This window comes from Perissodus microlepis, chromosome 8 (assembly GCF_051167445.1).
Source record: "Perissodus microlepis isolate ML-2025 ecotype Zambia chromosome 8, ASM5116744v1, whole genome shotgun sequence".
Lineage (NCBI taxonomy): Eukaryota > Metazoa > Chordata > Actinopteri > Cichliformes > Cichlidae > Perissodus > Perissodus microlepis.
Window position 1 is genome coordinate 20,753,780 of NC_140468.1, and position 71,432 is coordinate 20,825,211.

The following is a 71,432-nucleotide window of genomic DNA, read 5'->3' on the forward strand; positions in this document are numbered from 1 at the left end:
TTTGTGGCATCCACGGAACATTTGCCCAGAAGAACTGTGGTTTGTCTGAGTAATCGAAGATTGATTGTTCCTTATTTTGTGTCTTTTGTTTCTTATAAAACCCTTCTTGGTTCAGCATGCTTCATATTGTAAGTGTTGTAATCAGCACACCAGACTCTTCCAGGTCAGACCTCAGCTCCCTGGGTGTCTTAGGTAGTGGTTTTCCACCGTTCAAACCAACCTTTGAAGTATTCTCTATTCTATTTTCCTCTTCCTCCGTCTCTAGGGGGGGTTCTCGGCAGTTGCAAGTTAGTTACAAACTTCTTAATAATTCAAATACCGAGGTTTTTGAAGATGACCTTGTACCGTTTAGCGATCCGGCGTTCTCTGACAGCGCCCTTGTGTTTGCCATTGCGAAAAGGAACAGAGAAGCGGCTTTTGGAATTGTTTAAGTCTTCGCCGGCTAATTTGAGTCATGTGGACAAATACCATTTATCACTGCTGAGTCAGAAGTAGTTACATTGTAATTGATATGAAGGGTGCCAATGGCAGATTCAGCTAATTAGAATGTTATGTTAAAGGCTGCTTGATTAAGATAATCGATAATAAAGTAAAAGTTAAATAATGATTATTGTTGAACTCTGACTCCCTTTATTCTTCAGCACAGCCTGATCTCTCTTAGGCAGCTTTCTAACCATTTTTAAGTAGTCCTCAGAAATAGTTCTTCAGACTTCTTGAAGGACATTCAAAGCTCTTCTTGGATGACTTTTGGTTCTGATCCCACACTGCTTCTATGATGTTGAAATACTGGCTCTGGGGAGGCCAATCCATGACTGACCATGTTCCATTGTGTTTTTCTATCCACATATGCTTTTACTGTTTGGCAATGTGTGACCATTGTCATGCTGACAAAACAAAGTGGCTGCCAGTCAGATGTTTTCCAGATGGTATTGCGTGGTGGATCAAAGTCTAATGGTACTTTCCTCTATTTATTATTCCATCTGTTTTGATAAGATCCTGAACACAACTGGCTGAAATGCTGTCTACACCATGACAGAGCCTCCACCTTGTTTTAGAGATAGCTGGAGACACTCACTGTTGTACCTCCATCCTGACCTCTGCTGTACGCATTCATAATGGTCTGAATCAAAGTCACCTTGTTGGTGCAAAACTATTATTTTATGCCCGTCAAACTGTGTTATCTTTGGTGTTGTGTTTTAGTGACGTGTTGCAAGTAGGTGGCTTAAAAAGGTCATGTTCAAGGACTCACCTGAGAATGAGTGAAAAAGAAGCCACTCTGTAAAAAGCCTGGAGAGCTATTGCTTTAAGACCACTTTAAAAAATGATGAGAAAGTCTGGCTCCTTAGAAGCATAATGTGAGGGGTAAATCAGGACTTTTACAAAGTAATCATGTATTTTAAGCTCATATTGTGTCATATATCATGTATTAGGTATACTGTTAAAAGATTAGAGATATAGAAATGGGCAGGATGCCTGTGAGGTATGCAGACATGGGGAAGGCAGAGGACACTGTGCAGTCTGTGGAGGAGGGCAGGGGAGTAGAATGAACAGAGTGACATTGGGTGCGTTTGTAACCTGGCACCTCACCTTCCCCTGTTCTCCCTACAGGTGGAGGCTCCAGCTCAACACTGGACAAACTGCAGCTGGCAGCAGGAAGTGGGGGAAAGGTGACACACACACAGGATACATACAGACTAAATACACAGTGTCTAACAAAAACTGGGTGAAGAAAGTTCAGAATGAGAAAAATATGTCATACTTACTGGTGGTGTTCTCTCCAAAAAGGGAACTAAAAACAAAGGAATACTGAAAAAAGTCAATCGAAGGGGTATAGGGTGATAGCTTGAGAGATAAAAACAAACAAGAAGGCTCATAGATCCACTGCAGGAGCAATGCATCATGCTGTCTGGTTGGCAGCAGTCACAGTTCAGCACCGATAGAAATGACTTGGAAAAAATGAGCATCTGTGTCTTGATGTTGCCACAGCGATCACTCAGCCTGTCGTCTTTGTTCTCTAAGAAAAATAGCATTCGCTCCGGTATTACAGTATTTAGAAGTCACCTTGAAGCCTCCTACTAAAACTTACTAACACATTGAGATACTGCTACAAAGTTACACAGCAATAGCAAATATGGTAACTGTGGCTACCCTGCCCACACGGTGTCTGGCCCGCTTTCAGCAGTTATGGCTCTGGCCAGTGTTTTGTGAAGCTGCACATGTGGTCTACAAGTCACAGGCTGGGCTGGACATGAGTGACCCCTAGGACTGGGCTGCTGGCCAGAAATGGCACAAATGTCACAACGTGACATCTGGCAACATCTAGGTGGCTGTATGGTTGAGTTAAAGTAGCCAAAGTCAGTGGCTGGCTACTGGTATGGAGAAAACTGCAGATCTGGGCTGTCCTCGTGGCCTCAAAGCCTTCCTCCATGAAGAAATTTAGATATTTAAACTAGTTTGCTTATGCTCATAAAATCAATAGTGACAATCCATAAATATCAACTTGAATAAAAGCTTCTAAAACTGAATTTGAATTAGCGTAATTTGAAATCCAATGTATCCAGTCTTTAAGTCATGACGTGAAGAATCCAAATGACTCTGCGTTTAATAAGGCTGTTGTGTTTTTAACATGTTTTAATGCTTTGTATCTTGTTCTATTTAATCTCCACACGCCCCTAAAAACAGTCAGTGATCACTTGTCTCGGTTTCTATTACCGCTATTCATCTTAAAGCTCAGTTTTTAAAACCTTACGATGTAACTACAGCCCAGCCCGTGCATGACTAACCTTATTTTGCAGTTGTTCTCCTCACTGAAGTTTGGTCCGTTTAAAGAATCCTGCCATGCGATTGCATTTGTCCTTAACCATTGGGAACCCGTTAACGTTACGTCACGTTAACTTTTTAAAAAGTTATGATGGAAACTAGCGAGCTAGCTCCCTGCTAACTTCTAACCCCATAAATTCCATAAATTCTGTTTTCATGGATGCATGGATGTTTTACTTAATTGTTACACCTTGTAGAGCAGCCATACTGATCATTTTATTACAGATGAAAGAATTTTAGACAGTTTTTCAACTCTCAGTAATGCTGCAGTGATCGTTTGACTTTGGGATCTGCAGTGGAGTTTGGGCCCAGACATGGCTAATGACGTCAGACTTAAAGAACGGATTGGTTTGAAAATGATTGTTACTAAATTGAAATGTAATCTTATATTTTGAAAATGAATTAATTTAATTTGAAATTGTATTCCATACTTCTATAAATTTAGCTCTTGAATGCTTTATACCAGTGTTGGTATCGATACAGTTGATACTTGGATCTATCTACCCACCTCTACATTTAATTACCAGAGACATGCACAAAGACTTCTCAAAGGTCTCTTATGTGTTGTTGTTCTCACTGTCTCCTTTTCAAGTCTGCCTTGAGGACACGTTTGCATTTTAGTGCACACTTGCTTGCAATTGTTTGTAGAAATCTTTCTTTAAGATGGAAACTTATTGAAAGAGGGTTTTTTTTTTATACACTATCATGGGTCCTCCTACCAAAGTGCACTCGATACCAAAGTAAAAAGCTGCAATAAGCATTAACAGTGTTAGTAACTCTGTGTCAGCTCATAGTTCTGGTTATGTAGCCTGCAGTGTTACCGTTTTCCTGCTGCCAAAAATCTCTCATCAGCCCTGTTTCCAGATGCAGCACACAGCCGTTTTCTGCCAAAAAACCTCCAATAAACACACACCCCATCACCAAATGGCAAAGTTAGCAGCTAGCTGGAGAACACTGAGGAGCTACTTTAGCAACAATTAAATATCAACTCCATATTCCATATTTGGCGTACAGTATAAAATCTGATCTGTTTTGTGCTTGTGCGTCAGTAGGCAACAGTCTCACTTGAAGAACGGCACTCTTTGTGCTTTATCACACAATCTTTCATATTTCCTCTGCAAACAGTTGCAGTAACATGTTTTTTTAAAAAGCCATTAGGTCAAATGATGGCTGTATTTATTTATAGTAATTGTCTCAAACAGTGTTGCAATTGCACCTTTAATATCTATGGTTTCAACCAGCGCTGGTGTCGCCAGCTCTCTCTCTGTCTCTGTGTATATGACCGCAGTGAACCTGTAACAATGGCTCTGTGCCATTTCAGCCACTCTGTGCCCGAGATCCTGAGTTGGACACAAAGCCGGCTTTATCCCTGCTCTCAGTGTTGTGTCAGTGCTGCCTGGCTGGATGCATAAGCACCAGAATTAGCAGCCACACACACACACACACACACACACACACACACACACACGAGCACTAAAACAATACATTACACTTAGAATGGAAGCAGGGGAAGTTCTTTGTGCTCACACGTGAGCATGTGTGGGAATAACACCAGAGCCCTGACCGCCAGGGGAAGAGACAGACATGGACATGTGCTGTTTCAGTTCCGGTGTTGTGCGGTTGTAGTTGGAGAAAAAAACATGAAGTAACATGATGTACAATCTGTCCATGCAAGCGGACGCCACACCTCAACGTGCCAGCTTTACAACAGGGCTGTGTATTAAAGTGTTCCTTTCAGTTTCTTTCTTTCTTTTTCACCTCCCTAAAAATCACCTCCACTGTCATTCCTTGCATGTGGTGGACACTCATTCTTCTTTGACTCCTTCACAGACGGGCAGAGACCAATAAATGTGGAGGGAGACATTTTGAAGACACAAGAGGATGGAAACAAGTCATAAACTTCATTTAAAAGGTGAATTAGCCAGTTGTTACGCTGCAGGATATCGCAGCCAGAAGGTTTTCACACTTAAAAGAGTGAATGTCACTTGTAACCTGCAGTGCCACACATCTGTTTCGCGGTTGTGTGAAACATACAACTGAATTTGAGCTTTTCCAATACAATTTTCTGTTACAGTACTTGCTCAATGACTCTGCAGTGCTTTTATTTTATCTTGACTGTGAGGGAGCTCTGTGGTGACAGCAGGGGTTCGATTAGATCAGATGAAACTTTAATGATTTCTCTGGTGAATCAGGCCATTGCAACAAGCCAACACAGACAGCATACATCAAAGTTAAAGAGGGTGCAAACAGAGAGACAGCAAATCAGGTATATATACATACAGACTGGAGTAATATCACCAGCAATTACATGTTTATATATGTGTAGCAAGACTTGTCACATAACAGCAGTAAAATGAGAATAAATGCATTATTAAGAGTCCTTTTTTTTATTTCTACAAAATTAATTCCTAAAACATTTTTGAAAACTTGCCGTAAGACCAGACCCAAGCTGGTCTTACGGCAGTGCTCCTCTGCCTCATTTAAAGCTGTCAGAAGTTCAGAAATAATGAATGATAAAACATATTTACATCAGAGTTATTCACTCACGATGCATCATTATTATTTCCGCTAAAGAGCTGAGAAAACCTGAGCTGATTGGCTAGTTTATCTCAAAACCTTTGCTAATCAGCTAATAATAGCTGCGTGCGGCTTAAGGGCTGGCCACAATTAAAATGCGTTACCTGTGGCCCCGCCTCTTTTTCAGGTAGTTGCCTTAATTATTTGCTTCAAAGTTAATGCTAGCTTAATTTGGTTTAGCTTAACTGTTATTTTATTTGTCATTGTTGTGAGTTTCATTGACACTGCATATTTTGTAGCCACCATAACGATGCTAGCCTAGTCTAGATAAAAGCAGCATGTTTCAAAATGTGCAACTTTTACTTCACTTTAATTTTTAAGCAAATGCTTTCTGTTTCAAGTATGCATTGCAATTTCAATTACGAGTGGTAGCGAGAGGTTGCAGTCTTAGATTCCAGCTATGGGTGAACATGGCAACAAGCTAGCAACCAAAGTAGTCACAAGGAGGTTTTTGGTACAGCTTTGTGACCAATTTCACCAAGCTAGCAACTTCTTGTAACCACTTGCCAACCAGCTTTTCCCCTAACGACTGGTGGTTCCCAGCCTGTGTGACCAGGGCCTTGGCTAGCAAATAGTACCCTGAAAATTGCTAATATGCAATTTTTAAGAGAGGGTCCAGCTATTGTTTCCAGAATGTTTTTAAAGGGCCACAGCGGGCATAGGGGGTACAATGAAGTACAAGATGTGATGCCAAAGTCGTGGTAAATTATGGCCCATAATCAAATTTTAGAGTGGGCCAGTGCCTCCCTAGCTCCCCCCTTTAGCCCTGCCTCTGTTACCAAAACACTAGATCAATTAAACTGTTGATTTGGTGACTGTGCTAAATAGCAAGATCACCAAATTATTCAAGGTTTATCTTCAGGAGAACACATTAAATTTGAAGTTTAATTTCATGGTAAATGTGGAACTCATCATGGATCTAGAGAAAAGCTAAATGGCCTGTATGGCCTGTATTTGTATAGCGCTTTACTAGTCCCTAAGGACCCCAAAGCGCTTTACACAACCTGTCATCCACCCATTCACACACACATTCACACACTGGTGATGGCAAGCTACATTGTAGCCACAGCCACCCTGGGGCGCACTGACAGAGGCGAGGCTGCCGGACACTGGCGCCACCGGGCCCTCTGGCCCTAAGCGAATATATTCCACTAAGGCTAACCAAGCAATTGACCGACACTGTCACTCCTCATATCATATAATCCAGCCTTATCCTTTCAGATACACCAGATGAACAGATCCCACAAAATACTTCTTACTCTTTTTTTATCTTTCCTACTGCAACCAAGTGGAAGCATCTACTTAGAACTGTTGAATGTTCATGTTCATTGCACATCTCAAATCCAACATGTCAGCCATGCTTTCATGTTAAAATGAGATATTTGTCTTGTTTAACAGCGTCTTTTTGTTTTTGTTGGGTATTTGTTGCAGAGATTTATTGTCGCTGTTATATGTTCGAGCTATAACAATGAGGTGCTGCATGGTTTTAATCTCTGAACGTCACTGCTGAGGGATGCCGCACATAGATTTGGAGAGATGCCTTGTTACGCAACCCTCTCGTTCCACCAGACGATTTACAGCGGCGCTATGAGTGTGAGCATAAGTTGCGTGTCTGTGATATAGTGTCTTCGATGCAGAACAGGATCCATCCTCGCTCGCCTGTCGCTGCAGCTGCAGACATCGTTTTTCACATCAGACCTGCATGGCTGGCAGCGTGCCTGACACCCTCTCTCATGCCCTCCTTTCTCTCTGTCTCTCTCTCTCTGTCTTTCCTCCCTCATTTTCACCCTCCTCTCACATCCCTTTATATTTCTCTCCTCCCTCACTTACTTTACACAAACACACCGCACCTCCTTCATCTGAGTGTTGCAGAGATCTCGCCTGTCTGCCACCAACCTCCCTAAAAAAAAAGGTGGGGGCTGGTGGGTGACTGATGGCCCATTTTTGTGACATCATTGCTGCCACTCGCCTGCAGTCAGCATGCTCAAGACCGTGATGAGAACCAACTGCTGTGACCGTGAGAGCGTGTGTTTTCAAATTCTCTTCCCATTAGTCAGTGTGAGAGTCCAGCTGCGAGCTGCTGCACAGGAAACGGTTCTTAGCATGCTTTTTCATTCAGACAAAGAGAAGAGGAACATCCGCACACTGACTCACTCCTGCTATAATATGAAATGATGGCAAATAGTTTCTGGGTCATTTTTTTTTCTAGGAAGCTTTGTTTTGGTCTTCATAAGTACAGAAATACACACACACACACACACACACACACACACACACACACATAACACACACACACACACATAACACACACACACACACTAATCCAGGCATGATGCAACCCTCTAAGCAACTCTACGTCATCCTCAGTGACGTCCTCTGGGAGGGAGCAGGCCAGTCCATCACACTGAATACTAAAGGATAAAGTATTTGCTACAATAATTTCCATTACAATACAATGATGGCACAGCTGACATATATATACACTGTCCTGTTTAACTGCTTTGAACTACCACAGTGTTATTACAGTGATAGTTTAAGCTGATTTATGGGCCACCTCTGTCTGTCTGTTATGCAACAGTCCTCTGCCAGGGCCGGTAATTATAGAGGACTGTTCCAGCACTATGGAAAGTGTTACTCTGGTTTTTCTTGCTAATGTCTGTGTTGAGCCTTTTACTAATTATAGTGTTCTTTACTATACTCTTGCTGCTTTGAAACATTTAAGCCATGCTACTTTGGAAATAAATACCTGCCGCTTACTTCCTGTTGGAGCCAGCTTCCTGTGGGACCTTGAGGAACTGCAGTTCTTAGAGGAACTTGTGTTGGCTTCATTGTTAAGCTCCAAAGGTTGCCCCTGGGTTTCTACTGATTAGCTATTGACAAATCGTGACAAGCCTCTGCTCCATAGTAATGCATTAGAGCGGAGACAGTGTGAGAGTTAAAATGGAAAGAGAGTGCAAAGAGCAGGCCATTCTGACTGATACCAGGCAAGCCATGAACATTTGTTGAAACAGAAAGTTGGAGTAGCAAAGATGAGAATCTGGAAATTAGTTTGCCATGAAAGTCACTCATTTTTAGGTCTATTTTTGGTCTCCAGTTTTCAGAAAATTATTTTGCTTTTTAGCACCTAAATGGTCCGCTGTGACCAATAGCTAGCTGCTCATGTTTAAGACCTGGCAGGAGATGCTTTCATCTCCAGATAATACCTGAAAGACCTACTTTGAAGCATTTAGGGTCCAATTATTTAACATTTGCGCTTTGACTGCAACACGACTGTCAAGTGACACACGAGGAGTTTTGGTTGTTGTATAATGAAGCTCATTAACCATCAATGAGTCTGTGTATCCTTCTCTGGGTGACTAATACCCTGACAGGTGGTGCTCACACACGCTTTACTGTTACTTGATCTGTGTGTATCTCCCTTACACACACATGCACACAGAGCAAAAAGTCGATTGAGAAGGTAGGTAAGTGCGTGTGTGTAAAGTGGATAAAAGGTAAGTCTGACCAAATGAAAGAAGAAAAAGGAAACACTGTGCATAAAGGTCCTGTGAAATGAAAGAGGAGGTGGAGGGATGGATATATAGAGGCTTGCAAGTGCCGAACCAGTGACGTCAAGCTGTAAACTAAAGACTTAATCCTCTGTGAGCCTGACCAGCTCCTTGTTCTATCCTGACATCTAGTGGTCAAATCATAGAACAACACAGTCAGCCATTCAGAGGATGAGCTCCATCATTTGGTAAGTAATATAATGTATTGTTGTGTGTTGCTGTTTATTCAGGCAAAGCCTGGTGACCCAAATAACTTCCCGAGTGTCAACTAAGAAAAACAAATAAAATGATGACGCCTTATCCCACCGCAAAGTGGGAAGTAAAAACGAGATCATGGAGAAGGTCTATGAGAAAACCCTTTATGGCCATTACCTTACTAGAGTGTTTACATGGAGTGATTCGGTGGGTGGAGTATAGGTCAGCCATCATCCTCTCTGTTGTTGTTATAAACTAGCTCCAGGCTTTGCTCATGCTACAGTTGCTCTCTACTGTACCGTCATATGGAGCCAAGTACCACATTACACAGTTCAATGAGAGCTTATTTTTAGATCACTGTTTATGTAAAAATTGTGATCGTGACCTTTGAACTTTCATCACCTTGACACATAAGAATGGCAGCTGGAAAAAAAAATCTATGTGCGCTACTACAAACAACACCTGTAATCTTGATGTTTATGTCCACATTGAGACCTGAGCTTCTTAACAATATCTCCGTCCTCTCATCCGCAAACCAGTCATGACACATGGCTGCCACTCCCCGAGCCTGGTTCTGCTGGAGGATTCTTCCTGTTAAAAGGGAGTTTTTCGTTCCCACTGTCATTTGACTGCCGGAGATTTCTCTGTATTATTGTAGAGTCTTTACCTTACAATATAAACCATCTTGAGATGACTGCTGCTGTGATTGGTGCAATATAAATAATGTTGAATTGTACTGGAAATCAAATTTTCAGGTCATTTAATAAAATGACCTGTTGCCTTAAAGCTGCACTGATTGAACACTTTTATAATAAAAATGTGATTCATATGACATGAATGTTTCAAATTTCAAATTCAAATATTTCTTTCAGATTTTGATGATGACCAAATCTAAGCTAAACGGAGATTGAATAATGGACTTCCATGGTAGGGAATGGCAACTTCAAACGAATGCTTGTGTTTATCTGTCCTGCGTCAAAGTCAAACTCAGCTGGCGGATGCTGTACATGAGCTGATGGCTCAGCTGCCACCCTTCTATGCATCAACACAGCAAATCAAGCCTGCCAATGTTTGCTGTGCATCTGCAAGCTGCTTTGCAACCCACCTCCACCCCAGCTTCTCCTTTTTCATGCTTTTCATAAGACTTGTATTGCGGCAGTTGTGTAATTTCATGACACAGTTAAGTGGTGCAAATTCAAAACACACACAAAAGCATTTGCTTATGTATATTTGTTGCCTGAATAGCATCAAAAACGTTAGATAGCGTAGGTTAGATCACTAATAATAATAATAATAATAATAATAATACATTTTATATGAGGGCGCCTTTCAGAAACCCAAGGTCACCTTACAAAAAACACAATTAATAAAAGGAACAGTAGTCATAAAATAAGTTAAAATTACAAAACAGAGCGTGACAACAGATAAAATCAGCATTAAAGCGAATAAGCCAGTTTAAACAGATGTGTTTTGAGCTGTGTCTTAAATACGGAAAGGGAGTCAATATTTCTTAGTGCAGGAGGAAGAGAGTTCCAGAGCCGGGGAGTAGAGCGACTGAAAGCTCTGTTCCCCATAGTGATAAGGTGTGAGGATGGAACAGTAAGATGAATAGCAGATGATGATCTGAGAAGGCGGGAAACAGTGGTGATATGGAGCAGGTCACACAAATATGAAGGACCAGATTTATGGATACACTTGTATGTAAGAAGTAAGATTTTAAAATTTATCCTGGCTTCTACGGGCAACCAGTGAAGCTGCTGAAGAACTGGGGTAATATGAGCACTTAACGGAGTGCAAGTTATGACCTGAGCTGCAGAATTTTGAAGAAGTTGGAGTTTATGAAGGGACCTTTTAGGGAGACCAAATAGGAGGGAATTGCAGTAATCAATACGGGATGTAATAAGACTATGGACAAGGATGGCAGCAGCATGGGGGGTAAGGAAGGGATGGAGTCAGTTAATATTACGTAAATGGAAGTAAGCAGACCGGGTTATGTAATTAATGTGAGACTGGAATGAAAGAGTATTATCAAGTATGACACCCAAACTCTTAACCTGACGGGAGGGAAGGGTGGGAGAATTTTCAATGTTAATGGAAAAACTGTGGGATTTGGTTAAGATAGATGGTGTACCAACAAGTAAAACTTCAGTTTTATTACTGTTAAGTTTGAGGAAATTGGAGGAGAACCAGGATCTAATCTCAATAAGACAGTCTGAGAGGGAGGTAGGTGGGAGGGATGAATTGGGTTTAGAAGAAAGGTAGAGCTGGGTGTCATCGGCATAACAGTGAAAATTATAGTGATTATAGTGAACAGTGATAATTATATTTTCGGAATATATAACCAAGAGGAAGCATATAAATAATGAATAAAAGAGGCCCCAATACTGAACCCTGGGGCACACCAGCAGAAACAGGATAGAGAGTTGAAGAATGGGATTTAAGTTGGATAAACTGAGTGCGGTCTGAGAGATAGGAGGTAAACCAGGCAAGGGGGGTATGACTAGAAGGTGTTCTGCTGCCGTATTGCTAACTGCCAGTCAAGGAGCTGGTGTACTTTATTACATACCTAATGTAATAAAGTACACCTCATAATGAGTTCCTGCTTGAACTGGGCTTCATCATTTGTTTACAGCACAACAGGACTCCAGAGCTAGTCAGAAGGATGTTAACTATCAATGGCCAGTGGAAGCCTATATTCACTTACAATAGTATCATAAAGTGATGTAATTCAGCCCTTTTATTGGATTGTAAATTCTGTTTCACTGTTACATTTACATTTTGGTAACAGCATGAAGCCCGAGAGAGAAGGATAGAGAGGGTGAGAAGGAGAGAGAGCAGGATGAAGATAGCAAAAGTAGCAAAAGCTCAAAAAGAAACCGATAAGAACAGACATGCAGTCAAAGATCTGATATTGTGATATCCTGTGCTGATTCTATACACTAAGGGAGAGGTTGTATGAATTTCAAATTTAATGCAAAAGCAACTCTATTACCAGTTTGCCTTTTGTGCACGTATATGGAGTGTGAGTGTTTTTTGTTTGCTTGTTTATTGTTTTTTATGTCAGTACTAATAATTGTGCTATTTTAGTGGCTTACAGAAAAATGAAACTGAAAGAATGTTGTGCATGTTTCTCGTCTTATCTGCTTTACTACAAAACAACTGAGCCTTTGCCACAGGCTAGAGTGTGGCAAAGGCACTGTCCACCAGATTATAGCTGATCTGCTGCTATGTTGAGATGATGTACAGGTTCCTTCCTGTTAAAAGGCAGTTTTTCCTTCCCACTGTCGCCAAATGCTTGTTCATAGCAGATCTTTTGATTGTTGGAGTTTTCTCTGTATTATTGTAGAGTCTTTACCTTACAATATTTAAAGTTCCTTGGGTGTTTTAGCGCTATAAAAACCAGAATTGAATTAAAAGAACTCTTAAATTGCCACACACAGGTCTGTTATAATGCGTTTTGTATGTGATAACAGAAGCAAATCTTTTAATGAGATTATTTTCATATTTACTTCAGTAAAATTATGATGAGTAAACTTTATTTACATTTATTCAAAGAAAGCCTAAAGTTTAAAATAAACACATATTAAAGCACTCTGGGGATGCTGTAAATGGAACCCTGACTTTTGGGGCAGGTAAATATACCTTCCAACTTCAGTGCATTGCATTTAAACTCTTAGTTTTCCAGTAATGTGGAGGAACACTGCTTAGCTGGAATAGTTACAGCAAGCCATTGCTTTTAGCCTCTGTTTCCATCTTCTAACATCTCTTATGATCACACTGTTCCTTTCAGCATATGACCTGCACATGCTCCAAGCTAGTGGCATTTGCATGGATTACGGACGTTTGGATCCTCATTTGTTTGTGCACACTGTTTACTTCATTTCAGCGGAGCTATCAGCCATGCTGACGTTTGTGCAAAGCTGCTATGAGCCCTCTGAGGTGAGAATGGACAGATGATGAAAATATTTCCATCTGATGAGTCTTTTTTTTTAAACATTCAGAAAGTGGACTAATTCTTTTTACAGAAGAAATGTTTGTCTTCAAGCAGCTCTCCCCGATCTCTGAGAAAAGTCAGAAGGGGAAGTCTGGAACCTAACCTTGCCACAGGCTGGCTTGAATTTGGATTAGGATCGTGGGTTTGAGCTGCGTTCTCTGTGGATTTTCTTTTGTTTTTACACCTCCATCGGTTTGAGGACTATATATTCAGGTCTCTGTCCCAGGATGGAGAATCTAATCCTGGACATGGTGTCTGATCAGAATTTAGTGGAGCTTCCAAACATGGAGCCAGATGCAGGCGAGATGCAAAAGCCAGAGGAGGAGCAGCAGGACGAGGCTGACCCTGATCCCCAACCTGAATCCAGCCAGGAGACAATGGAGACGAGAAGCGGCCCTCCACCGCTGGCTGTCATTGAGTTCCGCATCCAGCAGCTTCAGAACCGCCGTTTCCTCCTGCAGAAGATGAGGGAATTTACCAAAAAGTCAGAGCAAAAGATGGACAACGCTCCAAAGCAAAGTGAGTCAGATTAAAAAAACCCGACAGCTGGTGGTTGTTCCTATAAAAGGAAACCATTGTTAGGGTGCATGTTGACATATATTCATCAGCAGTTGACTTAAACAGCAACTTTACTTCATACACAAAAAGCGAAGAATCTAAAACTAGTGTGGCTGTAACTTACAGCCGATTCTGTGACTTGTGTTAGCTCATAAAACAAGCAATCTAATGCAGTAATCACTGAGTTAATGGACCAAGCAGCTTACTGTGCGTCAGTTTAACCTTTGGGGTACTTTGTGTGATGTCATCAGCAAACATCGAGGATGACGATGACAGCGAAGACGAGCTGGAGACCATTCAGAAAGAGCTGAATGTGCTGCTGCTTAAAAAGGAGGAGCTGTCGAAAGAGGAAGAGACTGCCACACCCACAGAAAATGGAGGTACGCTTAATTTCCACACTTTCTCATCTCACCTTTTTTGTTTTTGTTTTTTATTTAAAGCACCCTGAAATCAAATTTGAATATTAATGATCAAGAAACTGACACCACAGCCTGTTGCTTGTCATTGTTGCCACTTTCAGTCATTATGGAAATGTACTGTTTATAAGGCTGGGAAACGTTTCCTCACTTGGATGACTGACGAAACGTCTCTCCCAGTGAAAACATTCGTTCCAGATGAACAGAATCAACTTTTTTGGGAGGCAGCCTTTAGCAATTTTTTTAAAATCCAATGTTATTTGCACAAAATCACAACAACTTTTGCCTGTCATAAGTTTGTGCTCCAGGTGAGGCTCGAACTCACAACCTCGGCATCACTCTGCAGGTTACTGTCTTATAAGTACCGCGCGCTGACCGATTGCGCCACTGGAGCTCCTTGGACATTGGCTGCTTTTTCATTCATTTTTAGCCCAGTCCTTTTATTTGACCATTTCTATAAGAAAGAAGTCACTTAAAACTAACACATCAAACATTCAAGTATAAAAAGACACCTAACTATAACAGACAACTTAGTACAGAACCAATTCAAAACAGGTTCTTTAGGGACTTTGTTACTAGTACATAAGTCATTCCTATTACTTTACTTGAATCTGCAGAAAATAACAAAAAGCTTGGGCTATCTCTTATGGTGTGCAGTGTGCATTTAAAAGATTTGAAACAACTGGAGATGTTTGACAAAAGAAGATGTGGCATGGGTAAAAACTATCCACAGGAAATGAACGGTAACTGGAAGAAACAGAAAAGAATTCGAGCCTGAGAAATAGATTTGACCCTTCACTTGATCAGAAAAAGAAGGGAAACAGGGAGAAAAGGCTGAGATATGGCAAATTACACAAGGACTGGTCTGGAAATGAAAGCTATTGGGTGTTTTGGAGTGATGAATCTTTGAAGTCATCATAAATATTATTGAAGCAGCTTAGGATCATCTTGACAGAAAACAGAACAAAGAAGAGCTTTGAATTTCCTTCAAGAAACCTGGAGAACTATTCCTGAAGACTACTTTAAAAAAATGAAATGAAAGCTGCTTAGAAGAAGGCTGTGCTGAAGAATAAAGGCACTCATACCAAAGACTGACTTTCAAGCTCATTAAAATGAGCTCGCCATACTCTGTTTTTGCCTCATATACATGGTTATTTGCATGTTTCAGTAAATCATTGCTTTAATTTCCCATTTTCCTTGCAAAATATAAAGAAATGAGTGGTGGCTCAAGACTTTTACACAGTATATTCAGAATTCCTTACATATTTATATCTTCAAAATTGGGTAACTCACAGGAAGCGAGAGGCACACAGATGTGTAATTAGTACTGAAAACCACAGATGAAAAATGTTGGATTAAACTGTCCCTTTAGAAACGACCGCCCCTCCCCAAGCCTGGTTCTGCTGGACGTTTCTTCCTCTTAAAAAGGAGTTTTTTCTTCCCACTTTCATCAAAGTTCCTGCTCATAGAGGGTCATATGATTATTTTCTTTGTGTTATTTTAGGATCTTTTAGACTTGAGGCAGCTGTTGTTGTGATTGGGCACCATATAAACAAAACTAAATTGAATGGATTTGAAAGTATGAAAACTTTCATACTGTTACCAGTTTAGAGAAGAAAATTATATTCTTTTCCCTTTCTGTGTCCGTCTGTGTTTAATATATAATGATACACTGTCAGATTTTCATATTAAACATATTAAAATAATCAGTGAAAGTGATGTAAAGGTAATCTGAAATGGAGATAATGGCATTTTAGGGGAGGGGCTTCATAGAGTAATGCGTTCATGGCTGAAGTGAAATAGACAGAATGAGATTTTTTTTTTTAAACATGGCCCATTTAAAGCTAAAGTTTGAACTGCTTTTGTTTTATTCTTTTTTAATCACCAAGTTCATCAAGCAGACCCCAGTTTTTATAAAAATGAAACACCCTGGGGAGGGATCTACACGCTGCCGCCTGCAGAGGTGACCCAGGAGGAGAGCATAGAACCCGAAGAACCTGAAGAACCTGTAGAAACTGAACCTGAAGTAGAAACACCAGAAGATGACATCGCTCCAGGTGTGTTACACTTTTCCTCTAGGACACAAACTAGTGTTTATATATGTCGACACTTGATTCCCTCTTTCTTTGAATATTGTGTAACTTTTTGGACAAATAATGCTGCAGTGAAATATTTCCTTGTATACTGAATGCATCTGTGTACTAGCTGTATGAACACGCTGACACCTGCATTTGAATAAACCAGGGGGTTGTTTTGGTTTTTAGTTACGCTCATTCCAGTTTTTCTCTCTTTTTGTCTCTTTCCCCGGCCAAGTTGAAACTCTGTGCAGAGACGCCGGGCTCACCCAGTGTCCGACCTGCAAAGAGCTCATCATCACACAAACCCAAAGGAAAGTGGGCGAGACAGCTTGGTTAGCGTGCTGCTTGTGCTCCATGTTAGGGTACGTCTTCTACCTGACCAGGATGATGTCAAAAAATTCATTTGTTAAGAACGCATGCACATGATACAAGGCACACTGTAGCACTAACTAATAGCACCAAAAACAGTCGCCTCAGATTGATCTGTGACCTTTCCTTCTCTTTGTAACAGCTGTGTTGGCGGCTGCTGTATAATCCCTTTCTGCATGAAAAACTTCAAGGACGTTCTTCACCAGTGTCCACACTGTCAGTCCACAATACACACCTTCAAGCCATTCTGACAACAAGATTACTGGAGTAACAACAATACAATCCTCACTTCCTGCACTTGAGAGACTTTTCCTTTTCCTGCGTCTTGGAGCTGCTTGGGTCGAAACAGCCTTTGCTGCCCTGCAGTATTGCTCTCAAACTTTGACCTGCGAGCTGGAATAATATGGGACTGTGCACAACACCTGGAGAACTTTAGAACTTTGTTTTTTGGCATTGATGCTACATCTGTACTGTCCAAAGACTCAGGATAGCAGAGCTGCTGTAAATAGTTCCTCTACCTGGGAAAATCTGCTCATAATTCAGTGAGATATAGCTAAAGGAAATATGTGTTTGCTGCACAGTTATCTGCTTATTCTATCTTCCAGTAAGCAGATGCAAATAGTAACATTCAAATATTACTCCCTTCAACAGTTTGACTGCTTCATGTTTGTTCATCTTAGCCAGAAATAACTTTGAGCAAACTCAAATCTAGGATCAAGATTTTCATGCTGCTATTTTTAGATCAATTATCTGACCGGTTTCCTTGATGAAGTGTATTTGTTGTACATACAGTTCTGTACAGATGCAAATGATTCACGCAGTGCCACAACAGCTTCACAAAATGCTGTTTGCTATGAGATAATCACTCTAACTCAGTGACTGAATGATCTCCTGTTACATCAGGCACTTGGTGATAGTAGGGAGGAAGAACTCTCTTTATTGTGAAAAAGTATTTTCTCTCTTCCTGATTTCTTTTCTTTTTTCACATATTTGTCATACAAGTAAATTTTAATAGTAGTCAAAAATAACCAGAATTATTACAAAATGCACATTTTTTATGATTTCATTCAAAAAGGGGAAAGGGCTAACCCAACCAGGCTGGCACAATGTAAAAAACTGATTGCCCCCCAGTTTTTAAATCATGAATTAATTACATTTTTAGCAGATTTCAGTTTGTCTAGCTACACTGGAGGGCAGCACGGTGGCACAGTGGTTAGCGCTGTTGCCACACAGCAAGAAGTCTTTCTATGTGCAGTTTGCATGTTCTCCCACCGTCCAAAGACAGGCAGTTTGTGGGGATAGGTTAATTGATTAGTCTATATTGTCCATAGGTGTGAATGTGAGAGCGAATGGTTGTCTGTGTCTCTATGTGTTAGCCCTGTGACAGACTGGTGACCTGTCCAGGGTGTACCCTGCCTCTCGCCCTATGACAGCTGGGATAGGCTCCAGCACCCCCCGCGACCCTGAAAAGGATAAGCAGAAGCGAATGGATGGATGGATAGCTACACTGGATCACCACTGGAAAAGTGGTGAACCTTCCAAGGAGGTTCATGATTGAACCATAAGAAAGAGACTGAGCAAAATTGGAATCCACTGCTGAGCAAAACGGAAAAAAAAGGCTTCATCAAACGTTTTGATGATCCCCAAGACTTTTGATGAAAAATTCTCTGGCTTGATGAGACAGGATTGGAGTCCCATTACATCTGACGTAAAACCATCACGGCATTTCATAAACCACCAAACCAACAGTCAAACACTGAGGTGTTGTGTGATGGTCCGGGGCTGCTTTGCTGCTTTGGGACCTGGATGACTTGCTGTAAGTGACGGAACCATGAATTCTGCTCCCAGGAGAATATCCCTCCATTAGTTTGTGCCCTGAAGCCTAAGCAGACTTGGTTTATGCAGCAGGACAATCGTAAATAAACCAGTAAGTCCACCTCTGAATGGCTCCAATTACTAGTAAGAACTCAAATCCAACTGACAGACTTTGTAATGATCATAAAGAGGATATTAATGTTCAAAAAATTTCAAATATGGCTGAATAACAACAACTGTTCAAAGAAGAGTAGGCCAAAATTCCTCCACAGCGATGTGAAAGATTCATTACTAGTGATTACAAACGCTTTACTGCAGTTCTTGGTGCCAAGGGTGGCACAACCAGTCATTAGGTTTAGAGGTAATACTTTTTCACACAGGGCCAGGTAGGTTTGGATAACTTTTTATACCTTAATAAATTAAATAATCTTCTAAAAACTGAACTTTCTATTTAGTTGGGTTATCTTCCTTGGATATTAAAATCTGTTTTTATGATCTGGAGCATGAAGTGTGCGAAATATACAAAAAAATTAAGATATCAGGAAGTAAAAATACTTTTTATTGACGACACTATATACAATACTGTATATTGACGAAGCTGACCATCCGTGTGCATGTTCATAATTGTCTTGAACAGATACACCTGTTCAACTGCTTGTTAAGATATAGGAGATTTAATCGGCCAATCACATTGCAGAAACCCAATTAATTTAGCCCAGGGGTCGGCAACCCTGGGCGCGCAAAGGGTTTTTTTTTTTTTTAAACATTTCATTATAAACAATGAAAGATGGTGGATTGGCCAGGTGCTGGCAGATGTGTAAAAATGACTCAGTTGTTTGGTGGTGGCTATGGCGGAGCTTCCACAGAGGCCAGCAGGTGGATGAGGGAAAGGGGAGGCAGGAGGAGGAGTATCAGGTGAACTGAACTTCAGGTAAGAAGTTATGACCTGCAGTCTATCTGGGTCAGATATAAACCAAGTTTAGGCGTACTAGCTAGCATGATGGAGTTTATATACAGCCCGGGTGGGTGCTTTGATGTTACTGATAGTGAACTTTATTTTATTCATAAGGTTAGTTAGTAGAGTTGCCAACTGCCCCTTAAAAAAACAGAATCATCCCGCATTCAGAGAAAATATGAGGCGTTTGGTATTGAGCTGAGAAGGGTATAGTTTGTCCCGTATTTCAGCTACAATGAAAAAGACACAAAGCTGGATTTATTCTGTGTCTTTGCTGCACAGCTGCTTCTTCTTCTCTCATTCTCTCCCCCTCCCTCTCCTGTTGCTACTTCAATCATGAAACTGATCAATGATCAGCTGATCGGCTTTTCTCTCTTGTTTGTTTATCGCCCACTTTGCGCCAGAAAGAGGAAACCAGTGGATGTCGCGCTTAACAACAGCAGCACGTTTAAGCTTGATCAGCTGTTGTTAGAATTTATTTAATATTAATTTCTAGTATCAGCTGATGTTTGCTGGAGCCACAGCTGTAAAAGCTGCTGGTCATGATATTGGTTTGGATATGTGGTGAGAGGGAAACATGAAGATGAAACCAGGAGATGTCCTTACTGAATCATCAGAGCTGAACAGGTGATGGAGAAACAGGTTTACCTTTTAGGTGACATGAAGAGTTGAAGGGAAGTTATGAACTGTTTCTGAGAGACAAATAACACCAGCATCCTTTTCTAAGTAGCTGACAGCTGGTAACTGTGCAGGGGCGGGTCTAGCAAAGTTTTGCCAGGGGGGCAGGTAGGGCATTAACAGGGAAAGGGGGGCACAAAGAAATACTTTTCTTTGTTATTCTCATTTAAAATGTCTCGCTTTTAATAAATAATTATCTGAATCTTACAACCAAAGTTTTTATCTGACGTAAAATGTATAGAAATCATACATATACCAACAAGACTGTACATCACTGTCACCACGGCGTTTGTTTTTATTCAAAGGCTTTATGGCTTTAATACCTGGTGGGCCGGTCTTTAGTCAAAATGCCCGGGCTGTTTTTTTGTCCCAGTCCAGCCCTGGGCACGACACGCAGTGAGTTAATCTGAGAGGGTGCATTAAAAAATAAATGGCCGGGCCAGCGATGCACATCACAAATTAGCTCGCATAGACACATTAGTTGTGCCACTTCTTGATGACGCTATCTTAGCTAATAACCCCAACTACCAGATTCAACTTGTAACTGGCTAAAAATAACTCGCCTACCGGTGAGAGGGATGTTGTTAGCTGTCAGTTTTTTCAAGCGATGTTGAAATTTCCACATTCCAACACTTCAAAAGCTGCAGGAGCTGTCCTCTCAGCGCAGCATCAGCACCACGGAAATACACGGATACATCTGTAGACTCGAGACAGAATGCATTTTCGGGACTTTCAGGTGTATGGACCAATGTTTTATTTTCTGATCAAACCAGAAAGCTTTAATGAGCAGCTGGGTTTGTCTCGCATTAACTGGCTGGACACAGAGGACATCGAAATGCAGCTGATTGAACTGAAAAGCTCGAGTCTGTGGGGGTCAAAGTTTGCAGAACTACAGACGCAGCTGGTGCATAGCTGTGCGTGTTCATGGAGCTTGTATTTTCACCTGATGGACATCACTACCTGACAAGTTTAACTGTCTTCAGAACATTGCAGAGGCCTTATTGACAGTACTTGGCTCTACATATCTGTGTGAGCAGATTTTCTCTCACATGAGCGTCCTCAGGTAGCCGTCTGAATGCTGGACACTTGGAGACTTGTGTGAGTGGGAGACCAGAGATCAGATTAACATGTGTATTAACAAACATGCCATGTTGGCTCAGTTTATTTTTCTTTATCATTGTTGTGAGGAGACCATAGATAGCATTTGCATTTTCTGTTGTACAGTTCATTTGCTGTTATGGATAAAAAGTGTCTTTTTTTGTTTGTTTCAAAATAGCTGACAACTATTCGCTGATAACTGCCAACATCTGCGAACAAATATAATTCTATAAAGTTCTTCTATATAGTGTGTAACTGTTAATATAGAGCGTTATTGCTAATGCAATCATATGGCACATTGACTTCTGAGGAAAGTTTAGATGGCACTCATCATCAGAAAGGTTGCCAACCCCTGATTTAGCCAAACAGACATTTGGGGGGGAAAAAAAACTGCTGAAGTTTAACCTGAGCACCAGAATGAGTTAGTAAGGTAAATGAGTGTGACGTAGTTGTTGGTGCCAGACAGGCTGATCTGACAAACTGCTGACGAGCTGGGATTTTCCCCACACAACCATCATTAATGTTCACAGACAAAATATTTTTCAATACAGAGAAAATATCCATTGAGCGTCATTTCTCTGGGTAAAATGCAATGACGTCATTTAAATGTCAAAGCTCAAACAGGCTCTCTAAACATGACAGAGGTTACTGTCCTCAAACGGCCTTCACAGTCAGCAGATCTCAGTCCAACAGATCATCTTTGGGATGTGATGTAGAGTCAAATAGTTCAGATAATGTCGACAAATCTCAATATGGACCAAAAGGTTTTCACAGTACACCAAATCTTTATTGACACATAAAAGCATACAGTACTTATATACATCTTTTTGAGTATTTACAAAATAGAGAGCCAATGGATGTTACACATGTATAAAAAATATGCATTACATCTATATAAATATGTACACAATGTGCAAAACATATGGCGTTACAAACAACAAGAGGCATGGCATGGGAGGCGGCGATAAAGAGAGGGGACTGGAACTACTAACAATGCGAAGCCTTAGTTTTTAACCTTTCAGCGTCAATCTGCGATTGAGGATGGAGCCTCTCAGTGCCTCATTTGTAAATTAAATATCCTCCACAGAGCTTTGTTCCACCAACAAATATACAGTGTTCACAGGATGATAAACAGTGCAGGTGAATAAAGAGAGGAGGAGCAGGCAGCTGAAGTCTAACAAGCAAACAGCAATGTTCAGAAAACCTGCAGGAATTCTTCCACGAGAAAAAGGAGTTATTTCAATCCTGACACACACCCCTCCCTCCCGGATAATGAAGTGCGTCTGAACTGTATTACTCTGTAGTAAAGGCTCTTACACGAATAAAATCAGGGCAGGATCTGACACACAGTACAGCATACGTCGAGGGAGAGCAGCTATTATTGCTTTTAGCTGTCCTTGCCTGGGCCAGTCAGCAGCCACAATAGCGAGCTGGGAGTTGTGTCGCATCACAAACGTGTGGATTTACTCCAGCAAAGAGATTTATGTTTATCTGATATGAAAGATTTTGTCTTAGAAAAAACAAAACAAAAATATACACATAAAACAAGATTAAATGTTGAATCTTTTACTTTAATGCTACAAAGAGAAAAGAGATACAAAAAATAAAAAATGAGAGTGAGAAATATAATGTTTCACTGCCTTTTTGGCAACAACGTATCGAACGTGACAGCCTTTAACGCTGACAATCAGAAGGAGGAAAAACGCGTTGAACATGAATCAGCCAGTGACTTTCACCGTACGTTTTACTCGTCGCAGTGCGCTCCACAAAGCGGAGGTAAACGAGAATACGAGCTCATCTCTGAAGGAGCGCGGGCTTGACGAGAGTTTGTTAAAACAAGCTGAAAGACGAAACAGCAGAAGCTGAGAAGGAAGTGTGTGCAGCATTTGGCGTTTCGCTTTTCGTTTGGGATCCGAGCACATCTGCGAGTCCTGGCCTGATCAGGTGATACAATGTGGGACCGCAGCAGGAAGAGAGTCCGCTCGGGCCTCCACATCACTGCTTTTACAGGCAAAAAAAAAAAAAAAAAAAATCTAAACATTTTTGCCTAATTTGCTAGTTTTTTTCCTGTTTCTGTTACCCTGAAGTATCAACAGCTGCTGTTGAAGATGTGCCGTGAAGCCACAAAAGAATTGAAACATCGCCCTCTACTGCCTACGACCATAATAACAGGATAAAGTGGTTAAAATGTAAACGTGATTTCACTGACTGATATAAAAAGAACATTAAAAAAAAAGTCTTAAAATATAAAAAAGTCCCACACAGTTACACTGCATCTGTCCCAAAAACATGAACAAATACAAAGAATTAATATTCAGGTGAGTGAACTTTGATGCCTTTAATTAAAAGGCCGCCTTCACTGACTACTTCCTGCTGTGCATCACACTGTAAAGGTCTCTGCGTTTCTCTTTTTTTAAAAACTTTACTCCAAATGAACGACACAGATACAAGAAAAAAACAGTAAAACAGTCATCGGGAGCCTTACAAAGAGACAAATTTGGAATATGCAAAGCAGGTTGCAAATGATTGGAGTTGAGAGATGTTTTGCAAATTCCTTTAGACAACTTCAGGGCGGCAGCCGAGTTTGAAGCAGCCAGAGACCAAACACGAGTACGATCATGCACACGGAGACACGGCTGTACATGCAAGAGACGGAAAGACAAACAAACACAGTCACACACACAGAGGGGCATGCTTCTCTCACACACTGCCCGGAAACTGACTTTGTCTACAAGCCACAGCAGCTGATGTATCGCCCTTAAACCAGCGATTCCGATTCCTCCAATCAGCAGTCGATCCCGTATTGAAAAGGCTTGTGAACCAAAGCAACCCATCTCTTTTTTAAAAACTAGAGCAATTTCCTCTCCTGTCTCACACACACAAAGTGCAGGCATACTGCGGGACACCCAGATTTAAAGCTCAAAGACATCTTCCGATAACCGGCAGCACACCTATTACAGATGTGTGTCTGCAAATTGATACTTGTTCCCTTTCCTGTTTCGCTAATCAGAAGAAGAAGGAAAAAAAAAAAAGCTGCCAACTTTTTTTTTAGAGTTAAGTCCCACTTTTTAAAAGTACATTCACAATTCGCGACTTGGACAACTGCAGTATCTGCGCAGCCAGAGGCAACGTGATCTTATGTCACAGTCGTGACGATCGCCATGGATATGCAGTGTTCACATTTCCTTGTTCTGAGGTCAGCGAGGCGCGTCGTCAGATTTGTGCGCCTCTTTAGTGCATAGCTCTCACGTCGATGGGAGGAGCCGCCGCCTCCTCCTCTCGTCGTGTTGTTCTTTAGAGTCATTGGTTGATCAGCTTGACTGATGGGAGTCATTGATAGGTCAGGAGAAAACAGTCACATCTGTTACAAACAAATCACGGACCAGTGTGAACAGAGGCTCGACTTCATTCAGACATTCCTTCACACCTCAGTCTGGCAGTAGCTGAGTGTATAACCCCGGGCTTAGCATCGGGTGCGTCGTTATAGAAAATCAAGTCTCGTTTTACTTTAGTCTGAGCCTCCAGTCGTGTTGTAATCACCGGCTTTTCTAACCTAGCATGTGACAGCACTCACGAGTGTAATTCATATCAGACCTTCAGGAACTGTCTGACACGTTGATTTATCACGATGAGTAAAACAGATGCAGTTTTCCTCTACTAGAAATGATCCCCTCAGCTCAGTTTTCTTAGTGTTGTTTAAACTCTATTTACAAACAGTCTGTTCTTCCATTCAAGCATTTGGCTCTGTCTCCTTGGCTCTGTTTATGATTGCTAAAATCATGACATCAGACACTAAAAAGTCTATTCTGATTAAAAATCCCTTTATTGCAGCGCAGCGTGACTGCAGTCACCTTTCGGCGGACGCTTTCCAGGCCGCTGAGCCGTTACGGGACTCTCTCCTAAAGCTGTGCAAACTCCTGCTTGTATCAGCCTCTCTTCCTCTAGAGTAGTGGGAATATTACAGATGGTATGGATGTACTGGTAAGAGTGGTATGGCACTTAAAGGCCATGTTTTCTCCTTTTATGTATTATTATTACTATTCTTTTTTTATTTAAAATCTCTGAAGCTTTCCCTTCATCCATCCATCCATCTTTCACACTTCTCCATCTTCATCATCAAAGCCTCCATCAGTCCCAGTGCAGGTCATGTGTATCCAGGAAGTCCGTTGGGATCCCCAGTGGTGTCAGCATCCCGCCAGGACCCGGCGGCATGGTGAGGTCCAGCCACTCCATGTTGTCCAGGGCCGGGTCTGACAGGCCCATGTTGAGTGAGGACGGGGGCGAGGAGGAATCGCAGAAAGACAGCTCTGACGTGTCCATGGGTGAGAAGGGCTGCTGGTCCATGAGCTGGGCCTGCAGCTCCTCCATCAGGCCCTGCGTGCGAGGGTCTGACGCAGACGGCGTCTCGGCCAGCGTCCCCTCTAGAAAGGCTTCCAGCTGATTGTCTGTGGCCAGGGACGATAGACCGGGCAAGCATGGGTTCACAAGTATGGAAGGAGGGGCTACCTGGACCTGCGGGGGCGGTCTGGACAGGACGGTGTTGACTGGAAGGGTGGTGATGCTGGCTGTGACAGGGAGAGTCTTGGGGTGAGACACCGGTGAGTTCTGATGGATAAATGGAGTGATTTCTGCAGGCGGGAAAACAAAGATCAAATAAGGATGCAGATTAAAAACTGACATATTTAAACATGTTAGTTTGTCCACAGTGGATCTAAATAAAGAACTCATTTATAAAGTGATCTTAGATCGTATTGGTTTTTAAACAGAGTTCAGGCTGTAGAAATAAATCACATCCTTTAAGCCAATTATGAGGCTTACTTATGGGTCAATAACTTGCTGAAAAAACAGGCATTTCAAAGGATGAGTTTCCTTCTTTGATCATTGATCAGCTCGTGTGCTTTAAGTTATCGTCTTATTGCATCAGCCAGTCTCTCCTAAGCTTCAGGATACAGACTCTTTCCCTGATCCTCTCCCTCAAATTACAGTTTTAAATGATTTGTTCCTTTAATGCTCACAAGGCATCCACACACTCATGTAGCAAAGCAGCACCGAGCCTTTGCCCCTCTGAAAACACGAGCGCTTCGCAGTTAAAAGAGTAACATGTGACTCTCACATGTCACACAACTTTGTTCTGGAGTTGTCAGCTTTGAACACTTGTACAGAGTTTTTAGTTGGACACACCAACAAAGATTTCAGAGACGTTATGGAGGTGGGTGTGGCGGCGTTAGTGCTCTCTTTAGGTTCTTCTTCACTTCTTTCAAGATTGTGTGTCACTCACAAGCACAATAGCAGTGGTGCTTTGTGAAGTGGGTTTTTAGGGATGTGCATCTCTAATTTATTGAGGAGGCTTATTTTTAAAGGAGGAAAGCCTCCACGAATGTCCCTTCTAATCTCGTCTCATTAACCTTAAAAACAACTCCTAGAAGCTTTTAGAGAAGTCGCTGTCATGGTGAATTCAGAGAGTCTCTCGCTTTTTATTAGTCGGCAGTGTGAGGACGATCAGAGCATTTTATGACTCATCAATGCAGAAAAAGTCAAATTCACATTTCCAAATCACTTGAGTAAAAGTAACTGCTTTTGGTAGTCTGCAGTTTACACGGTACATGGTCTCTGTCATACATAATATCTAAAAGGCTGATATCAGATCAGCCACAATCAGCTCGAATCTGCCAATTTAAAATGCGTACTGACATCAAATCTGCCCACACAGCAGCTTATTCACCGTTTCTCTGACACTTGGGGCTTTTTAAACTTCTTCACACTGAACAGAACGTTTTGCTTTGCACCGTCAGTGTGCACCAACTTACCTCCGCTCTCTATAAGGATGTCAAACAGGTCGTCCATTTGCTGGCTGGTTGCTGTGGGAACCTGAAAAGACATTTAAGGACGTTGAGAGACTCGACGCTTTGTAACCAAAAACGAAAAAGCTGCTCAAGGCTGGAAAAACTGGAAGTATACGCCTACGTTTTTTATGCTTCTCTGTACTCTGCACACATCAGTTTCAGTAGTGTGTGTGTCAGCTGTGGCTTGTTTTCATCTAACCTGTGAAACGTTGTTGATGTGAAGACTGCGGCTCTGTTTGATGGCCTCCTCATAGCGGGGAGGCTCTCTGGTCTTAGGAGGCTGTGGAACCAGGGAGGTGGGCTGGAAGATGAAGGTGGGCTGAGGAGAGGAAGGCTGCAAAGGTGGCAGAGAAAAGATCAAGTCAGATAGCGAAATATGTGAAGATCTGAAGAGTTAAGTTCAGAAAAATGCTGAATTCCTTACAGACACCTTATTGAGGGGCCCGTTGGAGATTTGGTGGTTGGGTGATGCTCGTGGAGAGAGCTTATTCTCTGGGGAGCTTCTCAAAAAGCACTGGGGATTCATCTCAGGTCTACTCTGGTTCTCCAAGCCAGCAGTGTTATTGCACATAGTCAGAGTCTGCCAAGACATGAGAGAGTCTGACATCAGACCTCTGTGCATCACAGGTCTTTGTGGCTTTTGTGTAGAGCTAACTGGAACTACTAATGAGACGTGACTCACTTGTAGCAGCGGCTGCTGGCTGGGTGCCATCTCCACCTTGGTGGTCTGCAGCTGAGGGACTGAGGAATGGACCAGGCCTGGGTTTGAGACTGTGGCCTGGAGAACAGGCTAGTGCAGAGGAAAGACATGCGAGATTTTAAGACCTTAACTTTACAATGGATGAGTCGAGATGGTTCTTTCTAGGTTTTATATTAAGATTATCATTAATAATGCCAAGATGAGTTTATAGTAGATCAACACACGCTTACTCTGTGACACCCTCTGCCATGCTACGCCACTGGCTCACTCACCTGCAGGCTGACGGTGGTGCTTGGCAGCTGGATTGCAGCAGCGTTGTTGGGTAGTGACACTGGAAGGAGGATCTGTGTTCCAGCTTGGCCAGTTGCTGTCAACAAAGTCTGAGGCTGACCCAACACCTGGGAAACACCACCCGAGTGGCTGATGAAGAACTGCTGCAGGCTGGGGGGTGCGGGCTGGGACTGTGGCTGGGCTCGGAGTTTGGGACTTTTCTGGGACTGCGAGAGGAGCTGTGGGCTGCTGGTTACTTGAGGCTGACCTGGGGCCTGGATTTGTGTGATGAGCTTGGTTTGGGTCTGCAGCGGCTTGCCAGAAGAAACAGTCACATCCTCCAACTTCACCACTCCTGCCACGGGTGCTGAGAGTGCCTGTGAACCCAGGATTGAGCTTGGGATAGCAGCAGTCGATGAACAATTTGACAGGACTGCACCTTCGACTTTCACCAGGTTAGAGTTGAGGACAGGAGGAACAGAGTTCACAGCAGCTCCTGGAGCGATCTTGGGGGACACAGAGGCAGAGTCACCCTGACCTCTCTTCTCCACTTCCAGTTGCATCTTCAGCACCTCCACCAGCTTCTGCTCCTGCTCCAGCTTCCTCATCAGCTCTTCTATCTGCCGCTCCTTCTCGTGGAGCCTTCTGTCCTTTTCCTCTGGGACTTTGAAAGACGGTGAGGACTGTGGCCCTAACAAGGTCAGCATTTGAATTTCAGACAGACCCTCAGACATCCCTACATCCTGCTGGAGGGCGGAGAGATCAAAAGGAACAGGTGAGACAGGCGGCGTAGAGCTCATGCTCTCTGGAGCCACCTGCTGGACTGGGACTACAGCAGGTGTGGTAGTTGTGGTAACCTCCATGGGGATGGCAGATAGGGTAGTAGTGGCAGGAGTGGGAATGCTGGCAGCAGCAGTGGTGCTGGGATTGTCCTGGAAAGGCTTCAGTCTTTCTATCAGATCCGTCTTTGTTCCCGACACTGGGAGGCCACGAAGCTTCAGCTCTAGTTTCAGCTCGGCCACCTGGGAAGACAAAAGGAGGATCACGTCAGCATCACATTTTAGACTTTAGTAGTCTATTTTTACAGGAGCAGTTCACTCTCTTTGGAAATGTGCTCATTTTATTGCCAAGAATTAGAAGAGAAAAAAAAGATTAACATAATTCATGTGTGTTTGTTAAATTTGTAGCTGGAGACAGCAGATGGTTGGCTTTGCATTAAGACGCGGAAAAATGTGGAAACATGTTGGCTGTGCTTAAAGGGACAACAATCCACCAAACAGCACGTCTAAAGCACATCATATCTTGTATGACTCATGCGATGATCCATCATAAAACCAACAAATACCAGCCACAAACGCCTGACTTCATACGTGCTGCAATTTTCAGGCTTTATGCAAAGACACGCTGCTTCAGGTTGGAGTTTCTGATTTAGTGCACAGGCATCATAGTGGCATTAATCTTCTCTAATAACACTGTAATAAAGCAAATACCACACTTCAGCACAAAGTCTTTCCTACAAACGTAAGTACTGTGGCACCGACACCTACAGGAGCTGTAAAACTGCAGTGTACAGTTTTTGTGCTGTAGTTACTGAGTCAGCAGAGCACAACTTTACACACTTTGTGCATCGGCACTCTCCAACTTTACATGATGTCAAGTTTTTAAAGATTCAACAAAGATCGCACCCACAGGAGCTGCCAAGCAAACCCGTGTCAGGAAGCTCACGGTGCACCGTTTTTGTGCTGATGTTAATGCCAGAGGAGGCTAGGACTTCCTCTGCCAAACAAGCCAGACTTTTACATCTGCTCTGTAACTTTACATGGTCTGACACTTTGTGGCTGAGCCGCTGTGCTTTCCACTGAAAATATGATTGTGGAATATCTAGGAGGAAATTTCAGGAGAAGACTTGTTGCAGGGTTGCATCTTATTATAGCAAAACACTTCAATTCAGTCAGTTCTTTAGAAGGCCCAGTTTTTTCACAAACATTTATAAAGGCTAAATGCATAGCTAGGTGACACCTGCAGCAATGGGACTGAAAAAAAATGAATTCAAAGATTAAGGAGTAGTCGTCCAGTACTTTTGTCTATGTTATTTTTCTCTGGGTCAATTACACAGAAATTTCCAAAGTGCCTGGGAATGTGATTTTGAACAAATACCTTCATCTCTTCCAGGTTGGCAGGCAGGACACCGGGTTTGCGGTTGGACAGCGAGTTGTTTGGCCGGGCCAATGCTGAAGGCAGAGCAGCAGGGGGAGGTGCAGTGGGCAAAGACACCACAATAGAAGTCGGCAGTGTACTCCCACCGTTATTCTGACCCTCTGCCACAGGTCTGCAGCAGAGAGGGGAGGGGAAAAGACAAACAAAGATGAAGTGATTGTTTTTTTAAGTAAATCCTTTCTGAATTACAGGAATATGAAACAAAAAAAGAGGAAGTGGAGGTGGGCGAGAGGGACGGTGTTGTTATAGAGAGAAGAAAGGCAGAAAGAAGAAAACAAGGAGAGGAAATGGGTTCAAACAGCCCATCCATCCTGTTCCTCTTGCCTCACTAACAACACCAGTCAACCAAATCACAGGCCAACAGCGATTTCAAAGACAGCTTCGCTACACCGCTGCAGCCAGGACTTTCACGAAAACAGCAGCTGGTTCATCAACATCCTGTTAGTTATTAATATGATTAGGCACAAGCCTGTTATTGGCGCTGATGGCCCTCTGTGTTGTTGAAAACAACAATATTTGGCTTTGTTTCATAATTAAAAATCAAATGTCAAGCAAGCCAAACCAGTTTAGAAACACAAAAATAGAAAGAAACCTGTCTGAAGTACAGGTAGAAATAAAACTGCAGAATAACACTGGTTTTAATGTTAACACGGGGGGGGCGGGGCTAGTATTTGTAATTTGCTTTGCACACGTACTTGAGCGGTGCTGGTAATATAGTTTGGTAGTTGTAATGCTGCTGCTGCTGGCTGAGGATCTGCAGCTGGAGAAACAGCTGCTGTTGCTGCAGTAACCGGGCGTATGAGGAGTCCATAGGTGCTTCGCTGGCCTCCTGCTTCTGGTCTGGGGGAACATACTGGTGGTACTTTAGCTTTTTCACCCTCTGCTTCGGCTCCTTGCCCTTCTTACTGCGACTCTTCTCTGAGGGAGCTTTCTGCTGACTTTGCTTTGGTGGAAGCAAACGTGGAGGGAAAAAGTATTAACATGTGTTAAACTCAACAACAGTCAGAGAAAAGCAGAAAATGGAAACAGATGCGTTGTGCTTACTTTCACCAGTGTTGGGGCTGGTTTTGGAGGTACAACTGTAGCGACTGGATGAGTGAGGGTGACAGCTGGGTGGCTGGCAGGCGGCTCATTGGTGGCGATTACTTTCATGAAGTCTGTTGTTGGGAGGGGCTGCAAAGAAATAATGGGTGGAGGGGGACACGCTTAAAACCTCCAATGTCACTGTCGTTAAATAACAACAGTCTGGGCCTCCAGCTGACCTGCAGGATGGTGCTGGGCAGTGCTACTGGAGAGGGCGTCTCTGGTGCTCTGCTCTCCACCGGTGAGGGCGCAGAGCTCTGGGACTCCTGGCTGGCCGGTTGCTCCGGGGACAAAGCGTCGTTGCTGTCTTCCTCAAGAACCTTTGGATAATTCACCTGGCCCACTGAAAGATGATAAAAGATTTTTACTATTATTCAAAGGATCAAACAAAGACATCTTTTTGTACCGATGAATTTAAACGTAAACTAAAATCATGTGTAAGAGGATCAGCATCACTGTGTCTCTGTTCTCACCGATGATGGCTTGTTTAACGCTGGAATCCACCGGCAAAATGTTTTTCTCCACCAGCTCCATTGGGCCTGGTCGCTGGGCGATCTTCTCGTTGAGGTTGTCTGCTAGTCGGGCTCTCTTCAGCTTCATCTGAGTGGCCTGTAGTGAAGGTTCTGCTCCGGTCTCTGGGGATGACAATAAAAATTGTTATACAATCAGTCATAAATCAAATCAGCTAAATGCTCTAACATCAAGTTAAAAATACATCCTTTCTTGCTTAAATATGACATCAGTCTTTCTATTTCAACACTTTAAAGCACCACAGGAAACAAAACTTAAAGCATTGTTAAAAAAAGAAGTTTGTGCATTGTGAAATAGGCAATTATTAGAACCTTGCAGGATGTGCATCCTGACCAGCTCTGCTCTTTCTGGACGACTGCGGATCTTATGTTTGAGAAAATTCTCAGTCTGGAGAGGAAGGCAGACACAGATCAGTTAATTATTTAAATTTTACTGTTACCAACAACAACTCAACTTTACATTTATGTAGTTTTTTTCCCCAAAAACTTACCCGGGCTCTCTCCAAGCTGCGAATCTGCCCGTGGAAAGCTGCCGGACTCTTCAAAGCTGCAATACAAAACATTTTCATCTACTTTATTCACAAATTATTATCATCATTTTTTTTTATGTCTCCTGAGTTACCAGCATGAACCAGGGTACCACTTTGTTATTATTTCCCACCCACGCCACAATAGCTTCCAGCAGGTGGCTGTTGCAGTTACTCACGTGGCATAATGCCCTGGTCCACCAGCTGCTCCCGGGTTCGCCTCTGCTGGAGTCTCAGCTGCAGCACTGAAAGCAAACATGGAAAAGCAAATTTAACTGCTATGTAGAGAAAAAGATGAGAAATCTTGCTTAATGCTTAATGAGAACTACGAAAGCGGGGAAATAAAATAGGGAAGAAAAACACAGAAAACCCAAAAGATGACGAGAAAAATGTCTCACTAATGCAACTCACAGCGTACTCATCGTGCTGACGTTACGTATATTTTCATGTTTAGGATGACTGCGCAGACTTTCACGCTAAATGCTCTGCAGCTGATCACATCTTTACAAACGGGGTTAAACAAGGAGGTGCACGCTAGCGTGGCGAGTCTCTCCCAGGTATTACAATTCTGACGTTTTAGGCAATCGAACCTAAAACCCTGTTATTGTTTTGTTACTTCACTCCTCAAATCTGCCTGGTAAGACTCAAATCGTGACTTTAACAGTCGCTGCTGAGGGATGGGAGGCAATAAAAATTCCCCTGTCATAACTCATCACTGACACCCTGCAGTGTGAAGATCTAAAGCACAGCTATCTCTTAGCTAAGCAAAGACACACAGACAAAGACACTCACGACTCAATACACAACATTTTGTTTCATTATTTTGTTGAAATGTTCTAAACTACATGAAAAATCATGGACAGGAATATTAATAATGGCATCATGTGTTTAAAGATATTCTATCAACCATTTATTCACCTTTGTTTAAAAGCTGAAAGCCAGTCACATCCTCTCAACCACAGAGTCATAAGACCATCCAAAGAGCTTGTCCTCCCACAGTGGTATGTTTATGTTACAGAGCCTTCAACCCCTCCTCCACCTCCACTCCTACTACACCCATGTTCACTGAAACCAATTTGAGATGAGTTTGTTTGCCTCGTCTGTATCGTCGACACATCATATAAAACGTAAAAGTGTTTTTGTAACTGCAATACACTACAGGAAGCTACAGGAGCAGTATCACCTATATCGCCTGCTAAGACTGCACTCAACACTAATGAAGAAGAAGGCGAACCAGGAGGATGGAAGAAAATGTTAAAAATAAAAAATAAGTTGTTGTTTTTTTTGTTTTTTTTTTAAATGTAAAAGCACAGAAAACAAAGTCAAATGCAGAGAGTGCAAAGCATTGATGCTGCTTCATTACAAGCATTTAAATGCCGCATACTGGGGCTGTGATGTCATCACTGAACGGCGCAGTTTTAGAGCACGGAGGGTTGATACCTCGTTTATGCTGCTGTTTGTACAGTAATGTTTATGTTAGCTTACCTGTAGGAAGATTCTCAGAATGATGTTTGCTAAGCCAACACGATTTCAGTTTTGTTAGCTAATGAGTGAAATATGATAGTAAACCATTAAACAGGGGCACCCGAAAAGAATCTGCACCTCTCAAATGGCTGAAGTCACGACAGATAGCATTGTTATTAGCAGCTGGGAACATCGTCTCAAAGATAAGAGCAGGCCTCACTCCAGAGCACGTCCAATGAATCATCTGTAAACTTTGGAAACTTGTTATTTTGGACTAGAAAATAAAATCTTTATTATTGAATTGGAAGCTTTATTTGAGCTTATGGGCAGCAGCTATTTTTACTTTCCTATTTGCACATTATTTTTTGTTTAAATACTATGAGGACTTTAATTTGTATTAAATAAAAATATTAGCCATTTCATTTTTATTCTGACGGTCTTATCGAGCAATGTTAAAAACACAGCTGATTATTTTAAAATTCAGGTTTCCTGGGTCATTATTTGAATTTGCTGTGAGGCGAGACAACAAGGTGATTTCACAGGTGGGCAGACTTCAGCAGGTGGAGCCTGGAACAGGAGGTTTGCCCAAAGGGAGCAGAGATGAGAGTTATTGAGATAATCGTCGACTAATTGAAGAAAATTTGCAGATTAGTCGACCTTAAAAATAATGTTTAGTTGGAACCCTACACCAGACTGCACTAGTTTCTTAGAGTTTCAAAGCAAAAAAAAAAAATCAGGTTGCTGACTCAGCACTGCCAGACACTGAACGTAAAAAGGCAGCAACAACTGCATGCTCAGCAGAAATCGCTTCTCTCAGAAACACCAGCACACAGCTTTAATGGGATTTCATTAAGAGACAGTCACACAGGGACGTATACACTGAGTGGGAGTTGCAAATGCCCACAGATTAAGCACCGGGCACAAGTACAGTCACTTCTGTATTCACAGGAAGGGACACGTCAAAATTACTGTGAAATACAAACTCCTACGACACAACAGGAAACAGCTGCCTCACCAATATTTTGTCTTTCCCATCTGTTTACCGCCAATCGTTTTCATAACTGATGCTCATTTTACAGATGTTTGACCGCAGCTCCGGTCAAACATTTACAGAAATAATTGCCGATTCAAAAAAAATCAGTAACGTGGACTCTCGCTGCGCTCTGTAAACACTGCGAGCCAGGTTTCGGTGGAGACATGTATGCTTAAGGTGATTCAGTTAAGACTTCCAGTAAACAATGTTGTCCCCGAATTCCTCCGGGAAACGGCGCTCAGACTGACAAACACACGATGACCTGTGACCTCAGCAGTGTGAAGGGAAACTGTGGATGATATGAATGAGGCGTTTATGCGCTCACACAGAAATAAGGAAGTAAAAGAAATGAGTGTTGTTAAACCAGTACCAGTACCACACACAATATATATTAGAGATTATGTGTAAGCAGGCTAACGACAACAAAACTTAGGAAAGAAACACTTTAGAGACACAGCAGGTTTGACTGCCTTTGTAAAGCGTTTGCTTTGCAGCGCCTTCAGTGCAGCCTCTCTGCTCAGATTTGCTAAACTAAAAGAAATTAAAAGATAACTACTTAAACGTTTACAACTCAGGACACCTTTTGATTTTAAGCCCTTCTTTAAAGTTTTCCTAATAACAATCTGCAGCAATCAGACACTGAAGGCAAACTAGTGAGATAAGGAGAAATGGTACAGGAAAAAACAGCATGGTTACTGTTAAAATATTTGAATGCTGGACAGTGCAAGTGTTTCAGAGTACGGAGGAAGTGGAGACAACCAGGATGGAGTAAAAGATAAGGTCTTTATCACAGAGTCTCTGCTAAGTTCCAGTATTCTGTATGAATCAGGCATACTGATTGCTTCCCGGCTGCAGCTCCTAAAATGTGGAACAATTTGCCTTTGCACATTAGACAGGCCTCCTCTCAATAGTTTTTTTAAACCCACCTTTGACACCTTGTGAGATGTTTTAATTTTACTTTTGTTCTATTGTCCTTCTCGTTTTACGTCTTTCCTGTATTATTCTGTATAGCACTTTGGTCCTTTGTGGCTGTGTAACAGTGCAGCCTGCTCTGAGTGTCTTTGAGTTAGTGTGAGCTGTCCTGAGACAATTAATTGCTCACAGTTGTTAATAAATTTAACAGTAGGGAGATTACACAGCCGCTGGCAGAGGCGCACATTAGCAAACACCCTAACAGCTGCTTAATATGACGCTGAAATGGAAAGTGTTGCTGGTGAGCTCAGCAGTTTGTCAAAAGCACTCCTAACCACCGCTGTGTATTTATTTGGACAGTATTAAATGAGTAATGATAACATCCTAATGAAACCCATCATAAATAAAGATTATACAGGGTGGGCCATTTATATGGATACACCGTAATGAAATGGGAATGGTTGGTGATGTTAAAGTCGTGTTTGTGGCACATTAGTATATGTGAGGGGGCAAACTCCTCAAGATGGGTGGTGACCATGGTGGCCATTTAGAAGTCGGCCATCCTGGATACAACTTTTGTTTTTTCAATAGGAAGACGGCCATGTGACACATCAAACTTATTGGTAATGTCACAAGAAAAACAATGGTGTGCTTGGTTTCAACGTAACTTTATTCTTTCATGAGTTATTTACAAGTTTCTCTTTGTTCACAGCCATTGACATGTCGAAGAGGTTAACACGTGAGGAGCGGATCGAAATTGTGTTGATATCTGGTGAACGCAGTAACCGGGTCATTGCAGCAGATTTCAGTGCAAGACACTCTACGAGACCACCCATCTCCCATGCTACAGTCAGCAAACTGCTTGCTAAGTTTCATGAAACTGGTTCAGTGTTGGATTTGCCAAAATGTGGACGCAAGAAAACTGTCACTAATGAAGAAACATCAGTGGCTGTCCTAGCTTCATTCAGCAAGAGCCCACAGCGTAGCACTCGCCACATGTCACTGCAGAGTGGCATTAGTTGAACATCCCTTCGGCAGATATTAGCTACTCACAAATGGCACCCTTACAAACTCCAGCTACTGCAGCATCTCAACGAGGATGACCCAGATCGGCGCACAGAATTTGCAGAATGGGCAAAACAAAAATTGGAACAGGACCCTCAGTTCACGCAGAAGATTTTGTTCAGTGATGAGACAAACTTTTATGTGAATGGTGAAGTTAAACAAAAACACCGCTATTGGTCTGACACTAACCCACATTGGATGGATCCCTCCAAGACTGTTGGAACAACAAAAGTGTTGTGGTACAACGATAGTGGGTCCATTCTTCATCAATGGAAACCTCAAGGCCACTGGATATTTGAAATTGCTACATGATGATGTGTTTCCCTCTTTATGCACTGAAGCTGGCACGTTCCCTGAGTTTTTCCCAGCAAGATGGTGCACCACCACATTATGGGTGCCAGGTCCGAGCATTCCTAGATGAACAGTTTCCTAGGAAGTGGACTGGTCGTCGTGGGCCAGTTGAATGGCCCCCAAGGTCTTCCGATCTGACCCCCTTAGACTTTTATCTTTGGGGTCATCTGAAGGCAATTGTCTATGGTGTGAAGATACGAGATGTGCAGCACCTGAAACTACGGATACCGGATGCCTGTGCTGGCATTTGTCCTGCGGTGTTGCTATCAGTGTGTGAAGAGTGGGAGAAGAGGGTTGCGTTGACAATCCAACACAATGGGCAGCACATTGAACACATTTTATAAGTGGTCAGAAACTTGTAAATAACTAATGAAAGAATAAAGTTACGTTGAAACCAAGCACACCATTGTTTTTCTTGTGACATTACCAATAAGTTTGATGTGTCACATGGCCCTCTTCCTATTGAAAAAACAAAAGTTGTATCCAAGATGGCCGACTTCTAAATGGCCACCACCCATCTTGAGGAGTTTGCCCCCTCACATATACTAATGTGCCACAAACAGGACTTTAATATCACCAACCATTCCCATGTTATTACGTGTATCCATATAAATGGCCCACCCTGTATACTTTTTACTTGCTGCAGACAGCACGCTTTTTTTTCCCCTGAGTGACTGCAGGAATTCAGCAAGTATGAAACCACAGCCAACATCCAGGAAGCAGCACAGATGGGACGAGCTAAAGTTTTTACTAGTGTTCAAAGCCTTTGTGCTTCCTTGATAAGCATCAGTAAGAAATACAGATTCTTGTGCAGCACAGCTTTTCCCCTCCCTGTGGGCTTCAAACTATTTTACATGATCTATATACAAGCTTCAACATGTGATCCTAAAAGAGAGAAGTCATTTGTATTTGTGGAAACGTGGCCTGTATTTATTTCTTTACTTGCTCTCAGTCTGATAAACAATAATTTCATAAAATACTCAATTAAAATCAGTCAGACACGTCCACACCATCTCTTCTACCAAAACCCTGTACAGGGTGGCAGGACAAACTTCACATCTTAGAAGAGAGCCAGAGATCAATAATAACTACTGATAAACACAGAGTGTGAAAAGGTAACTTAAGAAGAAACACTCAGTGCATTATGGAAAGTCCCCAGCAGCCCAGGCCTTTTTCAGAACAACTAAGGGAGGGTTCAGAGTCACCCGAAACAGGCCTAATTATAAGCTTTATCAAAAAAAAAGTAGAGGTGGTGTCTGTTTCCTGTATCCAAACTGGTTCCACAGCAGAGGGCCTGAAATCTGACACTGATTAACACACCGTTACCCTGTTGGTCCAAAACTGATATTTCTGAGAGGCTTGTGAGCTGCCCACGTGACAGACCATCCAGCCATGAAACAGTTTCTGTATTACTCATGCTTAGGCATGTCAGCCTGTTATGTGACATCCAAACAGAGACAGAAAAGTTTGTGAGTTGCAAGAGATCAGCCAGCGCTACACTTGGCTAGAGAACACGTGCGATACACGTCTATCACCCGTTCTGGTCCATTTCTTAAAACCGCGAATTCCAAAAATAAACACCTCAAGTGAGATGGACTTCCTGTTCAGAGAAGTCAGTTACTCAAAGCTAATTATAGGTAGAACTCACAATTTGCAAACATAAAAAGAAAATCAACAGCTTGGTGGAGATTCGTTTTATTCTTATTATTTGTTTGCATATAAACTTCTGCTTACCAACTTCAATTTTTAGGCTACTTCCTTTTCAGACTCCTAATCTTTGTCAAAACAACCTCAAAACCCTTAATCTCCAAACTCCATCCTGCTGATAGTGGTGCTGTAATTCTCCTCCTCTCCCTCCAGACTCTCTGAGCTCGCCACAGCTTAAGACTCAGAGCCATCTGATGGCAGACAGATTAACACCTGCATGATAAAAACCAATATGAGAGGAGGGACTCTGCGGTTGGCAAAGTGCTGTGGAGGGCTCAGAGGGTGGAAAGTATGAGGTATGTTTTCTCACTGGAGGGGAAATGACAAAAGCCGAGATGATGAGTGGGTGCTACTACTGTTGACATTCCACAGAAATTTTCCGAAGTCAAGCAGTTTCTCCTGCGAAATCCTACAGTCACCCAGAACGTGTTAAATCCAGTCTGGAGCAGCTTTGATTAAAACCCACTGCAGCATTTGTTGACTTGCATCTGACGAATTAAGATTTTCTTGGGAATCATGATCAATATCGCAGTGACTGGACTGAATGGCTTAACTGGTCTCCATACGGCAGTCTAAGCCACGATTAGAAGCTGGCGGTGAATCGAACCCGCTCCCAAAGCCTGGTATTTGCATAGCCATCCATCAGTGTCATATTCAGTCCCATGTGGATGCCAAAACAACACTGACACTGTGAGGATTTAGAAGCCGAGGTGGTGGAGGAATCAGGAGTTGAGGACTGAAGCGTGATTGGCTAATAGAGTGGAAGTTAGTGACTGCACATCTTTGTATTTACATTATTGGACAATGTGTGCGCTATCAACGCATGCAATCTTCAAATACAGTATTTGGCATCTTCAGTTTACACGGTTTCTGCTGATTTTATCTACGAAACTATTTTGTCTGTGTTTTATCTGTATGCATGTAGCTGATAATATTGCTTGTTATTCTCTAACACCTTAGAGAATAACACAGAAAGAGGGATTTACACATATCACTTTTCTCCGTTTTTCACTCCTTTTTAAATAATGTCACTCAGTTTGTGCTGCAGCAGAGACAGGAAGTGTGGGAAGCCAACAGAGATGAACTGTGGATGTTGTGTGGCAGCAGTGTATCCTCACCATTTTTGCGTTCACTGAGCGGAGGCAGGCTCTGTGTGGGCTGCAGCGACAGCTCCTCCATCTCATGGGTCACAGCCTCACTCTGGGGACTGGGCACCAGTAGATTTGACATCTCGCAATCCCCCTCTGCTCTTAACTGCCTCTGGGAAGCCTGGGGCTCCATCCTGCCTCAGTAGGGGGTTGGGGAGGCTCTGAGGCAAGCAACCAACGGGTCACCGTCCCTGTGTGTAATGTCTCCCTGCTACCTGTGTAAGAGCAACAGGAAAGAAGAGATAAAGAGGAGTATCAGTTAAAATCCTTCCTCAACAGGAGGAAGGAATGCGTCATTCAACGATACTTTGTGGGCTCCTCGAAAATAACGCTAATTCAGAATAATCAGCATCATCATCCTGTTGGTATGACTGCTTCACCCAACTGGTGAAATGCTAAGGGTGGCATTTCATTTCAGCCATCTGGAACAGCTCAGTCGCAGCCCAAATTATTCATTAAGCCAGCTGGGTTGGCTATTATACTGAATAATCACTTCAAACCGCTGCTCAAGAGAAACAACGCCAATTTGTGCATGAATGTTCTCTCTGTTCCGACAGGCTTCATAATCCGGAGCATGACGTCGTTGTGGTGGTTTCAAACGGGGGGAACGGAAACATTTCGGGGAGCAACACAAACAGTTTAGTATCCATGGCGTCCCAACAGTCTGCTCGGTCTGAGCCATTTATCGCTCTCCAGCAGCACCCAAATCTATCCATTCCTGGACCTAAGCACTCTTTAATAACCATCCTGATGTGCTGCTTTTGGCTGAGAAACACCCTGTTCCTATTGCTGCTTTCTTTTCTCCCCTCAAGTGTCAAAGGCATCACACAGACCACAGAGTCTGCAGCACCATAAGACATGCAACAAATGCTTGGACTTGAAATCAGTTCTCATTTATAAGTCTCTGCTCTCGCAGCGCTCCACTACACTGTTTTCCTTTAAGATCTGTGCCAGTTTCACAGACCAACATCAAGAGTCTGCAGTTTCATTAATCTGGCATTAAGTACTAACAGGGGAGTCATTGCCAGTTAACTTGACATTTATTCTCAGTTGGTCCATGTTAACTGCTGCAACCACTACAAAATTCACCCCAGTCGCCAAAACTTTGGTTTCTAATCCATCACCACTCACTGCCTCTTATATGATGATTATGTGCTATTAAAACAACCTGGTTCAGCGATAATTCGGGCCTTGAAGTTCAGCAGTGTAACCTCAATGGCTTTCTGTGGTAAAACTGCAGAAACAGTGTTTCACACAGTGACTGTAGAGGTCAGACATTTTCTAAGAAGGGTGCATGCGTCTAAAGAGAGACACAAGCCTAAGTTTTTAAGTTAGCAATTTAAATTACCAAGTACTTTGGAACAAAAAGCAACAGGGCGACATACTCCAGTGCATTTCCAGTGAGTCTCATCCTCTGGATGGACGACACACTCCTGGACCGGTTATCCCTCCAGTCTGTCCAAAAGACCAGACTTAAACGCAAAAACTGCCACGTAAACAAAAAACAGCCTTGAAATAGAGAAGTGATCAAGAAAAATGGATGGATGCTTGTTCCCACACTACTCGTTAAAACAAATGCAGTTTGTCTGTTAGCTTGCTGGCACACAGCAAAGAAAACCATCGCCTTGGGTGGTAACTGTATATCAGCTGTTGATGGGACCGTTCGTACCTGAGGAAGCAGCAGACAAGGGACGGAGAAAGAAGTCTTGGCTAGTTGCTGTGAAGAGTCACACTAAGCCATTGAGTCGAATCTGGAAGGAGAGAGAAAAACAAACATCATGAGAATGAAACTCACAAGTGCAGCATGTTTTCCTTTTTTTCAGATGACTCAGTGACACTGGACAGTCAGTGTATAATCCTACACCACATTCAGTGCTAAGCCTGTTTCACTAAAAGTCTCTTCTGTTTCTGTCTAGTCATAATGGCTGTTACATTTAAAGAAGAAAAAAAAAGCAGTAAGCTTTATTTTCCTTTATTTCTGAAAAGCGGTGGCTGAATATTAGCATGTTTTCAGACCACCAAACCAGAGTTTAACATAATAGAAGGGCAAGAGAAACCACACTGGGAAACAACTACTTGAACCTAATGAGAAATCCGATCTGCAAAACATGGTGCCACTGTGATGCTGCTTTAAAAGGTGCGGCGAATAAAAGTAGTAAGCACCACTTCAAAATGTTGCAATGGATGCGGCCGACACTCAAAGCTTCATCTGGGTCTGAAAAATCCCGTTCAAAGGTTGCACGGAAAACATGCACACTATGATCGTCTGTACAAAGACAACAGAAACTGCAGCTGTAGTGCAGCATCATACTGCAGCATGAGGCAGAGAAAAGGAATCAATCAGCCACACAAAGAAGCTTTTAATCCTCTCTGAGATGTGTGCAAAGTAGATAACTTCATTAGGATAAGACTCATGCATCAATTCACTGACACTCTGGAAAGATAATGGCCTTGTGCCACATTTCTCATACTGCATGCCCATGTACATACCCGTGCTTCTGTATGAAGTGTTTGTGCAGTGAAAATGAAGCTTTTATAAAAGGTATTCTACGTGCATAAATGCTAAAAGTTGGTTATTTTAGCCCATTGCTGTGTGGCTGCTAAGCAGTATGACAAGATCTTAATTCAACAACCTTTAGGCACCTGTGTGCCACATCACGTTTGTGCATTACAGTAAGATTGCCAGTTATCTTGTTGATGCGGGTTCCTCCCTAACAGCAGTAACAAATGCAGTTTAGCATATTTTAGCCTGTTCAACAACTTCACTTCAAAAACTTACATCGGTCAGACTATAAAAATTAAGCTAGATGGATTTCGTATCACAAGAGTGAACGGCAGGAGAGAACAGCAGGGCAGCATTCCAGCAGCCAGACCTCCGTGACATGTGCGAGTACATGTTGAGCGAACAAGTGAGTGCGAGAAAGGGGGAAGTGAAAGAGAGAGGAAGGGCCCAACAACTGTCGCAGCTGAAGAGGTTTTGTGGGATAAACATCGGTGGTCCCCCTCGCAGAATCAATGAGCAGATCCAGATGGCAGGCGCAGCATGTTGCTGTGCCCTCTGTTCTTTTAATGGCACAAGGCAACAAGCCGCACATTCTTCATCAAAGGGTAATGCGCACAAACACACCTCTAGAAACAAAAGGGTGCTTAACATTAGCGAGTGAGCGGTCGCTACTCATTCACACAGGTAATAGATGTGCCGCACGACTGGCTTCACCTTCCAGATGCAGAAGCTGCATGTATATTTTTCTGTTTATGATTGTGCCCGTGGGCATGTTACAGACACAGACCACTGTTCGGTGCAATCACAAACACATAAACAAGGACACCCTTCGCTTCCCTGTCAGCACACATTTGTCATCCAGTTTTCTCTACAGTAATGTGCAAAATAAGATCTTGAGCAACGCCTCACTTCTCTATATCATGATAGGAAAATGGGAAATGGGTGCAGTAATTTATTGAAATGTGTGCAAACACACATGGAAATAGATTATAGGAGGCTAAAACAATTTTTACAATTCCAGTGAGCTTGAAAGTCAATATTTGTTCTACTGCACAGGCCGAACTCTCTTTTTCCAGGAAGAGTTCTCCAGGCTTCTTGAAGGACACTCAAAGCTCTTCTTTGGATCCTGCACAAACGCTGTACAGACTACGAATGTACAATACATCAGTTTGAGTTAATGCTAGGCTTGTTGATATTTACAGCTGAAAAGATAAACACTTTTCACACGGGAATTCTGAACAATGATGCAAGAACCAGGTTAGCACACCGACTGCAGTCGTCTTCACATGTAGCGCACAACACGAGATGGTCACCTTAAGACAAGTACACGAGGGAGCTGCCCGGGTAAGACATGAGCAGGCGGGAATTCACCGAACAACTACCACTGCTGTGCTCACGTGTACTTTAACTTTGCATTTGTTTTGGACAAAGACCATTTAATGGTTGATTTGCCTGCATCAGATTTTTATCTTCTCACACGCAGCACCATTATGCAGTATTTACGAAAGTTCAGGGCTGCGGCGCACATGTGCAAACATCCATTTCAAACCAGTTCAGATACAATTATTGTTACAATGTCTTATTTTGAGGAATTTCCCTTTCAACGACAATTTTTTTTTTTTTTAAATGCCTGTACAGGGCGATGACAACGAACACAGTCAAGTTAACTTTAAGTATTTGCATAGGTAGGGATGAAGACAGCGAAAGGGGTTTTCAAAGTATTTGGAGCTCAGCCAAGGTACCATGGAAATAGCAGCCTATGAATAACAATGCCATCCTTAGATCATTGCGCTTGCTAAACTAGAGCTAAAAATAAATCCTCCTGGTGAGACTTCTGAAAAGTCAAACAGATTTCAGTTTTTAGATGGTGGTTCGGAGGCATTTCTCTACATTATCAATGCTGACTGGAGATGTTAGCACAGTGCGGTGTTCTCAGCTAAAGCCAAACGAGCCACAGAGGATTTTAAGATTAACTAAACTAACACTGGCTTCAGGTTTGATCTGTGTCTGATTATCTGCAGTGTGACAAAGGAAGATCAGTCAAGTCAACAAAGGTGTCCAGGCTGATGACAGAATGTGGGTGTGCCTGCTGCCTTAGGCTCTTCTTTCTCTTTCACTGCCTTATAAAAAAATAAAATAAAAAAACAGGCTACACTCATGCCATACAGGTGACATAATTTATGGCATTTTACCAGGAACAGTGTCTTGATTGTCTTGAGAGAAAAAGGCCTATATAGAAAAAAGGACAACATTTCTTAAGCAGAGAGCAGGATTCTAGAGGTGAAACATTTATAAAATATTAAAAGCAATGGAAAGTGGTTTACAATCACAATAGCTTTGCAGGCATCGCTGCAGCCACAGAGATATGTACCCACAGCAAACATGTCTGAAGAGAAGGTCATGGGCCACCTTACAAATAGCCCTGTAGAGAATCCCAGTGATAAGGCAGCCACACACACCCATTCTCTTAAACAGCCTGAGATAACTGAAATTCTGAGACCTAGTGTCCACACTGTCTTCATAGAAAAACGCACAGACTGAACATCACCTCTGATGAACTGCCATGTCATGTAGTCCTGTTTAGGACATGCCTGACAGCAACAAAAAGAAAATCAAGTACTCTTTTTTTTTTTTTTTTTAAGTCACAGCATGCTATTCTTCAGTATGAAACCAGCTCAAACACTAGAACAATGTGTAGAGCGTACATGAGAGCCGCTTTTGAGCAGTTTGAGTCTGCAGATTTCTGAGCCTTCAATAGACCAGGTCTTGCAGGACAAAAATGTCTGCTTTTAACCAGAGATAAGACAGGAATTATGTCATCACCCTGCCTCATTCAGCCACAGTCACTGCTCTGCTCTTGTTTCCCACAGACACACATGTGATGTCGTTTCCTTCCTGGCTGCCTTAGGGGACTTTGCTCAAAAGATCCCCTTCAAAAGAAGAATAGAAAGAAGGAAGAACCCGTACAAACAGACCAGGTAAACCACACTAAACGTTTCAGTGTGGTGACACCTAAGCGAAATTAAAACTGCGACTCGGAGGATTTATAAAAGCCCCTAATTTCCCAGCGCATTGGGCTGCTTCTTTGGCCTTGTTCTATTTTGCATGACAAGCACCGCAATACTGGAAACCGCAGTACTGTTGCAAACTAACCCTACACTAAAAGGCAGAAAAAATAACCTACAGCCTCCGTATATTTCCGTTCCCATGCAACCATATGCACAATGTTTAAGATAACGTGAATAATTCACACTTTACAGTGACACGCTGACTCGACAGAGCCGCCTCTGAATAAACGCTTCCTGCCAGTCTGCATGACTCACACACAGGCTGTTTGGATTTGCTGCACCACAACCTCTAGACATCTTTATTTTACTTCTATTTATTTTTTCACTTCATTAGACTAGGAAGGCTGGAAGAGAACATGCCGGTGTTTCCGTAAGCCAGAAGACTCCGTACACTGCGACAGTATTAATTGAGAAATTGGCCTGTCGGCTCACTAACACACTGTATGCCATGCCTTGCAATTCAGACAGTATCCGCAGTTAGCTAGAAGGAAATGGCTGAAATAAACACACACCTTGCACAAACACCATACTCACAAAAGGCTAGTCTGTTTAAGCAGCAATAATAGATTTTCCCGAGGGAGTGTTACTGAGTGAGACGGCTGGGCTGTTATCACAGCGGCAGAGGCGAGTGGGTGTGGGTTAAGCTAAGGCTGGCTAGCTACTTTAAATCTGACAGGGGAGTGAGTTACAGACAGCGACGACCATAAAATACAATGAAGCGCTTTCATGACTGTCATTTCTAGGAAAGGGAATAAATACACATCAAGCTACAGTCAAATGAGCCTTGTCCATGCTTTCCTTACCGAGCCACGCTCTGCTGTCTAGGTCTGCACATCACGAATGCTCCTCAACAACCTCCTTACATTTTCTCCAGTTAGCTCGCTCCAGCTAACATGCTAAAAACAAGACAGCGCCGCCCCGAGTTTGTGCTCTTACCGAAATATGACGACTTGAAAAGCGAATCCATCCGAGCCGTGGTCTGCAACGAGGTATCCAAATTGCGTCAACGGAATTATGCTAAGTATTCAGTTTTTTTTATTCGTCTAGCTCTGAGATTGAAGTTTATTTCGCGGATTAAAATGGCTGCGACTGGTCTAGGTTCGGATGCAGAGTGACGTAATGACGTTGTCGGACAGGAAGCTCAGGAGAGGTCGGCAGGGGAGGAGAAGGGTGGTCCTCTTCACTGGGCAGCACGGTCACTCCTTAAAAACCGGAATTTCTCCTTCAAAGTACAGACGATTGCAATATAATGGATACGTAATGGAAACGTATGTCAACAAGAGCAAAACGAACAAAAAGAAAAAGAAAAAAAACAAACATAAAACGTGACTTTAGTCCTTTGGTATGTTTTGAATATGTTGCATAACTTTCCACAGTGTAGACCTGCACTGTGAAGAGCTGAAATCAGATCTGAAGAGCACATTGTGATATTTTTTTAATAAACAAGTCATGGGCACAAGATAATTATCACTGTACATGATTTAGAATGGCCCCATTGTCGTGGAAAACCAGCTTTATTCTGATTCCTGCCCCTCACAAGCAGAAAGTGTATAAACTATTGGGTGGGGCATCTGTGCTCAAAGAGTCATGTCCCTGAGTTCTGATCACTCACATGACACAGAGCCAACAGCATTTAGCATAGAGGGGTTACTTGTACATATACTGATATCATTTTAAATAAATGTTTGCTGTATTAAATATGAGCATCCCCCACTGTAACAGTATGTTATGTATATATTATTACTAACAATTCACTCTATCATTCCTCTCAAAGGAAGAAAAAAATCACGTTAAAGGTTTGCTTAAAATAAATTAAGTGCATTTTATTTTTTTTAAAAGTTAAATAACAGTTTTTTATTAATTATAAAAAGACAGATTTTATTCTTCGACAATATAAAAACAGAAAAACGATAAAAGTCACACAGTTTTACAAAAACTGTGTATCTAAACGTAACATCTGCATTTTTTTAAAAAGTTAATTTTGTATCCGAATATGTCAAATACTCTTACTGCAATAATTTAATCACAGTGGTAAAATCTTCCTATATCCATATAGTCTGCTCGTCATGTCTGTTTGGTCTTCTGTATGGGAGCAGGGACATTAACTACATTATGCAGGAACTCGTACAGCAGCTTGGCATTGTTAGCGTTTCCGAGTATTTCCGCTAACTTGTCCTGGCTGATTTTGGCTAAGTCGGCCAAGCTGTCTGCGTTTTTTATAAGAGCCCTGTAGTTTTTTGTGTTGACCCCAGGCATTTTCATCAGGAAGTCATAAGGTCCAGGATTGTAGAGGTCTGCCGATTCAGCCACAGTGTCTGACTCGGCCGTTACCGCCTGAGCTGCTGTGGCGTCAGGTTCGGGCTGGCCTCGCTTTAGTTCCAGGAAGAGCTCTGCTGTGGCGTGCGGGGAGGGGCACCACAGTATACGTAGCCGGGGGAAGTGTAACGTAAGCAAGGTGAGCTTTGAAGAAACATCATTTGATGAAATCTCGTGACGGAAATCCGAGCGGGCCGTTAGGGAAAATGGCTTAGCTGGGTCAAACTCGATGAGCAGCACAGGTTTCTTGTAGTAGCGGGTCATCGAGAGGCACTGGGTGTAGAGGCGGCCGCTCTGAAGCGAGCCGATCAGGTCGCTGACGCTTTTGCGCTCGACGCATGCGTCCGGCGTCAGAATGTAGTCGCCTACTTCAAGGGTGACCGGCTCGATGTCCAGTCCGCGACGGTGGAGCAAGGATGGCAGCTCACTCCGGAACTCGCGCATGTCCACAATGACTCGTGAGGGCTCTGTGGGCTGCTCCTGGCCACCTGGTTATTGGACAGAAAACGGATATAAAAACACAAACTGGTCCAATGCATAGTGAAGACGATTTAGCACACAAAGGAGAGAAAAATCAAAAATGCATAACAACAGAGACTTGCCTGCTTTGCGGGTGCTGGTGGTGGCATTGGCGGGATCTAGATTCCTAGCAAGGTCTAGGTTGGTGTCTTCTCGCCCTTCTCTCTCCTCTGGGATCACCATAGTAGCTTTTTCCCTAAACAAGAACAAATACAAGAAATGGTGAGCAAATGACCCTCAACAAAATACACCTAATGTGGCTAACGGGAGAGAAACAGCTCTGACCTGATGAGGTGTTCAAAAGCCTTCTTTTCCTTAGACAGAGCTGTCAGGTACTTCTGTTCTTCGGTCGAGCCACCATAGATGAGGAAGTACACCCTAAGTTGCTTTCCAGGCCGGTTAGCTTTGTAGATCTCAAGCTGGCGCACAAAACTCAGCTCTGCATCGTAAAGCACCACAAAGCTGGGCTCCACCTCATGGAGAACCCGGGTCAAACTGTGGGGATCGGTGCAGCCTTTCAGCGGGTGAATGACAGTCAGCGGTTCCTTCAGGACGCCGTAATAAGCATCTGATGGCAAGTCTAGCTTGAGCTGCTCTTCCTCGCCTCCGTCTTCATCCGTCAGTTCATCCTCATCTCCGCTGCTGCCCATGACTGCCGCTTCGCCTGTCTCCTCCTTCCCCACCATCTGGGTCAGAGTCAAGGACGGTCTGCTTTTGCCTTTTGTCGTCTTTGCATTTTTTTTCTGCGCAGGTTGCTTTCCCTTCGTTCCTTTTCTGACCGGACCCTTTCCCTTTTTTTCCAAATCCAGTTCTAAGGCGCCCAGTGCAGCAGAGTCCCGTTTCCCAATCGTGCGGTGGTAGAGCCGGTTGAGCAGCCAGTCGGAGCCGTGCTTGATGTACTGCTGCAGCTGAGCACAGGTCCGGTCATCACTGGCACAAATCAGGACTCGACCTGAGGGAGGAACATAAGGCAGTTAGAGAAAGATAGATCTTTACAGAGAGTTTGTCAGATTATAATGTAAAAATGTAAGGATTTGGAAAAAAAATTCCCCTGAAAGACTAAAAACTACTTTAATGTAAATTGACAATGAAAAGAGAAGCTTTTTTGATTTTTTGATTGATTGACAGGTGCTTTCCACGCCACCAAGACAGCATATTTAGGCCGTGGTGCACCTAAAGTGAGCTCACACAGAATCCTAACACTGGGGCCAAAGATTTTCCTGCTTCAAAAGCCAGTGGGTCCACGGGGGATAAAGAGGCCTACTCTATATTCTGCAATTGACCCAAATTCTGGTGGACTACTTTTCCTCAGTGCGTACAGGTGTACTGTCAAGTACTGTGCAGCTTCAAAGCAACACCACAACACAGTGAAGCAGGACAAATCAGCCCACCCCGAGGATGACTTTGTAAAATGCCAGCTGTGGCTCATGCTTTTCTTGCTGCTAAAAATAAATAAATAAATAAATAAAAATAAGAGGAACACTTTTTAATATAGCACTGAGTGAGTTAAACTTCTGGGATATTGATCTGCTCAGTTTATTAGCAGAGGGGGTTGTTAATCAGTTTCAAGATCATGGAAGAGATTCCAGGAGTCTTACTGGAGGAGAGCTGGACAGGGCCGTAGAAGGTCCTTAACCCATCAGCAGGACCATTATCTGCTCCTTTGTGCAAGGAGAAACAGGAGGAGAACTGCCAGAGCTACGAAATGTAGCTTAAGGGCATCCTTTAGTGGGCTCTGTGTCACTGCCTGGCACTTGCCATAGAATACCAGAATTGGCAGGTCCACTGGAAAGTGGAGGCAATATAAACTACTGAGTACTATTTTGAGTTGCTCCGATACAATTTCAGCAGATTGCATTAGCCTGCAACATCATTTGATTTTCAGGGTTTGTTTGAATTCTGCCCTCTGTAGGCTGATAATTTACATTTCCATCAAACGATGGCATCCTTTCATTCTTAACATATTAGCCAATTTGTATCAGTATAGATTTCAAGCATGATTTTTTTGCCCCATTGAGCTTTGATGTGTTTCCAAAGTGTTGCTTTTTTTGGCAGTCTAGATTTCAAATGAGGAGTTTAACTGTGAGCTAAAATTTACAAATCTTTAGATCTTTACAAATGACTTTTAAAAATCAGATCGTATTATAGAAAATCATTTTCAGACTCATTCATGATGACATTGTAACAGTTGAACATCACTGAGATCTAACCTGGCTCATGCTGAGAGCTCTTGTTCTCCCTCTCAATCTCCTCCAGGACCTCAGTCAGAGCCTCCCACTTTGGGCTCTTCTCCAGCACCAGCTCCCGCTTCACCTCTGAAACCCACACACAGACAGAGCAGTTAGTCATGCCAACATGAATACACAGACAAGTTCTGTGGATATCTACTCTGATATCACCGTATCAGAGATTGGCCAACTACACAGTTACCTGAGGCAGAGGATGGCTTCTGTTTCTCTGCCTCTGCTCCCACTTTAAGTTTCTTTTTGCTCTCGGGAATACGGTAGACTCTGCTCCTGGCGTTCACAAACATGGATGTACTGGAGTCCAGGAAGAGCCAACCTGATGGTAAGAGCGAGGTTGAATGCAAAGAATTACAATTAATTTAGACATTTTAAACTCTTAATGGCCTCCAATCTGGCATTTAAGGGCAGTCAAATAAATGTAGTTTACCCGAATTAGAGCCAAAGATCTTTTGGCTGGAGTGCAATGACTCAAGGAGATTGAGGAAGGTGACACAGTCGTACTGGGTGAGGTAGAGCAGGAGGACTCTCAGCACCTTCAGATCCTGAACCAGTGCTTTGGTCTTTGCTCCCAGCTGATGCCACAAGGGGTCCAGATAGTGACGGATAGTCTGAATGGGAGTACGGCAAAGCATACAATTGAACTCACCTACAACCAGAGGTGTATTTTTCTAACTCTTCTAGCAGGAGAAGTCACACAGATGTGCTCCAGCTTATTCAGCATGCAGGACGCGGCACCATTCATTATAAAAGAACTCGCAGTTCCTCACAGAACAGTGAACATCTTTACCTCTCACGGCCTCGCTCGGATGCTCTTTCCATATCCAATCATGCCACTGACCTGTTGCCAATTGACCTAATTAGTTGTGGGATCATACTGTATTTGTACTATTTTCAATTTAAATTTAAGAGGGTTTAAATGGATTGCAAATCATTTTGCAGTGTCCTGAATTTTCTTTTAGAAACTGGGTTCTTATAAACGCTGTAATAACATTTAACATGCAAATTAAAGAGGCTCATCTCAACCTGCTTTTTTCTCGGTCCAATTACCATAAGCCTTCTTAAAAAACAAAAAAATCCTCCTTTAATAGTTTAATCAAAAGTGTTTTCACGCACTGAGGTAAAATTTGTCAAGGCAGCTTAAATGTGTCGTATATGTTAGTAACACACTGTGAAACCTTTTCAAAAGAATTCCCCAGCGTGTTCTCCAGTGAGAGGTCCTCAGCCTCTAGAGTGGGGTTGTAGCGTTTCAGCTCCTTTAAACAGGCGGTCATGATGTCCAGGATGGAGCTCTGGATGGCCCTCATAGCTGGAGTTAAGGACACGTGAAGCTCCACCACTTCTGGTTTGTGCCTGTCCAACGCTGTGTTCACTGATGCTTGAAACCTGAGTGCAAAGGTTAAAAAAAAGAAAGTAGTAAAAGAAGTATTATAAATGTTACTACAACAACGAAATACACAAGACAAAACATCTACAGTGAAGTAGTTTGACAGTACCTGGGCCACAAGTAGAGCTTCTTGACAAAGAGGTTTCTCATTACACGCTCCACTTGGCAGAAGCCCGAGGAGAAAGCCGTGGCCTTGTCAGTGAAGGCCTTAATGAAGCCTGTCTTATTCTTTTGTCTGAACAGTCGCAGGATGAAGGCCTCCTGGCATGACTCAATGATTTTATGGGCACGATAAACCAGAATGCCTAAAGGGAGCGGAAGAAATAGACAGTGAAGGTAGAGCCTGAATAATATATCAGCTGGCTGTTAGTTGTTTGATTTTTTGTGACTTTGTCACCTGATAAGTTTGATTTTTCGTGCTCATTGTGGTTTATGCAAAACTGAAATGGCTAAAGTCAAGTTTTCCAAGTTGGTTTTCTTCACAGACCAACTAATGGAGCTGACTGTTCTACTGAGTGAGGCCTGTAATCCTGGAGCAGCTACAGAGCAAACAACAGTGTTTCAGTGCTGGAGCTGTTCCAGCGAATGAGTGGTTCACCAGAGGGGGAGGGAGCTGAATGACTGAGTGTAGTTAGATGCACTTTAAGCAGGATTGCATTGAGCTGTTACCGCTCTCACTTCCTGGATACCAGTGTGAGCGTGCATGGCTTCAGGACAGTTTAGGTCAGAGGTTCCCAAAGTGTGGGGCCCGCTGGGCCATTGCAGGGGGGGCGCAGTATGAAACAAAAAAGAATGCTTGGACACTGCTAGCATCATTGACAGGTTTTTGACGGGGTTCCCACACAAACGCAAAGCAGGAGATGAAGCATCGCCAAATATGTTTCCAAACCAACTTCATTCCAAGCCAAATACTAGAAAACATGGTGAAGCATATCTTCCTTTTGGCTTCACCTGCACAAGTGCCGAGGTAGATCTCTGCAACAGAATTAGCTTCCCTTGCGTCGGGAGCACACGCTGGGCTGTCCAAATCACCGACAAACAGTATCCCACATTCTTGATTTTTAGTTCACAAACACTTGTTGTAATGACTAACTACTCCTGACATTTTGGAGATGTTAGCTCTTTATACAGTAAAGTTACAGCGGGATACAAATAATATCAGGCTGATCCTGCCACGATTTGTTCCCCGGTTCAAATCACGGACAAACAGTATCCTACAGTTGTTTATGTTTTTAAACCCATTTTGCACAGAGAGGCATTTTTTGAAAAATGTATTGACAGCTATGTTGAATATTATTACACAGGAAAAAAAAACAACTACACATAAAATAATCACACCGTGACGCCTCTGCCTTTCTAAATGGAGGGACAGCAACTGCCTGTGTTTATGTAAGCGTGTAAAACCTGAAGATAGTAAGATTAACAGTAACAGTATTTTGTCTCTATCTGCCATTCTGCAGTTCATCTCATTGAACATTTTTCTTGTAAAACAAAGGGGGGCCCAGCAAAAAAAGTTTGGTTACCACTGGTTTAGGTAGAGACGTTAATCTGACAGGTAAGAAGAAACGTGAAGGGACTGCACAAGTTGTGATAGAAAAGTGATGTCATCCATTGCTGGAGTGCATCCATATCATTCAAACAACATCGTTGTTGTTGTCTGAATCCAGTTTAGATCAACACACTGTTTGGATTCCTCCTTTAGCTCACACAGAGGTCATCCTAGTGACTGTAGATATAGTGAAATGCGCATGTAGATGAAGGCGTTCTCTAACATCTTTATCTACTTAAACCACAACACCTGTTTAATCTCCTTACTGTATCACATTTCGATTTTTGATTAAGCTGTTCGCTTTAACTGCTCTCATTTTTAAGTGTAATTTTTTTCCCCTTTAAGAGCCATATTTATTTTTTGGAGATAAGTTGTTTTTGTCATATTTGAGGCACTGTAACACAATAACTTACCCACATAGAGATAAATAAAATATTTCTCTTATTATTATTTTCCCACAGAAATAGATTGTAACTGTGGCAGTAGTTTAGAGGTGGATGTGTATGCCAGAGCATGTTTTCAAACTTCTTCAGCAGTTAATAAATAATACTATAAATACTTGACAGTATAACAATAATACACTGCGTCACAATAACAACATCAGCTGTCTGTCCACCAACTTCCACATCCTGTGAATGGACTCCAACTTCCGAGCCTTAGACTGCAGCCTATTCTCTACCCGCTCAGAGTGACTCTCCGGAGCAGAGCCAAGACTACAGTTGCCAAATGCAGTCCACAATAGTGCAAGAAACTCAAATGAGCTGAATGACATCATGAAACTCATAAGACTGCAACGGCTGCAAAGTAACAAAGCAGCATGCAAGAAAACATTACATGGGAAAGGCCAAAGTTAGCTGTTAGGAGTGACTAACCTTTGCATGAAGGAGTTTAGTTTAACTATATGTCATTCAGTCAACCTGCTGCCACTGAATTCTACTGATAACTCAAATGCATTCCATATAACCATATGTTGCAACTACAAGAACTCAAACAAGTATTGCAATCCAATTTGGACTGCTAGTGATAAATACGGCTGTGAATAAAATGTTCTCATATGAATTTAGCTATGTACAAGTCTGACCTGTTATTAGATGAGCAGGGATGCGGTCTGTGAGGAAGTCCACCACCAGGATTCTGCTGGTGACAAACAGCACCCCTCCCTCGGTGTAAACATTGTAACGCTCAGTGCTCTGGACATCACTGGTCACCGTCCTGGGCAGGTGGGTCACACCCTCCACTCGCAACTGCTCTGTGAAATATTCCTGAGAAGACAGGATGAAAAGAAGCAAGCTTTTGGTTAAAGCTGTATGCTATGTTCCACACAAACATGAGGTAAAATTCAGCGGTCAGCCTCTCCAATTATCTGAAAAGGGTCTTCTAACTATTATTTTAATAATGAGGCGATCACGCTTCTGAGGTTGTAGTCCTCAGCCTGTCAGGTTGGCTGAATAAGTTTTTTCCAGAATAATTATTCCTTAGTCTTTCACCCATTATTTTTGGCTCCTGCTCTTCTAATGTGTGTATGCAAGTGTTTATGTAGTAACTGATGTAAGGACATTTACACTTCTATCTTTAATGTGTGGTTTTATACCAACTGAACCACTTCGTAATTGTGTTTTAAAATGCAATACTTCCTGTTTCAGCTGTTCCTTTTCGGGAGGATCATGTGCCTCCATCTCACCCTATCCCCAACATTCTCCTCTGTCACGCAAGCCCTCTCCATGTCCTCCTTCACTACACCCATGAACCTCCTCTGACGTCTTCTTCTTTTCCTCCTGCCTCCAGCTCTATATTCAACATCTTTTGTCCAGTATAACCACTATACCTCCTCTGCACATGTCCAAACTCTTTCAACCTTTCCCTTTTAAATTTCTAACCCAAACTGCTCAACTTGAGCTGAAGTACTCATTTCGAAACCTGTCCATCTTCATCACTCCCAGTAAAAATCAGAGCATCTTCATCTCTGCCACCTCTAGCTCGGCCTCCTGCGTTCTTGTCAGTGCCCCATCTCCAAACCACAAATCATAGCAGGTCTGACTACCACCTTGCATACCCTCCCTGACACTCTTGCGGTTATCCTTCTGTCACAAATCACCCTGACACTCTCTGCTTCACCATCTGTTGCTTTAAATGGTCAACCCCAGGTACATTCACTACCTCTAATCCTTGCAGCGTCATTGCTACACCCGTCTCCCTCTCATTCACACAAATATATTCTGTCTTTACTTCATCTCCTCTCTAGACTTTCTTCCACCTGCTCCCACTACAGATCGTAATGTCGTGTGTCCAAAGACACTCCAGCCTGACTTCATCTGTCAATCTGTCCATCACCATTGCAATAAAAAAAGACGGGGTTTTCACACCTCACTGCTTTCTCGCTGTCCTCATGCACGATACTACTGATTTCCTCATGCAGTGCCACTTGCACAGTTAACGTTACTGTTATTAAAATTATCTTTCTTAGACGAGCTCCATCACAGAGGGGATTCTATAACAAGTTTCAGATGAAAAAAATAAACTATATTAAATTCTTTATATATCAAAAATGTATCAACAATTTCATCTGAAATAATGTATGAAACCGAGATGGCGCCAAAATTGTCAGCAGGTGCACATCTCTTTTATCTTCATCTATTTTAGCCACCATGTCTATGGACAAAAAAAGTGGCCCCTTCCAAATTCTAACTTCTAACATTTTCTTTCTTTCTTTTTCTTTATTTTTTTTTTTTTAAATGTATGGTTTATGTTAAGGCACTGTTAAGTCAGTTTGCTGGGGCACATCACCTCGCACCGGGTAAAGTGTGAGATAATCATATGAGCTGTGCCTCTAGCTAATCCAGCCTCTCCTAACCTGTTCTGGTGTGGTTGTGTTGAGCAGAAGAACCAGGCTGCCCGGTTCCGAGTAAACCCGCAAGAACTGCAGTAGGATTCGGTCTATCCCCAAGCCTTCAGCCGTTACTAGCAGCCCGTCACTGCCGAAGAGACTCAGGAACATCTCGGTCTCAAACTCCAGCAGCGGCCCCGCCATGTCTGAGCTTAAAAAAGTCCCCAAAGCGCGGAGGTAAGTAAATTATCCCCGACTTTCAGAGCTAACTATTTGCCCAAAGCGGTCGAAGTCACTGCAAGACAGCCATTGAAATGTTTTGAAGCAGCATTTCCGGTGACGCGGAAACAAACGTCAGTGCAAACGTGACGTTTACGGGCAAGAGCGCCATCTAGTGAAAGGGAGGTTTATAGCAGGTATCATCAGGATAATGTGATGCAATAAAAAAGGCAGTGATGACCGTTCAGAGAGACTCTCAGTGTGATTTAGAGTTACGTACCAATTTGCACAAAAGTATTTACATTTCTAAATGCAAGTTTTTATAGGGATAACTCTCTCTCGCTCTCGGTAAACATATCATGATGTTTGGCACATGTAGCACATAGATTTAAACTTATTTATTAGTCTACATAAAGCAAAAAATGTCTGGCTTTTTTGTGTTGGTCATCACCAATTGCTGTTTTAGTGGCAGTTGTAATGCATTTGGCGGTTGATTATTCCTGTAATCGACTAACACACACAGAGCTGCAATGTGCTTACATAACAAAACCTGGTGGATGGGCTTTAAAAAGCTCTGTTGTGCCAGCTCTCATGTCTCTGTTAAGGAGAAGGCAGAGGGGACCAAAAAGGATCTTTGCCCACAGGATAATACTAAGCCAACCACCGCTATACTCAGGGAGACATGCTCATTTATACCTGTGAGACTTCAGGCTTTAATTTAGCCACCTTGATTTTCACACTGCGATGTACCTACTCCGAGGGAGTCGTTGTGAATTATCTCTGCAGGTCTTTTCTTTCTTTCTCCTCTGTTCTGTTGTATTTGATTAATGATAAGGTTAAGTTATTTATAAGCTTATCATTGATATGATACAGAAAACTTACATGTTTGTTAACTCTCTGTCTTTTCCATCAGGAAACAGAATATCTTCCAATATTCAGATTTTGAATAAATTAACGATAAAGAGCTGTTGCAAACATTAACTAAGCACTAATTAAAACCCACGTTTCAGTGACTGTTCTATCACTAAAGGATGGTATTAATGGTGTCGGTAAGTAAAGGATGAGTGATATGATCTTAGTCAGTTCTCTTAGTTAGTTCTCAAATTTTTCACCAATAACAACTTTTTACTGCATATAAACTGATTCTACTTAAACATAGGTTCAAATCATAAAAATAACATGCTCTTGACACTTCCGCAGGCACCAATGCACCACTGCACCATCAGAGATGCACGCTGATAAGCCTGAAGATCACAGGCATACAATAATGTTTCGCCTTCTCTCTTGTCCTCTTTTGTACATATTATGTACAGTCAATGATGAGATATTCAAGGTCTTTTTATTTTATGTTGAGCACCGTTATTCCGAAATTGTTCAATAATTTGTAGACACATCTTTAGGTACGATATGTTATCAGTCAGTACACTACAGTCATATATGTATGTGATTCTTCAAAATCATACTAGAAAACAGACCTGCTGTCTAGTATGATTAGGACTTCTAAATAAATATGCAGCATAGAAGCTGTTTTCTTGCTCTAACAAAAGACACAAAAGAGCGCCTCAGTACATCAGTCCTGTGTTTGTCGGTTCAGCAGCTAAATCAATAAATTCAGAGTAATGCATATTTGAAAGCAGAACAGTATGCCTGAAAAACTTACTGCATTATGTGCGGTTACATTTGAAATTCTAACCTTGTGCCTGAATTTTGTATTTACACAAGGATATTTCCGCCACAAGCTGTGAAACAAAAACACAGATTTACACATCAAATTTCACCAGAATGCAGAAAACAAAGTGTTTACTTTAAAAATTGACGTTGCTGCCAACTATCTAAAAGTCTGGAGTTCGTGCAGAATAAAGAGTTAATCACAGATGCAGAAAAAGTGTAATTACAGGTTTGTAAAAATAATTATTTAATGTTTTTCATAGTTTACCCATAGCTACATGTATAGAGTACCTCTTACATTATTGCTAACCCCACCAAAGCTGTTGTGTTTAATAGAATTGAATCATTACACTTCCAAAATCTTATTAAAAACCTTTCCTCAAGACTGGATGTGAATGTAACAATTTCTATTCCATTCATAAACCACACTCTGCAAGTATATGACAGTCTGTCTGTACCTCAAGGTCTATTAGTAGTCTGTGCATATAATCTAACGCTGACATTTCTCTCAAACTGAAGGCTAAGAAGATGTTGTGTAGAGAGAGAAAAATATTAAATCGGGAGCTGCAGCAGTCCAGCCAACATCACAGGTATCTTTGGTGCTAGAAGGGGACACAGCATTCAGCCTGTGCTGTGTGGACAGAGTAATGCTGCCGGGAAGGTTTGTGCTTTGAACAGAAACTGAGCTCTTGCACCTGTTTTGAATGTTATAAGCCTATTAGATGGCCCGCATCAGTTGTTTTCACTCCTAGACATATTGCCAGTAGGCGGCCTCCTCCACCAGCTAGTACACTCTGCAGGTTTTTTCATCATTTAAATTTGAAAGTGACGGAGCTGCTATGCTCTGCTAAAAAGGGCACAGCTTGAACCTCTGACCTCTGACATCAACAAGACATTTCAGCCCAGATCTCAGTGGGTATTTTCTCTTTTTCAGATAATTCTCTGTGAACCACAGAAATTTTTTTGTGGTAAAAATCCCACTAGATTGATTTCTGAAATGTGCAGACCAACCCATCTGCACCATGGTGGCCACCAACCGTCCCACATTCAAAGCCACTTAAATAACCTTTCTTTTCCATTCTGAAGCTCAGTTTGAACTTTAGCAGGTCATCTTAACCATGTCTATCAAAGTGGCCGGTGAGTGTACATTTTTACTTAGGATTATTTTGGATTTGAATTCCATTCACATTGCAGTTTAGTCTGTAGACCTTCAACCTAGCTGTGAAATTGAATAACAAATTATCAATGTATGACACAATGGGTAGGGTTGCCAACCGTCCCTTAAAAAACGGAATCGTCCCGTATTTAGAAACAAAAGTACACGTCCCGTATTGAGCTAATAAGGGACGCACTTTGTCCCGTAATACAGTGAGAATCAAAAGTAGTCTATAAATGTTTATGGAATTAACGCTTTGTTTGAAAACATAATTCCCAGCCCCTCTCCTGCTTTGTGATCAATGAGCTGACAGCACACTTATGACACTTCGAGTATGACAATTCAGATTACCGCTCATCTCATTGGTCGAGGAAAGGTCGCTTACGGAGAAAATACCGGAAGACAACAGATGACCACAACAGCAAGCATGGCCAACAGGGAAACAAACGCTGACACTGCGGTGCAAGTCTCGGACGACACTACACCTAAAGCTGGGCAAACACTGTGCGATTTTTTTTCAGTCACGTTATTCAGCTCCTGCTCAAACTGCACGATTGACTCACAGGGGTTAGAAGTTGGTAGGTCACGATGCAGGGTCTCACACTATACTCTGATGCGACCTGAGTGCTCACACTGTGCCTCCATAAAATGAAGGTTATAACAGAAAATCTGTCCCTCGCTCTCCCTCTCTGTCTTTCACTCACACAGACACACCACCACCATCAACTTTGCTAAATTGCTAATGAAAAACATTCATCAGGCAGCTGTGATTAAGCAGCCTGATGAAAAACATTCATCAGGCAGCTGTGATTAAGCAGCAATGTAAATCCAACTATTTTCACGGTTGTTGTGGTCGTGATAATTTTGTGACGCCACATCGAAAAGGCTCGGATGAGCTTTCCAAAGTTCTACAAGTTGTGCCTCCATCGCTTGTGTCCAGATCACAGGCTGCACAGCCGTGCTGCTCCGTCTTTTTCACCGACGTTTACGTGTTTGCACGTGAGCAGTGTGAGCGGCTCACGAGCGATTGATGATCGGGAGCTGGTCGTGAGGTGTTAATCGCTTCTCGTTACCCCACGTATACTACACGATGCACGATGAAGGCCAAAATCGGGCCGATCACCAAATCGGTCGCACGACTCAAAAATCGTCTCAAAATGGGCCAAAAATCGCACAGTGTAAGCCCGGCATTAGAGCAGCAATGTTTGTTCCCCTCAGAGAAAGAAAAAAAGGCTGCAAAAGTACAGGGAGGAATGGGAAAAGGAAAACACCTGGCTGGAAAAATGCACGATAACACCTTTAAAGCGCACTGCACTGTGTGCCGGCGCACTTTTTCCATAGGCATGCTTCTAGTGGTGGGCACATGAAGAACATGAGGGGCGTGAAAGCTCGGGGAACCCTTAACCAATTTTTTGTCCACCAGGCCACGGCATAAGCAGATATGGTATGTAAACACTGGTTTGTTTTTTTTAAACCCTCTGGTTAAGGTTAATATGGGCATGTGCAGTGAATATCAGCGCTATGTGGCCAGAAGTGTGATAATATAATTTATTTTGTATAATAAACAACTGCAAGGATAGATGATTACAACAAATAGATCACTAATACATAAAAGTAATACATAGATTAATAATGATGATGAGTTATGATGCGTAATCATGGGAACAAGTGGGTTTACAAACAGGAGCAGCTGATTAGCATCAGAAAAGCTGAAATAATACCTCAACTGAAGCCAATTGTACTAAATGCACTATATGTGCACTGTTACAAGAATATTTTTCGTTCTATTGTTTTCTATTAATTTATATAATTTTAAGTTAAGCAGGACAGAGTTCTTTTAAAGAAAGATTTACTTATATTCTCAAAAGTTAAGCATGACAGGCTTCTGTTTAAGAAAGAGACCTGTTTTACTGTGTTAATGTTGTCATTTTGAGCTAAAAATAAATGGCTAAATGATCATTTGTTTCCCATATGGTCATATCACAAAGAATATGCATCTGCTTAAATCAAATTCAAGTCAAATGGTTAAAAAATAACTTCACACACAAAAAAAAGAGCTACCACACTGGGAAGGGTGAAGACAACTGGGTTGCCCGGCCCTGGCCACGAGGTGTCCCTTATTTATTTTTCAGGGAGTTGGCAACCCTAACAATGGGTAAACTGAAAGTGCAACATTCTCATTGTTTAACTACAATGGTGTCTTGAATTGAACGGCATAGTTAATGTTAGCTAGTAGTAGTGTATTTAGCTAACTATAATAGCCTCAGGGCCTTACAAACAACTGCCTGTTAGCTTGCTGCTAAGCTAACTGGTAGCGTATTCGTTAATTTACGTATTTTTATTAAAATCTTAATCAATTCTAGCCAGCACATTATGTGAACTTAAAAGAATGTTGATAGTATTTATAAATTTAGGCAACAATATACCAACAGTAGCCTGCTATATTCAGCATCAAGTATATAAATTCAATGTTTTAAAAACCTAATAATGAAGCTAGGCTAGCTGCGTATTTACATCATAGTGTGTTATTAACCATTTACTTAATTTCAATGTTGGTTTTATAGGTTTGCAGGTATTTTTGCTAATTCACCACATTGCATTGTGTTACATTTTTTGATCACCAGTCTTTCAAATAAATGAGATCTTTTGACTGCAGTAGAATCTTTATTTCACATGCTAATGAGCTAGTTATTCCAATTACACAAACTGCCCGACATTCAAGTCAACGTTTTTTTGCACAACATAATATGTTTGTGAAGAAGAGTGAATCCTGCATTAGAAGAAAAGTATGCAGACTCCAATTAAATGAGGTCATTGCCTAGAAATGTTAATGTAAGGGGACATTATTTGAATTTTTTAAAATGCCTAAAAGAAAGGGGGATAAAATCAACCAAAGAAACTTAAAAAAAAAAAACCAGCTGAAAAAACCTTTTTTTAAAAAAAATAAGTGTTATTTTTAGATCAAGTTTCTTTAACTTGAAGGGGAAATAAGACATTAAAAAGAGGATCTGCTACATCTCTTGTCAGAAGTAGTCCCTGGTAACTTAAAACAATGAAATCTTTCAGTTCAAGGGTAACTGTACTACTACACTATTGCAGCCAAACAACACAAAATTGTTGATACTGGTTTGTCCATACTCTGAAGATTGAAGTACTGCACTTTCACAAAAATGCCCATAGAGAGCAGTGGAGCGCTTTCTTTTGCGCTACATCTTTTTTGCAATACATCTTCCAAGACATGTCTATCTCGTCTGATCAGTGAGTGAGAACGTTCATGTTTGTCCAGCCTCTTTTAGGGAGACGATCCACAGCTCAATGTCAGTATGAACACATGAAGCAGGCAGCTGTGGCAGTGTGGTTGAGAAAGAGAAAGACAAAAAAATGCAACATAATTGATTCAGCTGTCACTACTGTTTCATGCCACATGGAATTAAATCCAGTGATCCATAAATGTGTTTGGAGGAATGAGCATGTTTCCATGCATGGAATGTCAGGTCAGCTGGCACATGTGAACAATTGTGCTGAAAACTGTTCATCTGCCTCTCTTTGCACTAAGCCATATGAATGAAAGGGTACGTTTCATAGCTGATGCAAATCCTGATATCGTAGTTGGTGTGGCACCGATGTAAATGAGAAGAGAACAGCTTGAAATTGATGGCAGCCCAGAGGATAAAATAAGATGAGATATTTAACACTGCCTGCCTGCCTGTAGTGTAGGAGGCAAAACAGAGAGAGAGAAAACAGAAAGAGAAGAGAAAACGGCTAAAGGCCTGATGCATTCTTGCAGCTCTCATTAGGGAAAGAGAGAAACAGCAGGGTTAGGTAAATGGGGGGGGGCGTTGCCTGAGAGTCAACAGGGCTCTAAGGTCCAAACTCAAAGCCTCCGAATGTTAACAGACACACACTCAGTTTCTGAAGAAATGCAATTGATTGCTGTATTATTTCTACAATAAATATGCTGGTAGAGTCAGCAGCTGCTTAGTTTAGCATAAATATCAGAAATGCAGGGGAAAATGGCAAAAGCACAGACACTTTCTCTAAAGCTCAATGATTGCTGACAATGCTTGTGAAAATGTTGTGGTTTTATAGTATATATGGTTTATTCTGCAAGACTAGGAACTAGCGATTGAAACCATGAAATCCTTAGGTCAAAGGGTCAGCTTTGTACATTTCTGTATAACCAGATTTTTTTCTTGAACCAGTGTATAACATCCTACTTTGGCTCCAGCCCTTTAGGTCTAAAAAGCTGTCAGTTGCTGGGGAAAATTGGCCAACCCTCTATGAGTGGTTGCTGATAGTTGATGACGGTTTCCACTCTGGAATTGATTGCTAAAGCCCCAGTCACGCTGGCCTAAAGACCAGTCTTTGACCATCTTGTAACCACTGGTTGCTAGGTAAAAAATAGATTTTCCCTGACTTGTTTGTAAGTGGTTGATGGAGGTTGCTTGTTGAGATTGGTCTGGGAGGGGGATATGGTGTTGTACTGAAAATGTCCATGTAATTGCTTTGGTCACTAGCATATTGCCATAGTCACCTGTAGTTTGCACTGAAGACAGTGACTTGTCTACAAACACTCGTCAAACACTCACTTATGTTATGAAACCAGTTTCACCCCGGTTCTTTTTATTCCGCGAATAGAGACGGTTCAACTTTAAAGTAAAAATGGTGCCTTTTGAAACATGCTTCAGTGATAAGGCTCTCTTAATCTTACCCTCTCTGCAACTTATTTCACTTGGCAACAGCCAGCAACTTCCGGCAACCACTCACTAACCGGTAAGGGGAAACACATTTTTCCTAAAGTCAGGTGGTTGCCGACCAGTCACTAGGCCTGTGTGCCTCAGGGTTAGTAGCAATGATAAGTGTAATTTGTTACTTTTGACAGAGCCTGGCTAGCTTAGCTAATATGTCTGTAATAAGTAACTGAAAATACATTGATATTATTAAAAATGGTAATAAATGAGCATGTTTATGTAAGTTTTAATTTGTTAGAAACCTGACTTCATGATGATACTTGAAGTACCACTTCTTTGGTGAAGAGGACTCCTTTGTAGAGGATAACGCATGGGTATGATCATTCATATCTTGAATCTGAAACTGCAGACACAAATTAAAATTTGCTTTCACAGCACATAAACACCTACAAGTTCCTATGGCCAGTCTTTAGCCACATACATGGGAACACATGGGAAGAAGAATTCTGTTTAAGTCACCTGCAGTTAATGCAAAATACAAAAAATTAAAAAAAATTAAAATCATAAAATAATGTCCGTATTTTTTGGGGGCCATTAATAAGGTTTTTGTAAAATTTTGTATAATATTGGTAACATGACTCACTGAAAGTCTTTCAGCAATAAGAGCAGTCACGGCTTCAGAAATTGTGAAGGCTAAGCTGAGCTTTTAGAGGAAATAAAAGTACTCCAGCAGCACAGGCGATAGCTGCTGCAGACTGTGCATGTACAGTATAGGCTTTCAAGCTGTCATGACCCTTGTTCCCTCCAGCCCCTTAGCAGAATGTGACTAAAGATTATGGTGCTTGGAAATAGCAGAGTGGCACCACTGCATACTTGCAAATTGGGATTATTACAGAACACCCTTGGTGCGCTGAAATATAGATGAGGTGGAGGAGCATTTTGGCACTCAGAGTTGGGTCAAGCAGCACCAGTCAAGCAGCTCCTGTGATGCTAAAATGTAATGACATGCACAAAAGCAATATCTTTGTTTATGTAATGCTGGGAGCTGATTATCAGAAGCAGAGTGACCTACGTTTTTTTTTCCAGGGTTGCAATTTGCATATATTATCACTGAAAAAAACAACAACATAGGAATAGACATAAGCGCAGAGAAGCAGAAAAACCCCAACACATTCCTCTCTTGGTCCAAGAGTACAAAAGCAGAAGAAAGTTCAACATTACTGAAGCAAATGTATGGCTTGTATAAGAAAGAAGCGTGAACAAGACTTGCTGCCTTTCACATCCACTTTAGCAAATCACTGTGACGGTGGATGCTGATAAAGAGGAATGGAATGTAGCGTGAGAGCTGAGGGATGAGGGACAGGAAGTTAAAGAGCAAGAAAACATAAACAAAAATTTCCTGCTTCTAATGTTTGCTGAACTAAGTGAAACTGCTGAATTTGTCAAATAGGCATATTAGATTAATAATTCAAGGCGGCTGGCAGACTGGATGTTTGGAGGATGGTGTCAGGAGGTGACAGGGGAGCCACGTTACAGGCTGGAGTGGATGTCAATGACGCATTGGAGGGAATAGCTTCTGTGTGTGTGTGAGGGAGAGACAAAGGAGGAAACACATGAGACTTGTTTGGTGAGAATATGAGACACATATAGCGAAGAAGGGGTTGTGTGCTTGTGAGATTGAGGAGCATGCACAAACACAGAAATACCCACACTTGCAGAGGGACTCACACACAGAGTTTTCAAGATTTATTAGCATATCTCACTCACTACGGATTGGGAAGCTAACTCTGTGTGCAAACCATCCCCACCCCTACCATTCTGTTTGATGGTGATGTGGACTCACGTTTTCTCTCATCCATAAACCAATAAAGTCTTAAATCCCAACAAATCCGGGGACTGTTATCGACCAGTGGACCCAATGCTACACTTCCTGGGCGAGATATAGAGATATGAGGAAGAACAAAAAGCACCAAAGGAGAGAAGCAGAGATCAAGGCAGCTCAAAGGCTAATTTGATCTCTACCAGTGATTTCCTGGAGAGGTGAACAGCTAAATTCTGTGATGGCGAGGAGTAGGTAGAAGTTAGGAGGATGCTTGCGTGGAATGAAAAACCCAAGCATAACTGCTTATGTTAACAAAATACATCTAAAAGCATTTTATAGTCTCATAACTTTTCTAGATAGCTGACTCATAGCTGACTTACAGTAGACACTTTCATCCGGTCTGCCCGCCATGTGGAATAATGGCAATGGGTTGGTCAAGGTTAGTTGCCCATGTCAACTAAAAGTGACTCAAATATAACAACTATGCCACATCTCTGACAAATGGTGCCCATGTTTGTTTTGTTATTATTGGGCAAAAATCACTGATAACCACATGAGCCACTTCAGGGTGACATCCAGATTATATATTGCAGAGTGCACTGCATGCTAATAACACTCCCCATTATATTTGGGAGTTTCAGCCCATATTTGCTATTGTACATGTGGGCCATTTGTGGCTTACATCAAATCATTGCCTACATGCACTATCTGGGTTTAATGGCTTTAGTAATTTTGTAGCAACTTCAGTAAAATTGTCGTGTATTGTATCTGCCAATTTGCCTGCATACAGATGCTGTGCTTTATCGTCTGTAGCGTCTCATCACATTCACATACAAATCTTCCACAAAATGAATTGAATACAACTGCCACCTTCTTAGATGAAAATGTTCATCAGTATGCTGCTGATGTGCTGGACTTTACAAAAAGTTGTAGGTGTTTTGATGCCCATTATACACAGGTGAACTGCATCCATCTCAAAGAAAATTATTCTGAACTCGGTTTCACCTTACAACATTTATAGTGGTTGAGAGATGAATACGCAAGTCAGAGGTTATCAAACTTTTTGAGGTATTTTGAGCAAGTTTTAATTGTGAATGTTTTGTGTATTCTTGATATAAAGCAGAAATGTCCTGTTAAGTACCGATTAGTCTCTCTTTTTATCTGTGGACAAGTGATAGTGATCATAAATCATCATTAAAAGATCACATCTGAAAACTCATTTCAAGTATGTTTTCATTTTGCCTAATTATACCTCTCATTAGGACTGTGTATATACCCTCAGATTGGACCTGATCGCTCTCACACTACTTCTATTTACAAGAAGAAGAAAAAGCAACACAGGTACAGTAAATTAATAAATCAGAGCCATTATAGATACAACACTAGACCTTGTTAAACCAAAGTATTATCAAAATTAACAAAATTTATTTGTTTTACAGTTTGTTCTATGATCTATGGTCAAAAAGTCTTTCAAATGAAGACATACTGACTATTTATTCCTACTGTGTGAAATCTCTGTAAGCAGTCCTATGATTGCAAAGAGGAATGTTTCCACATTAGAAGCCATGGTGAAGCAGGCAAGCAGATATATAGACACACCAAAGAAATCAATGTGAACAATAGATTGCAGTGTCTCAAAGTCACGTAAAGTCAAGCCTGCTTCCAGAGACAATGGGTAACTGCAGCCACAAGATGGCAGTAAATTACTGAATGGAAGCAAGCAGACAATAGGAGATGACTAGATGAACTAACTTTGACTGTGGTAGGTTTTCCTTCATGTTTTAGATTTCAAATTTTTGATTTCAGAGGGCAAGCACTGCTTGCCTTGATTGCCTGTATTTGTATAGCGCTTTACACATCCAGTCATCCACCCATTCACACACTGGTGATGGCAAGCTACATTATAGCCACAGCCACCCTGGGGCGCACTGACAGAGGCGAGGCTGCCGGACACTTGCGCCACCAGTAGGCAATGGGTGAAGTGTCTTGCCCAAGGACACAACGACTGAGACTGTCAAGCCGGGGCTCGAACCAGCAACCTTCCAATTACAAGGCAAACTCCCAACTCTTGAGCCACGATCACCCATCCTTTTGGAGAACTACTTAGCTAGTCACTTCTAACCTCAGATCATAACTCTCTAGCTTGATCAGTCATACCTAGTCTAAAAAAAGAATCCAACAGGGTCAAAACAGTCAAAATGCCAATTCAAGGCTTTAAAACTTCTGCATAGGTATACATTTATCTAACTTGCACACACTATTTCTCTAGTATTGTGCAAGCTGCCTCACAAGGTTTATTAGCACTTAAGCCATTCATAAATTGTACCACCTGTGCTTTTCTTTGTGGCTTTCCTTTCCTTTTGAATAGCAAAATAACAGCTATTGGAAGTCAACTGAATGCCCTGGCAAACATCCAGTGAAGTTATTAATTTTATTGGTACCTTTATCTTTTATTCATATCCACAAAATCACTTTGGAAGTCCACCAGGCTTGCTCATTATCAGTAATGTAAAGAGCTGCAGTGTATGTCTAATTTGAATTCAAACTAAATAATGGAGGAAATGTCTTTAGGTATATATGGATTTTCAAGACTGAAACCTATTTCTAGAGTCTCAAAGGAGGTAAACTATGGACAAAGTTCACACAGGAAACATCTAAAAAAAAACCAAACATATATTCTCATTTGGATATATCTCAGCTAAAAAGAAGGGCTGCAGTATGGTGCAAGGTGTGGATAAAGTGTATTTAATGAGTGTCAGTCGAGGTGCTACCATGCAGGGAAGATTTAGGAAAGATGTATATGTGAATTATTTAAAAAACACACAGAAATACACACTTATTAAAGCTAGATAGCTGTCAAGTGTCCAATGCAGTAAGTCAAAGGCAAAGGAGGATTTCAAACATTCCCCCATAATCCCTCTTAATCCAAACACTAACATAACAGTAGGAAGTTCAGTCTAATGGAGAAGAGGATGAAAGCCAAGGAGATCCTGTGTGGGAAAAGATATCTGGATTAATTGGTATTGTAGTGCTTATGTATCTGTGTGTTTGATTGTTCAGCTGTTTGTATGGGGTGTGTCTGTGTAACAGTGTATACGCGTAGACCTGTGTTTGTGTATTTGACAGGATAATTGTTACCGTATTATATCCCTATGTGTGGAGCCGCCACCTCATCAGTGAACGTTCAGTCATAAGAAGCATGTTTGATTGGATTTTCTTGTTTTAATCACTCTGCCTCTATTTTTGCTTATGGTAGCGGTAATTACAAGGATGGATTAAATTTAAATGGCAACATGTTAAAGGCGTGCAATCACGGCCATGAGCACCGTAAACACAGAGGGATCTAGAGGCATCGTTTAAAATGGAAAATAACACACGCTTGCATGCACGTGTGCACAGATCAACTACAACACTGAAACCGCCTGTTGTTGTGTAGGTCCTCTTAAGTGGATGGCACATATCAAAGTAAAACCCAGATGAACTTCAGGATCAAAGTTTCCCAACAAAGATTTCATTGTAATAGGATGCTCTACATATACTGATGCACTGAGCATTTCTCCTTCACTCATCTTTTTCACTCTCTGTATTTCTCTTTCCTCTCTTATTTTACCCTAACCCCAGCTGGTCTTGGCAGGTGGCCACTCCTCTTTCAGCATGGTTCAATCAAAGGTTTCTTCCTGTTAACAGAGAGCTCTTCCTTCCCACTTTCACCAAGTCCTTGCTCATAGGGTAAAAATTTCTCTCCTGTGTTGTTCCATCATAACAATGTTCCAGGATCAATATTCCAACTGACCAATCATGTTGTCCAAGCATTCAGTTAGCATTAGCCAAAAAGTTAGCTGATGCTATTAAAAGCTATCACTATCAAACCTCAGTAATGTAAAACTGACAAACAGGAAACTTAACTTGGTAATATATTTATGATATTGTATAAATTAATAAAGAACAAACCTGAAATGCTTTCAATTTGTTCTAGAAGAGCATTTTATAGAAACATTTTAATCCTTTTTTTCTTGTTCCTCCACATTTCAAAGATACAGTCCCGATCAAAAGTTTAAGACCACTTGAAAAATGGCAAAAAATCCTGTTTTGCATGGTTGGATCTTAACAAGGTTCCAAGTAGAGCTTCAACGTGCAACAAGAAGAAATGGGAGTGAGACTAAACATGCAATTTATTGAAAACAACGCTTAAACTGAAACAGGTTGTTTTACAGCTGAGCCAACAATGCAAAATAGGATTATTTGAGTTTTCATTGGTCTTAAACTTTTAATTGGGACTGTATGACATCACAACGATGTGACTGATAAATTGCAATGTTGATCCTGGATAAACATGATGATGATGCAGGACCAACAGCAACATGGGGATATCAGATAGACCACTTATAGGGAGTCATGTGATTGTTGGGCTTCTTTATAATATTGTGGTGTCTTTGGCTTACAACATAAAGTGCTTTGATTTGACTGCTGTTATATAAATAGAACTGAATTAAACTGAATTGAATACAAACATATGGACATTTGCTTTGGCCATCAAGGTGTTATAAAGAGTCCTTAAGCACTTACTTTTACACAGCTTACACAGCTCACAGTGGATTCATGTCAAATTCATAAGCTTGTTGATTTCAAGCAAAGTTACAAGTGATAAATTATCATCATAAAAACATAATAACAAGTAATGACTGATATAGTGTTTTAAACAGATTATCCAAATAGCATTAATGTGGTCACTTTGATTGATGGACTAGCTACTTTGAAGTCTTTCAGACACATTTGTTTTTCAGACATTAGTTCTTGGTGATTTAATATAAATTGCCAACAAATAGCAATATATAAATAGAAAATATAAGAGTGAAACCATGCATGAAGATTTGTGGATTACAAAATGAAAAGCAGGCTAACTTGTAGGCTTGATATTAATATGATATTGTCCTTATTATTCCCATTACTCCCCATGCTTTCTACATGTTCCCGTTGACTCAGGCTCTACTACTTTTACTGTTGATAAATGTGACTGACTGAATAAGTACATTAGGTCTGGCCTTTTCTTCTTTTCATCCTTCTTGGAGAAATTGAGGTATATTAATATCTAGAATGATTGTAACCTCGCCTCTCAATGCCTCGCCCTAGAGGCGCTTTCAACGATGCGCGGCAAGACAGCAGCCGTCAGTTTAGTGTGTTGTTAGTGTGCATCTTGGGCGTTAATGTTCCCCTACAGTTTATTGCTTAGTGAAATGGCTCCATTAATGTCAAAAGCCACAATAATGGTAGGCAGATGGGCTGCCATGTGCTAAAACCAGCTAAAGGTGGTGAATGACTGATAGACACGAAGTCAAAATATCTACCTGGCTTTATGTGTGTGTCTTTTTGTACACATAAAGCCTTCATGTGTGTGTCTTCTTAATATAATTAAGCGTGTTAACACTGTGTGTGTGTGTGTGTGTGTGTGTGGGTGTGTGTGGGTGTGTGTGTGTGTGTGTGTATGAGACCATATGTGCGTCCTGGGGGACGGTAGG

General features: G+C 41.8%; 3 protein-coding genes and 1 non-coding gene across 6 annotated transcripts; 1 reads left to right on the forward strand and 3 right to left on the reverse strand.

Moving 5' to 3' along the window:
* Positions 1–11,248: 11,248 nt before the first annotated feature.
* On the forward strand, positions 11,249–21,338 carry LOC146381954 (uncharacterized). Its single transcript, XM_084938167.1, has 5 exons — positions 11,249–13,653; positions 13,944–14,072; positions 15,998–16,165; positions 16,422–16,548; positions 16,698–21,338. The coding sequence occupies exons 1-5, from the start codon at positions 13,362–13,364 to the stop codon at positions 16,804–16,806; spliced, it is 825 nt and encodes a 274-aa protein (XP_084794293.1). The 5' UTR covers positions 11,249–13,361; the 3' UTR covers positions 16,807–21,338.
* On the reverse strand, positions 14,409–14,502 carry trnai-uau (transfer RNA isoleucine (anticodon UAU)). The gene is made up of 2 exons: positions 14,465–14,502; positions 14,409–14,444 (listed from the first exon to the last, which is right to left on the reverse strand). It is a non-coding gene; the product is annotated as a tRNA-Ile (tRNA).
* Positions 21,339–21,866: 528 nt separating the features above from the next.
* On the reverse strand, positions 21,867–46,648 carry mrtfba (myocardin related transcription factor Ba). 3 transcript variants are annotated; one of them, XM_084938165.1, is made up of 17 exons: positions 46,459–46,648; positions 41,621–41,702; positions 39,922–40,166; positions 32,451–32,516; positions 32,236–32,291; positions 32,057–32,132; positions 31,688–31,849; positions 31,394–31,557; positions 31,176–31,304; positions 30,827–31,074; positions 30,072–30,243; positions 27,917–28,936; positions 27,627–27,734; positions 27,375–27,524; positions 27,144–27,278; positions 26,909–26,969; positions 21,867–25,729 (listed from the first exon to the last, which is right to left on the reverse strand). In XM_084938165.1, the coding sequence occupies exons 3-17, from the start codon at positions 40,082–40,084 to the stop codon at positions 25,230–25,232; spliced, it is 3,210 nt and encodes a 1,069-aa protein (XP_084794291.1). In that variant the 5' UTR covers positions 40,085–40,166; positions 41,621–41,702; positions 46,459–46,648; the 3' UTR covers positions 21,867–25,229. The 3 variants fall into 3 exon arrangements, with proteins under 3 accessions (XP_084794291.1, XP_084794289.1, XP_084794290.1); XM_084938163.1 differs by having other exon boundaries at positions 27,369–27,524; XM_084938164.1 differs by lacking the exon at positions 46,459–46,648 and adding an exon at positions 46,326–46,427 and having other exon boundaries at positions 27,369–27,524.
* A 286-nt stretch (positions 46,649–46,934) lies between these two features.
* ercc4 (excision repair cross-complementation group 4) lies at positions 46,935–56,713 on the reverse strand. Its single transcript, XM_084938166.1, has 10 exons — positions 56,388–56,713; positions 54,618–54,798; positions 52,097–52,292; positions 51,779–51,986; positions 51,031–51,211; positions 50,788–50,919; positions 50,568–50,672; positions 48,643–49,309; positions 48,441–48,553; positions 46,935–48,326 (listed from the first exon to the last, which is right to left on the reverse strand). Exons 1-10 carry the CDS (start codon positions 56,562–56,564, stop codon positions 47,587–47,589), a joined length of 2,700 nt encoding a protein of 899 aa, XP_084794292.1. The 5' UTR covers positions 56,565–56,713; the 3' UTR covers positions 46,935–47,586.
* Between the last annotated feature and the right edge of the window lie 14,719 nt (positions 56,714–71,432).

What these genes read in the sequence shown, in the direction of transcription:
- ercc4 (XM_084938166.1), bottom strand. Translation starts at nt 56,564, where the DNA reads ATGGCGGGGCCGCTGCTGGAGTTTGAGACCGAGATGTTCCTGAGTCTC. An exon ending in ACACAACCACACCAGAACAG is followed by an intron (nt 54,799 to 56,387) that starts GTTAGGAGAGGC and finishes CTGTCTTCTCAG; the next exon opens with GAATATTTCACAGAGCAGTT. An exon ending in GAAGCCATCCTCTGCCTCAG is followed by an intron (nt 50,673 to 50,787) that starts GTAACTGTGTAG and finishes TGTGGGTTTCAG; the next exon opens with AGGTGAAGCGGGAGCTGGTG.
- LOC146381954 (XM_084938167.1), top strand. Translation starts at nt 13,362, where the DNA reads ATGGAGAATCTAATCCTGGACATGGTGTCTGATCAGAATTTAGTGGAG. An exon ending in GGACAACGCTCCAAAGCAAA is followed by an intron (nt 13,654 to 13,943) that starts GTGAGTCAGATT and finishes TGATGTCATCAG; the next exon opens with CAAACATCGAGGATGACGAT. An exon ending in AGAAGATGACATCGCTCCAG is followed by an intron (nt 16,166 to 16,421) that starts GTGTGTTACACT and finishes TCCCCGGCCAAG; the next exon opens with TTGAAACTCTGTGCAGAGAC.
- mrtfba (XM_084938163.1), bottom strand. Translation starts at nt 40,084, where the DNA reads ATGGAGCCCCAGGCTTCCCAGAGGCAGTTAAGAGCAGAGGGGGATTGC. An exon ending in CAGGATGCACATCCTGCAAG is followed by an intron (nt 31,850 to 32,056) that starts GTTCTAATAATT and finishes TGTCATCCCCAG; the next exon opens with AGACCGGAGCAGAACCTTCA. An exon ending in CATCCTTATAGAGAGCGGAG is followed by an intron (nt 25,730 to 26,908) that starts GTAAGTTGGTGC and finishes TCCCGCCTGCAG; the next exon opens with AAATCACTCCATTTATCCAT.